This window comes from Gossypium hirsutum, chromosome A08, assembly GCF_007990345.1.
Source record: "Gossypium hirsutum isolate 1008001.06 chromosome A08, Gossypium_hirsutum_v2.1, whole genome shotgun sequence".
NCBI lineage: Eukaryota > Viridiplantae > Streptophyta > Magnoliopsida > Malvales > Malvaceae > Gossypium > Gossypium hirsutum.
The window spans coordinates 121,885,452-121,957,540 of NC_053431.1; the positions used below are offsets into that span (position 1 = coordinate 121,885,452).

Genomic DNA, 72,089 nt, shown 5'->3' on the forward strand with positions numbered 1-72,089 from the left:
TATCGTGACGTGTGATGAATTGACGGATAAGACCATGGTTTTTCCATGACAAAGTGTGAAATGTAGGTATGGTATCATCCATACTGAGTTGTGAAATGTAGGTATGGTATTATCCATACTGAGCTGTGAAATGTAGATATGGTATTATCAAATCCATACTGAGTTAAGAAATGTAGGTATGGCATTTCCCATACCGAGTTGAAAAATGTAGGTATGGTATTTCAATGAGGAAAACCATACTGAGTTGTGAATCGTGGCATTGAGCAACGAGGTACTCAATTTCGTAAGCCGTTTCCTAATTTGATTATAAGAAATAAAAGAGAAGTGATCCAAATGAAAGAGATTGAGTAGTTGTTACTGTTGAGCTCAACTATGTGAATTATTATAATAATGGTTGTGAATCGCAGGAAACTTTAGTAAATATTTTGGTATTGTTTGGAAATATTATGTTTGGTAAGCATTACTTTTAAACCTATGAACTTACTAAGCTTCAATAAGCTTACTTGTGTGTGTTTAATATTTTTATGTAGATTGACTTGAAGTGAAGTGGGTAGATCGGATCAACACAACAAAGCACACTATCCAGATCAATTCCGGTAGATTTTTTTTTATGTTTGAAGATTTATATGGCATGTATAGAGTTTAAATGAAATGAAGTAAATATGTTATAAACTAGTTAACAACATTTTGTACTAAAACAGTTTTTGGTTAGTAGCAGTAGTTTGAGTTTGAAAATTTACCATAAATCATGAAAATCTAATTAGAAGTTGAATAAAATATGAAATAAAATCTTATTGAATCTAGTTTCACATGGAAGAAACAGTGTAAGCAAAAGGCTTTCATATCAGGAGATATTTGAATTTTTGTGAGACAAGGTCAGAGTGATTTTGAACTCCCCTGTTCTGAATTGTAAAAATCATTAAAAATTGTAAAAAAATTAATTATGAGTCATTCTATATATTTATGGATTCCTTATTGAGTCTATTTTTAAGAGAAACAAACGGCTTGGTTATTTGAATTCTGTACATGGAGAAATTTGGTTCGTAGTGCACAGGGGTTAGAGCAGCCGAACCCTGAAACAGGGGAGACTTCAACTAATAAACTGTACTAATTGGCCCAACCAAAAATTCTAGAAAACAATTAGTAAGTATATATATGAGCCTAGATTCATGGAAAATTTACGGATTTGGATTTCGAGTTTTTTAACTCGAGATATGATTTTTTTACGTCTGTAACGCAGTTGGACAGCTTGTCTAGAAAGTGTGATATAAATTGTTTGAATCTGTTTAAGTGCTCAAATAAGTTTAGTAATGCCTCGTGCTCGACTCCGGCGATGGACTCGGGTAAAAGGGGCGTTACATATGAGGTTACTGAATAAATCGGACCTGTTACATACCGGTTAGCTTTGCCTCCGGAACTTGATAGAATTCATAATGTTTTCCATTTGTCTATGTTACGGCGGTATCGGTCAGATCCTTCACATGTTATTTCTCCAAAAGAGATTGAGATTCAACCTGATATGACTTACGGTGAAGAACCGGTCAAAATTTTGACACGGGAGACAAAAGAATTAAGAAACAAAAAGATAGATCTGGTGAAAGTTCTTTCGTAACGACACGAAATTGAAGAGGCTACCTGGGAACCGAAGGAGGCAATGAGGAAACAATACCCAAATCTCTTTACTGGTAAGATTTTCGAGGATGAAAATCCTTAAGGGGGGAAGAGTTGTAATGACCCATTTTCAGTAAGATCGGAATAATGGTTTTGTGACCACAAATCCGATCTAAAAGAAAATTTATTTTAATATTGTGGCATAGTCTATATTACGATAGGAATACTGCATGAAAATTTTGATAGGAAAATTTTATTGATTATATAGTTAAATTGATAAAAAGAGAAAAGAAAGAAAGAAATGCATTCTCGGGACTCCGTTCCGATAAATTGGATTCGTAAATATTTATTATAAATATTTACTAAGTTAGTTGTGTGTCTAATTAGGTTTTGATTAGGTGAATTCGACTTAATTAGAAGTAATTAGGAAAAAGGATTAGATTGAAATAAGTGTGAAAGTTTAATTATAGATTAAAGAAAATAAGAAGGACTAAATAGGTAAATATGCCATTATTATAAAATGAGGTGGCTTAATGTTAAAAGAAAAAAAAATCTAAGATATTTTTGATATATAATATATTATATTATTATATAATATATAATATAATATATAAAACATAAAGTAAAGTAAAGTAAAGAAACAGAATAAAAAGAAGAAACACAATAGAATAGCAGGGACGAAATAGAGAAAAAGGGAGAAAGAAAAAGAAAATTTGGGATTTCAAGGGTTCAAATTCAATTTGGTAAGTCAATTTAATTCATTTTCTTGTAATTATTGAGTTTTTATGGTCATAGAACAAAATACTATTAGGTATATGTTGAAATTTTGAGAGTTAGTAGGTTTTTTTTATATAGTTTATGTTGAATTTATGGATAAATTAGAGACTAAACTTATGAAAAATTCAAATTAGAATTGAGAAAAAAGATTGAATTGTGAAATAGATTGCAATAAGGAATAAATTATAAGAAGTTTGAAATTGGGGTTTATTAGTGAAAATTTGGGAGTTAAACTAAGTTATAAGTAGAATTTAAATAAAAATAAAGTATAGATTGTAATAGAAATGTAAACAATTTTAGTTATGGAATAAATTGAAATGTAGGTTAATGTAAGAAATATGAATTTATTATATCATACATGTTTATTTTTTTAATAGCATCGGAAAGTCATTTAATTATTTTTTTCTAACATATAAATGTTATATGTTTTATATGAAATTGAAGAGAAAGAAAAGAAAGGAGAGGACCTAATTGAAGAAAAAGAAAAAGAAAAGGCTAAGGAGTGAAAGAAGACATCATCTCAATCTTTTTGTTGTAAGTACTACAAGATTTTTTTTTAATTAATTTTATTTAGACGCTTATATTGTAGTATAGAATTATTTAGAAATAAAAATGTAATATATATGTATATATTTAAATTTATAAGTAAATAAATAATAATTGTAATGGACCAAATTTGCCCGGCCCGTATAAAGACAAGAAACAAAACGAAAATACAAAAAACAAAATCACAAAAAAAAATATGTATACCACAGTCCAGGTCTTTGGTACAAAGCAGCCCAAATACATTAACCCTAGCCCGATACCCATCATGAGCCCAAATCGAAACAAGCCCAATAGGCCCATTCCCTTAACAGCTCCAGAAACCTTAGGTCCCCCCCTCTTTTCGTTTTGTGCCACAACCAAGAAGCAGTCCCATACCTCCACAGCCCTCGTATGCCACGCCTGCACCCGTACGCATGCCAACAGACTCTGTACCTGCAAGAAGGAAACAAAAACAGCAGCGAATGGAAACAAGTATATTGTATTTTTTCGATTTATTTCCTTTTTCGACTATAAAAGCCCAGCTTTTAATCTTTGTAAAGGAAGAGAGGAGAAGAAGAGGAAAGCATTTTTTTTCACGAATACACAACAGGCAATAAAAAAGAGCAAACACAAACACAAAAGGAAAATCAATACAAAAAAGCTTTTCTAAAAAAGGTCTCCACAAGGTGATTCTCATTTTTTTCTTCCGATTTAGTTTATGTTTTTTTGATTGATCTATCGCATGAAAAACGAATAAAAGAGAGGGCGAATCAAATATAAAGAAATCAATTTTGTTTAAAGAAAAAGCGAGGAGAGCCTTATCTTGCAGATATGCCAAAGGTTCCTCTCGTTGAAATCGAAGTTGAAAAGAGATCTCAAGGCTGAAAAGTTCTCCACCATTGGTAGGTTCAGGCCGTCGTCGGCGCTGTCGGCCACCGGATCTGGTGGTGGTTCGACTGCTGTAAGTTTATGGACTGAAACCTAGTTGAGGGTTAGGAATTTGGGAGGTCTGTGCTTAAGAAAATGGTTTTGTAAGCTTTTAAAATATAAATGTATAATAAAAGCTATTAATTTTAAAGTGGTGCAATTAAGAAGTTGGAAACCGCGTGTTGACCTGCTCATTAGCTGGAATTGCACATTTCCATCTAAAAGGGGTAATTTATGCGGACAGTCCCTCCCATTTGTACCACTTTTAATTTAATCCTATCCCATGTCTTTCATCTTTGCCCAGAACTTTGCGTGCTACTCCAATTTAGTCAGCGCTTAAGCATTTCGTTTTGGAATTGGGACTATTTTCATTTTTAATCCTTGGCCATTTGAGCGCCTTACACTTTGGTCCTTTCAACGGTTTATTCTATTTGTTAATTATCTCTTTTAATTTGCTTTTATCTCAATTAAGTTTTTTATTTTTGGCATAGTTCATTCTTTTTCTTTCTTTTCGTTTGGCATTCATCTTTTTTTTTATATTTTTAAATTACTTTAATGATTTGTTATTATTATTTAATTATAAAGCTATTATTTTAAAATTACCTTGTATATCATATTGTTTCTAAAACTTTGTATAATATTTATATTAATCTTATATTAATACATATATGAGTTATGACAAAATTAGTTTTACTTTATACACATTATTAGTTCCATGTTATTTTACATATATATATATTTAATCTATTTATTTGTATTTCCTTTCAAATTTATCATATATATAGTTTATTCTTTGGAAAATATGTTTTATTATTTCCTTGTTATTTAAGACTATTTTATATATATTATTTTATTTGTTATTCTGTCATGCATATAGTCTTCTTTATATATATAAGCATGTTTTTAAATCTATTATACAATTTGTTATAAAATTAATTTAAGCTTGTAGGTATTTCTATGTTTTTACAAATTATTATTATTATTATTATTTTAGTTATTTATGCATATATATTTTGTGAATCTATTTAGTGCATTATATCTTGTCATATATCTCTATTATTCTTTCATATTATATACATTATTTAAATTATCATGTACATTGTCAAATTTTAAATGCACTTGTGTCTAAAATATTTTACACGCAATTTGATTCAAATTTTTATTCTATAATATCTATTCCGAAAATCCTATAGCTATCCCTAGTTTTCATACAAATTTGTCAACCTATATATATGAGTCCATTTATTCATTATTATTTTAAAATCGTTTTATAGCAAATTGGCTTCTAACTGCTATGTTGTTTTTATATCTTGCATTGATTACTCTATATCATGCTATGTACATTATTGGGGCATATTATTATATGCATTGTTTTGCTTGTGTGATTGTTATGTTATCATTTTCGTCATGGTATTATTATATCAACTATTCTCCATGTATTATTGTAATTGGGTTGCATTTTTAGGATAGTTATATTTAATTATTAGTTTGTTAATTGATTGTATCTCCTATGTGCCTATTACCGCATATCATCATTTTTCACTTGGTTTGTGAAATGTGGTTCTATAAAACCCAAATTTTATGATTAATTTCGTCTTATTTCAAATCGAATTAATACGTCTTAAGCTAGCTTTATAATCATTCATTCAAAAATTCTTTAAAATGAAGGCGAGATTTGATATTTGGCAATTCGCGGAATCGTGCCCTAACGTGTTGGTTTGCAATTTCGTGTTTGCTCAAAATAATCGAATATCACTTCAAAATATCACTCATATCTTTTAAAAATCCCTTAAACGAAGGCGGTATGCGATATTTGGCAACTCGTGGAATTGTGCCCTAACGTGTTGGGTTGCAATTTCCCGTTTGTTTAAAATAATCAAATATTCCTTCAAAATTTCACTCAGGTCTTTTAAAAATCCATTAAAACGAAGATAATACTCGGTGTTTGACAATCCGAGAATCATGCCCTATCGTGTTGGATTGTGATTTCTCGCTTGTTCAAAACAATCGAATATTCCTCTAGGCTTTCGTTCATATTTATTAAAAACCTTTCAAAACAAAGGCGATGTTCGATGTCTGGGGACTTGAGAATCGAGCCCTATTGTACTGGGTTGCGCTTTTTCATTCGTTCAAAACAATCTAATATCCCTTCAGAATTTCACTCATGTTTTCTAAGGTGAGGCAATGTTCGATGTTTGTAAATTCGAGGAATCGTGCCCCACTGTGCTGGGGTTTCAGTTTTTCGTTGGACCAAATAGTTGGGCATCCTTCTGTTAATTTCAAATTATAAACTTTCGGACGTCGAAACAAGAAGATTTTTGGCAATCAACTCGGGTTATTCAAATGTTATTTAAAAAGAACCACGATTCAAAAACATTTTTAATTTTAGACATAAGGACAGTATCTAATCGATTTGGTACCAATTTTGGGCGTTATGAGGGTGCTAATCCTTCCTCATACGTAACCGACTCCCGAGCCCGTTTTCTCATAATTTTCGTAGACCAGCATAATTGTTTTAGTAAATAAAAAATGTTTCATTAAAATAACCAAATTCTTAGGTGACCCGATCACACCTAAACAAGAAAAGATTGGTGGCGACTCTATTTTAGCTTTCCAAAATATCGATCCATTATTTTTTAAATTGAAATAAAAAATGGTTTCGACAGCTTGGCGACTCCGCTGGGGATGAATGAGAGTCGAGCCATAAAAATCAATTATTTACTGTCCTTTTATCGAAAACTGAAAATTTACTTTAAAAATCATGTATCTTTCGATTGCATTTGATTGTGTGATTGCCTTAGTGTAGGTCTTGTAAAATAGCACTGCATTTTATTGCATGACCACTGTGATCACACCTTCTAAGTGGGAGTAAGAAAATACATTTTCATGAGGTTTTCACCTCTGCATGGGCTAGTGGATTGCTTCCGGGGTACATCTGTACCTATGATTTCGTGAGATTTTCATCTCCGCATGGTCATAGGGAAATGTATCCCCCTGAACTGAACTCGATCTATATGAGCCTATAATGGGTGAGGATTGAGGAATCTACTGGTTCGGGTACCTTATCTCTAGAACTAAACCGCATATAGTGAACCTTAGGAACCATCCTTGGGTGAAGCAACGTCGAGCCTTAGTACTTACCCGTATATGCGTCATAGTTATCGTTTATGTGCTTGCATTCTATCGCTATTATTTGACACTAACCGGTGTTTTGTTTTGTTTTGTCATTTTTGCATAACATTACATACTAAAGGAGGCGTTAATTCGTATTCAATTATTAAGTTAGAAAATTTGACATGGAGAATGAATTTCTTAGTAAAGTCGAGGATAATGCGGCCGTTCGTGCATGGTCAGAGAGGCTACGATCAGAGAGAGGGGATAGCTTCGCAGAAGGGTATGTATCGGAGCTGCAAGATTTCACTCGCGTCAATGTAGTACAGAACGAGTTACAAGAGTTGAGAGACATTTGGGCTAGTTGGAATGAAGGAATCAAGAAATTGTTTTACCAAAATTATGGTGACGTATCCTACCTGCTAGATATTAGAGTGGATAAGCATTTGTTCCAAGCCTTGGTGCAGTTTTGGAATTCTGTATACAAATGTTTCACTTTTGGAGAAGTGGATTTGGTACCTACCATGGAGGAATACACTACTTTGCTCAGGTGTCCCAAAATTCAGGTCCGGAAGACTTATGCTCGAGTTTTTAGTAGTCAGACTTTCGTGAAGAAACTGATTAGCATTTCTGGGATGAGCGAGCCTGGGGTCACTGCTCGGATTCAGCAAAAAGGAGATAGCAAATGTATCCCTTGGGAGAATTTGCGAGATTTGATCTTGACACATCCAGATGAAAGAAAGAGGGTTGATATATTTGCCTTAAGCATCTACGGATTAGTGATATTTCCTAAGGCTTTGAGGCACGTGGACGAGGCGGTCATTGACTTGTTTGATCGCCTTGAAAAGGGAATCACACCGGTACCGGTAATATTGGCAGAAACGTTCAGATCTTTGAGCTCATGTCGGAAGACAGGCGAGGGGCGATTTATTGGATGTGCGCAATTATTGATGGCATGGTTCCACGGGCACTTTTGGAAGGTAGATAAAGTTTCCTATCTAGTCTTCTCCGAGGGTTATTCCCCGTTGAAAGAAGAGGCAGCTATACAAAGGAGAGAGGATATCTTAGAGGAGAAGTGGACGGACATTCTTCAGAACCTCAAGGTGGGGGATATCAAGTGGAGAGCTTATTGGATGGTTCTTGAGGAGATCATGTACCGATGTGGTAGCTTTGATTGGGTGTCATTGTTAGGAAATTGGGGAGCTACCGGGTATACTCCGCTGTTAGCCTTGAGGCAATATAAGTCAAGGCAGTTTGTACCCACGACCTATGGGCTTGCTCAGAGTGAATTCTCATTTAAAGGTGCTCAGAAGAGAGTTCGGGAGTTATCGGATGCTTGGAAGCAAACTTGTTAGATGAAGAGGTTAGCCGTCGGTTCCATGGTAACGCCCGAGTATAGCAAGTGGTTTAAAAAGAGGATTAATGATAATATTCCTAGGCCAAGCTTGGAGAATACTCGACCTATCGAGGAACAATTACAAGTCGCCCCATTAGAATTGGAAATTATAAGGCAAGATTTCGAGAAGAAGAGTTCAGAGCTCGGGAAGAAGATTGAACAGTTGAAGGAAGAGAAGATGCATATAAGGTTAGATGCTGATGTTCAGAGGTCAGAAGCTGAGAAATGGAGAAAAGGAAAAACTAAGGCCGAAGAAGACCTGGACAGCTTAAAGATAGACTACAAGAAGCTGCGCCTATCTATGAGGACTGTGGGTTTAGGTAAGACTTCCGAACAATGGCGCCATGAAATTCGAGAAGAAAAAGCCAATACTGATTGGTGGGAAAGAAAATTTCGAGAAGCTCAATCACGAAACGAAGATTTGGAGAAGAGTCTGTCGGAAAGTAGAAATGAGCGAGGGGAATTAAGGGCTAGAGTGGCAGAACTCGAGAAGTCTTTGCATCAATATCAAAACCGTAACACCGCAATAAAGTTGAGGGCAAGCTTGAGCAAGATAGAAGAAATGAAAGGAAAGATAGAAGATTTAAAGGCGTCACTGCAGAACTGCGAGATGCGGATCCAATTTTTGAGGCAAACGAGGATCGTTGGAAAGAGCAGCTTCATCATGTGCAAGACCAAGTCAGAAACAGAGATCACCTTATGGGGGAAGCCATAACCCAGATTCGAGAAGTAGCGGACTACTTGCAAACTTTAGCGGTTCAAGCGGAAACACTGAGCTTGAAGTATGAATTAAAGTCAGACCGCGGACAAGAGCTGGCCTCGTTGCTTAGAAAAATTAGGACTTTGAGTGTTAGAGCGAGATTTTATCTATAACTCGGCCTTATGTAAAAGATTTTATTTTCAAAGTGAAATTTTATAAGGGCATTTGAATCAAAATTGATGCCTCCTTTGCATTCATATATTTGCATTACATCATATCATCATGCATTAAAGGCCATAAGAGTTTTCTAATTAATTAATTAAAAATTATTTCAGTAACCTGGAAACCAACGAAAACCAACCAACCTCGCATCCCTACGGTACGAGAAAAAAATCAATGGATAAGAGACTTGAGAAATTGGAGCAAATGCAAAACGACATGCAAGAACAAATGCAGTCCCAGATGGAAGAGCAGCTAGCCAAAATTCAACGAGAGATGAATGAGCAAATGATGGAGTCTCAGAGAGAGATGATGTCTCAGTTATCCAAATTACTGCTAGGAGGAATGGATAAGGGAAAGGGCCTCATGGACCAAGTTGAGGAAACCAATGAAGATCTCCAATACCCCCTGGCTTTACTCCGATGCATATACCGATGAAGCTCGAGATTAACCTCCAAAACCATCAGTCACAATCATACCTCAACAAGTTCAGGCCGGAGCTTCAATTCCGATGAACTTCCAAACCGGCTCAGGCTCTAACTTTGTCAACAACCCGAACTATCTGCCCATTCCCGACTTAGATGAAGTGGCTGAAGAGGAAAAGGCGAGGATGGATTCGCAAAAACAATTAGAAAAACGATGTAGATGGCTTGAAGAGAAATTCAAAGCCATAGAGAGCGCGAATCATCATTAAGAGATTGATGCTAAGCATCTGAGCCTGGTCCCAGATTTAGTTCTCCCCCCTAAATTCAAAATGCCTGAATTCGAGAAATACAATGGAACAAGCTGCCCTGAAGCCCACATCACCATGTTCTGCAGGCGAATGACGGGATATGTTAACAATGACCAGTTACTAATCCACTGCTTTCAAGATAGTCTGGTTGGAGCAGCGTCTAAGTGGTACAATCAACTGAGCCGAGCCAAAATTAACTCATGGAAAGACCTGGCTTAGGCCTTTATGAAGCAATACAATCATGTGGCGGACATGACCCCCGACAGGATCACTCTCTAGAATATGGAGAAAAAGTCAAATGAAAGCTTCAGACAGTATGCACAAAGGTGGAGAGAGGTGGCCATACAAGTTTAGCTGCCACTTCTAGAAAAAAAGACAACAATGCTCTTTATTAACACCTTGAAAGCCCCTTTTATCACTCATATGTTGGGAAGCGCCACCAAAAGCTTCTCTGACATAGTGATGACGGGAGAAATGATCGAAAATGCTGTAAGGAGCGACAAGATAGAATCGGGAGAGAGTGCTAGAAAGTCAGCCCCGAGGAAAAAGAACAATGAAGTAAACAACACGAGCACATTCAACAAGGGGCAGCCCAAATCATTTACCGTAAATCAACCCAAAACGATGACCACTAATCAACAAAGCCCTGCAAGACAAGAATCCAATGCAAGGAAGAACACAGAAAGGCCACAATTCACCCCTATACCAATGACGTATAGGGAGTTGTACCAGAACCTGTTCAACGTTCATGCGGTATCACCTTTCTACCTTGAGCCAGTGCAGCCCCCGTATCCCAAATGGTATGACACAAACCCCCAATGTGAATACCACACAGGAATTACCGGGCATTCAATCGAAAATTGCACTGCGTTCAAGAAAGTGGTCGAAAGACTCATTAAGGTGGGAATCGTGAGATTTGATGACCCAGCTACGCCTAACGTCGCAGGAAACCCACTCCCCAATCACACCGACCAAGGAGTGAACAGGATAAGTGAAGGCAAAAATAAGAAGATTAAGTGTGAGGTTGCGAAAATCAGGACTCCGTAGAGATAAGTATGGAGGGAGATGGTCAAGAGAGGTTTGATCGCGTTGGATTTGGGAAGAGAATCTAAAGAAGAGAGGAACTACTGCGAGTTCCACAACGAGGTGGGGCATGAAATCCAAGAGTATGTCGAGTTCAGGGCCCTAGTGCAGAACATGATAAACAATAAGGAAATGGAATTCTATGAAGAGACTAAAAACCCTGTAGAGGGAGACATACGTGCGTCGGAGGGAGAGTCGATGGCACAAAATCAAACAGTTAACTACCCCGTGGTTATCATATTGAGACCCAAAAATAATGAAGCTAGAGTTCAACTACCACCAAGGGTCATAATCCAAAGACCTGCAGTCTTCCCCTACAAATATAGTAAAAGGGTCCCATGGAATTATGATTGTAATGTGACAATTCTGGGGAAAGAAAACCTGGTCGACACTTTAAAAAAGGACCAAGATAGGGGCTCCTATACACGTAGCGGGAGACGTTACGATACAGCGAGCGAGAAGGCACAACCCGTAAAAGGAAAAGCCCTAGTGGTCGAAGGGGTGGAGGAAAAAGCGACCAAATCTGAACTTCCTGTCAATGAGCTAGTTAATGAAGAAGAGGCTGAGGAGTTTTTAAAATTCCTAAAGCATAGTGAACACAGCGTGGTAGAACAGCTACGTAAACAACCAGCTCGTATCTTAGTACTGGCCTTACTTCTAAGCTCGGAAGTTCATCGCAACGCGCTAATGAAGGTCTTGAATGAAACATATGTTGTCAATGATATCTCCGCTAACAAACTGGATCGTCTGGTTAGTAACATAAGTGTCGACAACTATATCTTCTTCAATGACGATAAGATACCACCCGGTGGCATGGGGTCGACTAAAGCACTACACATTACCACGCGCTGTAAAGGGTATACGCTGCCAGGTGTACTGATTGACAACGGATCAGCTTTGAATATCCTGCCATTGACCACACTAAACAGATTACCTATGGACAGCTCTCACATGAAGGAGTGCCAGAACATAGTAAAAGCATTTGATGGCACGGAGAGAAAGGTGATGGGCAAAATTGAGGTACCTCTTCAGATTGGGCCAAACATATATGAGGTGGATTTCCTAGTAATGGATATCAAGCCCTCATATAATTGCTTATTGGGGAGGCCCTGGATACATTCAGCTGGGGCAGTGCCTTCCTCGTTGCATTAAAAGTTGAAGCTGGTATCAGAGGGGAGGTTGATAACGATCAATGCTGAAGTGGATATCATTGCAATTGTGAGCAATAATGCGCCCAATTTGGAGACAGATGATGAAGCAATCGAATGTTCATTTCGATCTTTAGAATTTGTTAATACAACCTTCATCGCGGAGGGAAGCAAGATTCTGGTGCCAAAATTGTCTAAAACCACGAGGATGAGCCTCCAGTTGACAATTGGAAAAGGAGCCCTACCCGGAAGAGGACTTGGAAGATATCTACAAGGAAAGGTTGAAACGCCAATACTGAAGGACAAGAGAGACCGCTTCGGCTTAGGATTCAAGCCAGATGTGAAACAAAGGAGAAGAGAGCTAGAAAAGAAGCAAGAAAAAAGGAGAGCACGGTTGACCGGGGGAGAAATCAAATGGGAACCAATGATATTCCCCCACATATCGAAAACCTTTGTGTCTAGAGGAATCATTCATCCCGAGTGGGGTACGCCCAAAAAGGAAGCCATAGAAGAAAGGCTGGAAAGCTTGGACATCAACGCCACATACGAAGAAGAGACTGGGGGAGAAAATTTGTCGGGCATTTGCCCTTACACATTTGGAAGTGTTCTGGACAACTGGACTGCGGAAGAGATTCCTGTAGTTTTTAGAACTGGTTCAGAGTAATGTCCAAAACATACTTATTGCTCTAGGCCTAGGAGTAATAAGAATCTTTTGTGAAATAGGCTGATGTTTAAAAAACGTTATTTCAATAAAATGCATGGTTATTATCATCCTTTCAATTTCATTCATAATCATACAAATGATTACTTTCGGATTATTTTATTCTCGAAACATTTTTCTAAATATTCTTTCATTCGTCATTCATAATCATACCACACGAATAAATGTTTCGAATTCTTTTGATTCTTTGTATCTGCCTTCATCCTCATAACAGGTCCCCAGATATCAATGATACGAGTGACACTACTAGCAACTCAGAGTTTCTTTTTGAGCGAAATGTGTGTATGGAGGATTCTCAAGATTTTGAAGATGACCAAGGCAACCTATCTCCCGATTTATTGAGAATGGTAGAACAAGACGAGAAACAAATCCTATCTTGCAAAGAATCAGTTGAAATTGTGAGCTTAGGAGAGGGGCAAGGGGTGAAGATCGGAACGTGTACCACCATAGAAATAAAGCGAGACATCATTGAATTACTTCAGGAATTCAAAGATGTCTTCGCATGGTCATACCAAGATATGCCTGGGTTGGACACTAATATCGTCGTGCACCGACTCCTCATAAAGGAGGAATGTAAGCCAGTTCAGCAAAAACTCCGAAGAATAAGGCCCGACATCTTGCTAAAAATAAAAGAGGAGGTTCGAAAGTAGTTCTTCGCTGGATTCTTGAAGGTGGTAAAATACTCAGATTGGGTAGCCAACATCGTTCCAGTCCCTAAGAAGGATGGAAAAGTGCGAATGTGTGTGGATTACAGGGATTTGAACAAAGCCAGCCCGAAGGACAATTTCCCACTGCCTCACATTGACACCCTAGTGGACAACACGGCGGGACACTCACTATTTTCATTCATGGATGGTTTCTCTGGATATAACCAGATCAAGATGCATCCTGAAGATATGGAGAAGACCACATTTGTGACTATGTGGCGGACGTTCTGCTACAAAGTAATGCCATTTGGACTAAAAAATGCGGGGGCTACCTATCAAAGAGCCATGGTAACCTTTTTTCATGACATGATGCATAAAGAGATTGAGGTTTATGTCGATGATATGATCGCAAAGTCTCAAACAGAGAAGGAGCACATACAAGCCTTAAGGAAATTGTTCTTGAGGTTGAGGAAGTTTCAGCTAAAACTCAACCCCGCCAAATGTACCTTTGGAGCCAAGTCTGGAAAGTTGCTCGGATTCGTGGTTAGTGAGAAAGGGATCGAGATCGATCCAGACAAAGTTAAAGCCATACAAGAGCTATCTCCGCCGCGTACTCAAAAAGAGGTTCGAGGCTTTCTAGGAAGATTAAATTACGTTGCTCGGTTCATTTCACAATTAACTGAGAAATGTGACCCGGTCTTTCACCTCCTCAAGAAACACAACCCGGGTGAATGGGATGAAGAATGCCAAAGGGATTTTGACAAGGTTAAACAGTACTTATCCAACGCTCCGGTGCTAATGCCACCTAACCCCGATAAGCCATTGATACTGTAATTGGCAGTACTTGAGAATTCCATAGGATGCGTATTGGGTCAGCATGATGAGTCAGGAAGGAAAGAAAATGCTATTTACTATCTTAGTAAAAATTTCACAGAATGTGAGGCAAGGTATTCACCGATAGAGAAGCTGTGTTGTGCCCTAATTTGGACAACCCGAAGGCTGAGGCAGTATATGTTGTATCACACCACTTGGCTCATCTCAAAATTGGATCCTTTAAAGTACATGATGGAGTCAACAGCTTTGAATGGAAGGATGGCTCGATGGCAGATTCTGCTTTTTGAATTCGATATAGTCTATGTGAACCAGAAAGCAGTAAAAGGAAGTGCAATAGTAGATTTTCTAGCCAGTAGAGTTTTGGAAGACTACGAGCCTTTAAACTTCGACTTCCCGAATGAAGACCTAATGTGTGTTGCTACCACTAAAAAAGGTGCTCTCGAAGAACTTCATTGGAAATTGAATTTCGATGGGGCGTCAAACGCTATGGGCAATGGAATCAGGGCCGTCTTAGTATCCTCAAATGGAGATCATTATCCATTCACTAGTAAATTGGATTTTGATTGTACGAATAACATGGCAGAATACGAGGTGTGCATCATGGGAGTCCATGCAGCCATAGAACGCAAGATTAATGTGCTAGAGGTGTATGGGGATTTCGCGCTAGTGATTTATCAACTCAAGGGAGAATGGGTGACTAGAGATCCTAAGTTGATCGACTATCGAAAACTGGTCCTTGAACTGGTTAAAGAGTTTGATGACATTACCTTCCACTACCTTCCACGAGACAAAAATCAGATGGCTGATGCTTTGGCTACCTTAGCTTCCATGATCAAGGTGAACAAACAAGAAGATGTCAAACCCATCCGAATGAGCATTTATAAAATTTCGGCCCACTGTTACAATATTGAAGAAAATAAAGAGAGAGATGATCACTCTTAGTATCACGATATATTGCAATACGTGAAGAATAATGAATACCTGGACCAGGCAAGCGAGAATGACAAAAGAACTCTAAGAAGACTGGCCATCGACTATGTCTTAGATGGGGATATATTATACAAAAGAAGAAAAGATCAAGTGCTACTAAGATGTGTAGACGCCGTAGAAGCTAAGAAAATCTTGGAAGAAGTCCATGAAGGTGTCTGTGGGACGCATGCTAATGGCTTTACAATTGCCAGGCAAATTATGAGATTCGGGTACTATTGGTCCACCATGGAAGGAGACTGTGTCAATTACGCCAAGAGATGTCATAAATGCCAAATCTACGGGGACAAAATTCATGTGCCTCCTTCACCGCTGCATGTCATGGTTGCTCTATGGCCATTCTCAATGTGGGGCATGGATGTGATTGGACCAATATCGCCGAAAGCTTCCAATGGGCATCGATTCATCTTTGTGGTTATTGAATACTTCACCAAATGGGTAGAAGCCGCTTCGTATGCTAGTGTGACAAAGTCGGCAGTGAGCAAGTTTCTGAAAAAGGAGATCATATGTCGATATGGAATGCCGGAGAAGATTATATCTGACAATGCATTAAACTTGAACAATTGTACGATAGCGGAAGTCTGCAGTCAATTCAAGATCAGACATCACAACTCGTCACCATATCGCCCAAAGATGAATGGGGCAGTGGAAGCGGCCAATAAAAACATTAAGAAAATTGTGGGGAAGATGACCGAAACCTACAGAGACTGGCATGAGAAGTTACCATTTGCCCTCTTTGCTTATCGAACGTCAGTCAGAACCTCAACTGGGGCAACCCCTTTCTCCTTGGTCTACGGAATGGAAGCGGTGTTGCCAATCGAAGTTGAGATCCCATCTCTTCGAGTGTTGTCGGAGTTAAAGTTAGACGAAGCAGAATGGATCCAGTCTCGATACGATCAATTAAACTTGATTGAGGAAAAGAGGCTAAGAGCTATCCGTCATGGTCAGATGTACCAAAAATGAATGATGCGGGCTTATGAAAAAAAGTTTCACCCTAGAAAATTCCACAAGGGAGACCTAGTTTTGAAAAAGATCATTCCCATACAGAAAGATTTTCGAGGAAAATGAATGCCTAATTGGGAGGGGCCTTACGTGGTGAAGAAAGCTTTTTCCGGAGGAGCATTGATTCTAGCCGAGATGGATGGTAGAAACTTGCCCAATCTTGTAAATTCAGATTCTGTCAAGAAGTATTTCACTTTAAAAAAAAAAAGGCCAAGGTGAAAACCCGCAAAGGGCGCTTTTTTAATAAAATAAAAAAAAACCAAAAAATTTTGGAGAGGCTAAGGTGAAAACAGCAAAGGGCACTTTGAGACCAAAGGGTTTTTGACTTGAAAACCCGTAAACAGGTAGCTCAAATTTCGAATGTGGGATATATGGTAGTCTTGCCCTCCCAAAATCAATAAGAGGGAAGAACAGTACACCTTGGGGCATCAACAAAATGCGCTTGGTCTCTGAAACACACATTTAGCTCGAAGGAGCCATTGAGAAATTAAAATAGTGAAACTCATGCTGCGATATCTGGGGCACCTTTTTCCTCATTTTATTTTGAGCCTTACTATATTTGCTATCCTGTTTAATGTATTCACTTCAAGTTTTGCTCAATAAAATTCCATCTTGTCCATTATGATAATCTCTTTCGAGCATTTTTTTGAAATCACGATTTTTGGAATTATAACATTCACATAAAAAAAGGTTACGCATATTACTCTGGAAAGTTTCTAAATAGTACAAGGACCTGAAACAGGGCCACTAGGCAGAATTAACCAGACTCAAAAGTGGGAAACATTAGAAAAAGAATAGTTCAAGTTGTGACTATTTCTTTTAATCTTCTATCAAAGATAACGGCGAAACAGCAAGAGGCGATAGTGTATCAATGATAGAACCCGGATAAACTATGAGCAACGATACCTTAAACATTTAAAAAGAAATCATTCTTATGACATTTCTGCATTCATATAATGACACATCTAGTTAGGAGCATTTGATTCATTTCGATCATAACATCCTAATTATTTGACATAAATCATCACATTTAGTTAGGAGCATTTGATTTATTTCAATCATAGCATCCTAATTATTTGGCATAAGCATAGATACATGAAACTAATTTTACAGATCATGTTCCTCAAAGGACAGTGCAGTGGAATCATTGAATTCACAAGTCTTAACCCCTTAAGCAGTGGGGCAACAAGCTAAAAATTGTAAATCTTGTTTCCCTAAGATTGTAGTGGAGCAGATCGAAGATGGCGAATATAGGTTTCCTGATGTTGCAGCGAAGCAGATTTAAGCCACCATCTTAGCTCCCTAAAGTTGTAATGGAGTAGGTTGAAGATTGTAGATCTTGTTTCCTTGAGATTGCAGTGGAGCAGGTCGAAGACAGCGAATCTAGGCTTCCTGATATTACAGTGAAGCAGATTTAAGCCACCATCCTAGCTCCCTAAGGTTGTAATGGAGTAGGCTGAAGATTGTAGATCTTGTTTCCCTGAGATTGCAGTGGAGCAGATCGAAGACGGCAGATCTAAGTTTCCTGATGTTGCAATAAAGCAGATTTAAGTCACCACCCTAGCTCCCTAAAATTGTAGTGGAGTAGACCCAAGATTGTAGACCTCGTCTCCAGTGGAGCAGATCAAAGAAAACAAGACTCAACACCCTAAGTAGTAAGGAAACAGGCCGAAGATTACAGGATCTCGTCTCCTTGATGTTGCAGTGGAACAAGATCAAAATCACGATCCTTATCTCTTTGAAGTTGCAGTAGAGCAGGATAAAAAACACGTGAACCATGTCTCCCTGAAGTTGCAGTGGAGCATATTAAAGCTACTTGAAAAAAAGAAGCACCAAGAAGTCGAGACTCAGCAGATCTCGGCAAAATTGGCCCATTTATAGTCTTTGCTCTATTTTTGTTACCCGAAAATGAGCAAAGAGGGGCAGCTGTAATGGGCCAAATTTTCACGGCCCGTATAAAGACAAGAAACAAAACGAAAATACAAAAAAAAATCACAAAAAATATGTATACCACAGTCCAGGTCTTTGGTACAAAGCAGCCCAAATACATTAACCCTAGCCCGATACCCATCATGAGCCCAAATCGAAACAAGCCCAATAGGCCCATTCCCTTAACGGCTCCAGAAACCTTAGGTCCCCCCTCTTTTCGTTTTGTGCCACAACCAAGAAGCAGTCCCATACCTCCACATCCCTCGTACACCACGCCTGCACCCCGTACGCATGCCAATAGACTCTGTACCTGCAAGAAGGAAACAAAAACAGCAGCGAATGGAAACAAGTATATTGTATTTCTTCAGTTTATTTCCTTTTTCGGCTATAAAAGCCCAACTTTTAATCTTTGTAAAGGAAGAGAGGAGAAGAAGAGGAAAGCATTTTTTTCACGAATACACAACAGGCAATAAAAAAGAGCGAACACAAACACAAAAGGAAAATCAATACAAAAAAGCTTTTCTAAAAAAGATCTCCACAAGGTGATTCTCATTTTTTTCTTCCGATTTAGTTTATGTTTTTTTGATTGATCTATCGCATGAAAAACGAATAAAAGAGAGGGCGAATCAAATATAAAGAAATTAATTTTGTTTAAAGAAAAAGCGAGGAGAGCCTTATCTTGCAGATATGCCAAAGGTTCCTCTTGCTTCGTTGAAATCGAAGTTGAAAAGAGATCTCAAGGCTGAAAAGTTCTCCACCGTTGGTAGGTTCAGGCCGTCGTCGGTGCTGTCGGCCACCAGATCTGGTGGTGGTTCAGCTGCTTTAAGTTTATGGACTGAAACCTAGTTGAGGGTTAGGAATTTGGGAGGTCTGTGCTTAAGAAAATGGTTTTGTAAGCTTTTAAAATATAAATGTATAATAAAAGCTATTAATTTTAAAGTGGTGCAATTAAGAAGTTGGAAACCACGTGTTGACCTGCTCATTAGCTGGAATTGCACATTTCCATCTAAAAGGGGTAATTTATGCGGACAGTCCCTCCCATTTGTACCACTTTTAATTTAATCCTATCCCATGTCTTTCATCTTTGCCCAGAACTTTGCGTGCCACTCCAATTTAGTCAGCGCTTATGCGTTTCGTTTTGGAATTGGGACTATTTTCATTTTTAATCCTTGGCCATTTGAACGCCTTACGCTTTGGTCCTTTCAACGGTTTATTCTATTTGTTAATTATCTCTTTTAATTTGTTTTTATCTCAATTAAGTTTTTTATTTTTGGCATAGTTCATTCTTTTTCTTTTCTTTTCGTTTGGCATTCATCTTTTTTTTTATATTTTTAAATTACTTTAATGATTTGTTATTATTATTTAATTATAAAGCTATTATTTTAAAATTACCTTGTATATCATATTGTTTCTAAAACTTTGTATAATATTTATATTAATCTTATATTAATACATATATGAGTTATGACAAAATTAGTTTTACTTTATACACATTATTAGTTCCATGTTATTTTATATATATATATTTAATCTATTTATTTGTATTTCCTTTCAAATTTATCATATATATAGTTTATTCTTTGGAAAATATGTTTTATTATTTCCTTGTTATTTAAGACTATTTTATATATATTATTTTATTTTTTTATTCTGTCATGCATATAGTCTTCTTTATATATATAAGCGTGTTTTTAAATCCATTATACAATTTGTTATAAAATTAATTTAAGCTTGTAGGTATTTCTATGTTTTTATAAATTATTATTATTATTATTTTAGTTAGTTATGCATATATATTTTGTGAATCTATTTAGTGCATTATATCTTGTCATATATCTCTATTATTCTTTCATATTATATACATTATTTAAATTATCATGTACATTGTCAAATTTTAAATGCACTTGTGTCTAAAATATTTTACACGCAATTTGATTCAAATTTTTATTCTATAATATCTATTCCGAAAATCCTATAGCTATCCCTAGTTTTCATACAAATTTGTCAACCTATATATATGAGTCCATTTATTCATTATTATTTTAAAACCGTTTTATAGCACATTGGCTTCTAACTGCTATGTTGTTTTTATATCTTGCATTGGTTACTCTATATCATGCTATGTACATTATTGGGGCATATTATTGTATGCATTGTTTTGCTTGTGTGATTGTTATGTTATCATTTTCGTCATGGTATTATTATATCAACTATTCTCCATGTATTATTGTAATTGGGTTGCATTTTTAGGATAGTTATATTTAATTATTAGTTTGTTAATTGATTGTATCTCCTATGTGCCTATTACCGCATATCATCATTTTCCACTTGGTTTGTGAAATGTGGTTCTATAAAACCCAAATTTTATGATTAATTTCGTCTTATTTCAAATCGAATTAATACGTCTTAAGCTAGCTTTACAATCATTCATTCAAAAATTCTTTAAAATGAAGGCGAGATTTGATAGTTGGCAATTCGCGGAATCGTGCCCTAACGTGTTGGTTTGCAATTTCGTGTTTGCTCAAAATAATCGAACATCACTTCAAAATATCACTCATATCTTTTAAAAATCCCTTAAACGAAGGCGGTATGCGATATTTGGCAACTCGTGGAATTGTGCCCTAACGTATTGGGTTGCAATTTCCTGTTTGTTTAAAATAATCAAATATTCCTTCAAAATTTCACTTAGGTCTTTTAAAAATCCATTAAAACGAAGATAATACTCGGTGTTTGACAATCCAGGAATCATGCCCTATCGTGTTGGATTGTGATTTCTCGCTTGTTCAAAACAATCGAATATTCCTTTAGGCTTTCGTTCATGTTTATTAAAAACCTTTCAAAACGAAGGCGATGTTCGATGTCTAGGGACTTGAGAATCGAGCCCTATTGTACTGGGTTGCGCTTTTTCATTCGTTCAAAACAATCTAATATCCCTTCAGAATTTCACTCATATTTTCTAAGGTGAGGCAATGTTCGATGTTTGTAAATTCGAGGAATCGTGCCCCACTGTGCTGGGGTTTCAGTTTTTCGTTGGACCAAATAGTTGGGCATCCTTCTGTTAATTTCAAATTATAAACTTTTAGACGTCGAAACAAGAAGATTTTTGGCAATCAACTCAGGTTATTCAAATGTTATTTAAAAAGAACCACGATTCAAAAACATTTTTAATTTTAGACATAAGGACAGTATCTAATCAATTTGGTACCAATTTTGGGCGTTATGAGGGTGCTAATCCTTCCTCATACGTAACCGACTCCCGAGCCCGTTTTCTCATAATTTTCGTAGACCAGCATCGTTGTTTTAGTAAATAAAAAATGTTTCATTAAAATAACCAAATTCTTAGGTGACCCGATCACACCTAAACAAGAAAAGATTGGTGGCGACTCTATTTTAGCTTTCCAAAACGTCGATCCATTATTTTTTAAATTGAAATAAAAAATAGTTTCGACAATAATAATAATAGATTATGGAATTATGAAATTTGAAAATAAAATTATAATTGGAGAATATAAGAAGTTATATTGTTTGAACATTAAGTAATAATGTTGTGACAAAAGTATATGTGTGAAAAAGATGTGATATTTGTGAATTGTGTAATATGCACTAAATTGTAATGATGAAGAAATGAGAAATCTTTTTCGAGATATTTATGTAAAGTATTTAAATGTATGAAATTCAATTTTAATGCCCAAGTAGATAAGTTTAGAACTACTAGGATATTAGTGGCATGCCATTAAGGAACTCTAGCGCGCTTTCTAATTATTAGCACATTAGTGCTCTCCGTTCTATTATTAGCACGTTAAGTGCTCTCTGTTTAGCACATCTGTGCTCTCTGTATAGCACTTTAGTGCTCTCTGTTCGTTTGTGCATAATAATGCACTTCTGTATTTGTTCTGTATATCTAGTGAGTTCTATAAAGTCTACTTTGGGCTAAAGTTATAAGTTGTGAACCAAAGCGAATTATCAATGTACTAAGGTAAGTTTTATAACTTATATAATAATAAATTAAATTTTGTTAATATAAGATACAGTTAAAGAAATTTATATGCATATAAATATATATTGATCAAATGGGATTGTAATATTTTAATAGGATTTATTTACCTATTTATTCTTGTAGTGCTTACTAAGTCTTCACCGGCTTAACACGTTTAATTTTAACGCGTAGGTACAATTAGACTCGAAGAGGTAAAGTCGGCTAAAAGATCTCTCATATCATCACATCCTCAAGAGCTTCATAAGTAGGTACCATATTTTGAATTGAAAGTGACATGTACATAGGTGTTATTTTGATCACATTAGAATGTTACAAGACTTTTGTTGTAAAAAAAAATGGTATTTAGTATTTTAATGTTTACACTAATGAAATGGTATAAAAATTTATATAATATATATGGTATTAGTTGTTTTTTATTTGAACTTGCAAGTGGTTTTATACAAAATAAGCAGAAATGCTGCCGAAATGTTAAAAAAAAAATTCCGTTCCACTCCTTATATGTATTTTGGGCCTCGAGGGTCTTTTATAAAGACTTAAAAGTTAAACTATGCTATGAATGTTATTTATTTATGAATTATTTTTAAGTTGTTCAATATGTCCGATAATGCTCCGTAACCCTAATCCGGCGACGGTTTAGGGTTAAGGGACTCCTAATACGTATTTTGGGCCTCGAGGGTCTTTTATAAAGACTTCAAAGTTAAACTATGCTATAATTGTGATTTATTTATGAATTATTTCTAAGTTGTTCAATATGTCCGATAATGCTCCGTAACCCTAATCCGACGATGGTTTAGGGTTAAAGGGGTGTTACAGAAAGACTTGAGAAAAATATGTAGGGGTAAAAATACAAGTGAAATACACAGAAATTTGATGTTTAAACAAAATAGTGAAATTAATTATGTGAATTAAGTGACATGAGAAAGAAATTTTATTTAATAGTGAATAGAAGACTTTTATGTTAAAAAGTGATTAAATTGGCAAGTTATAAAAATTTACAAGAAAATATTGAAAAACAAAGAATATAGTGAAAAAATATATAAAAATATATGAATATTGTAGTCCAAACTACAATTATTTTATAAGTTGTGAGAATTAGAGGCTATATTGTGAATTTGGGAAATTAATGTTAGAAATAGTAAAAGTAAAGTACATAACACTTAATATGTGAAAATATATATTATGGTGAATTATGGAAATGTTAATAAGTATTGAAATATGCTATATGTGTTATTAAAAGGAAAAGGTATTGTTACATAAAATATTGTGCTGAGGACTAAATGGTAAAGTATGTAAAAGTGTTGTGTGAAATGTATAATAAGAATTATTAGTGAGTTATGTCGATTATTAAGTATGGAGACAAGTTACATGTGTTATTAAGAGTGGAAGATATAATTATACTAAATATTGTTACAAGGAATAAATTGTTAAAAGTGCAAAAGTAATATGTTAGAATGATATAATTTGCCCAAGTAGATGAGATTAGAACTATTGGGATATAGATGGCATGTCATTAAGGAAATTTTAGTACACTTATCGTCTTGCGCTTTAGCGCTTATTGTTTCGCACTTTGTGCTTAGTGCTTTGCACTTTGGTGCTACTGTTCAATTAGTGCACTTTAGTGCACCTCTGTATCAGTTTCGTATATCCTAAGTATTTTGTTTGATCTATCGGGCCTCTGTTAAAAAGGTAAACGATTTTCATTATTAAACGATTTTCATTATAAGGTAAAAGTTCTATCTTTGACTATTGATTGGAATATTTAATCAGAAAAGTGAAACACAAGTAAATTAAATGTGTCTGAGGGAGTATAAAAAAGAAAAGGACTAGTAAGTTAAATGTATAAAGATGCATTGTGAATGAAATGATAAAGATTAGTGATGATATTATGAAAATTACATGTATTAAAAAGAGTAGTAAATTCTATGGGTTTACTTGAGGACCTAATGACTAAATTGTGAAATAAGTAAAAAGTGGAAAATGAGTTTGATAATAAGTAATTAAGATTAATATGATAAATAAACAAAGAAATGAAATATTAGGAATTAAGGAATTGAATAGATTTTGAATATCATCGGTACTTACCAAGTCTTCATAGACTTAACGCGTTGTTTTCTCACGTGTAGGTATAAAATAAATAGCAAGCATTGGATTGAAAAATTGACCTCAGTACATCTCATCACATCCACCAAGCTCGTAAAAGAGAAGATGCAGGTTTTGATGTGGCATGTACATAGTCTTAATAAGCTATGAATAAAGTTAAGTGCTGGAAGGACTAGAACGTAAGATTTTACAAATCTATTAGTTTTGTGAACTTATTTGAAATTAAAGCATACTCAAGCTAAGCTAGATAAAGACTTATATTCAAGTTAATTGGTATACTTAAGTGATGAATTTTAACGAGTTTGAGGTGAATTGAACTGGTTTTGAAGTGTTAGACTATTTTGAATCAATGCAGGGGGTTTTAAGCAAATTTTCCAAATGTTTTTTAGCAAAAAATTGCCCAAAGTATCGACAGCAATGGATCAAGTATCGATATGTATATTTACTCCGGTGTAAATAGAAAGTCAGAATGTATTTTTGGTATCAATAACATTTCCGATATCAATAGTGAAGACAAGGTATCGATACCTCATATTTTCTATCGATACTTTACCTCTATATTGATCAAAAATCATATTTAATTCATTTCTAAACATACTCAGTTAACTAGTAATGTCCCTAAACTTCTAAAATAATATTATCGGATTGATTAAATGAAAATTTCATCATATAATGTCCAAACTACCTAATGATTAGCCAAGATAGCTTTGACACAAAATGTAATATTCCTATATCGAGTATAAAGGTGTTACAATTAAACAAGCAACCGGTGTCACCACTATCTAACATGTTCAATCAATAACCATACCATTATCACAAATAAACTATTAAACAATTTAAAAGGCTACTCGAACATACCAACCCTAAACAATTAATTTAGGCAAAATTTTAGAGTATATTAAAAATTAGAGAATACAAATTGAAATGCGATGACTTCCCTAACATTTTCTCTTTCCCTTTGTGTCTTCAATTTCACTGTCAAAACTTTTAAATCATATCAATGAAAGGCAAACCAACTTCTCTTTTTTAGAACTTAATTAAAATTCTCAAAACCTTTAATCTAATCTCTCCTAAATTAAAATCTAATCATTTTGATTATAATCTATAACTTAAAAACATTCAATCACCCACCTAAGTAAAATCAACCAAGAAACTAGAAAAATCTCAACTCTCGTTCTCTTTTTACAATCTAACTCAAACCTTCCAAGAACTCATTCTAATCTTTGCTGAATCTGAACTTTATTGATTTGATGTTGTTCTATACTTTAAAACACTCAAATCCTTTCCCAAAAATATCAAGAAAACTCAAAACTTGAGATTAATGTGAATGGAAGAAAATGATGAAAAATCTTGAATTAAAATTCTTAATTGAAGAAGAAATCAATTGAAAATGTACATACCAAACTTATCTTGACGGAATTGGATCAAGATTCGAAAGAGAATTGAAGAATGAATTGAGAGAATTTGAACGAAAATTGTTTCGATAAATTTTGCTTCTCCCTTGAAATGCAAATTCCCTCAATTCAATTTCATGAAATGGTCTATATGCTATTGGGCACTTGATCTAATTATGTCATAAACTTCTCACATGGCTCTAATTATAAGATCTACCCTTTAGCATTTAGCCACCTAATTTTAACTTCCTTACAAATTAATCCATACCTCAAATTTCATTCAAAGAAACTCATTATACCGAGTTATACAAATAACCCGACACTCGTTCTCGAAAAATCTCTTGATTGTCTTAAAAAAAAGAAGAAAAGCAAAATGAGTTTTTTTTTAATAATCTTATTATAAATTCTTATTATATATACTCTTTTGATAAGTTATCCATAACCCCTCTTCAACTCATAAGAGGATAGTGCGTTTCAACTACTCAAACCCATGTTAAGAAAAAAAATTACTTTAGATAATTGCTACTTACGTTAAAAGATTAAGGTGTTTGAAATATGAAATTTTGTTTTTGAATAATTATTTTAAAAAATTAGTCACACAAACAAATAAATGGTTTTAAAAATGTGGCAACTTATCCTGCGACATCATACTCACCTGATTCCAATAAATAATGGCAGGTAACTGTGGGATGATCTTTTTGCAACAACTCTAAAACGTTTGTGATAATTTTGTAAGTTGCAAAAGGTTAATGATCAAAATGTAAATTTAAACAAAATTAAGGGACTGTTGGTACAGTTTACCCAAAATAAAATATAAGATGATATTTCAGATAATGATAGTTTTTTAGTAAATGATGAAAATAATTGATAAGATTTGTTTTTATTTGATTTAAAAGTTTTGCTTTCCTAATAATATGTGGAAATTCAAATGGAGACTTGGCAAAATGCAAGTGGTAAACCAAAGCTTCTAATGGACCCACGTCCATAGGTGGGGCGCCACCCATCAAAAATCTAATAGCCACACGATCTTCCCTTTTTAGGCTTTTAGACCTCTCCGCCCTCCGGCGGATTCTTGCACAATAAACCATTACCTGGATGGAATTGGATAAGCATCCTGTTTCATCAAACCTCACCCAATTTTTGGTTCAACCAAAACCCACATTGTTTTTACACACCACAAACCCGAAGCGTCCTCTTTTTCTTTAAGAAGAAGAAGAGGAAAAAAAAAAAAAACCTTTTTTGATTCATTTGAAGCTAAACCCAGGGAGCAAAACCGAACCATTTCATTTAGGTACCTTCCAAGTTCCAATTTCTGTTTCTTTTTAAATTTTTTTGAAGCTATACCCATATACCATTTGGTGTCAGAGAAACTAACCCAACAGTGGAAACTATTCTTTTTTATTCAATTTGCTTATTCAAGTCTGCATGAGTTTGGAAGATTTCGAAAGTGATTATCGGTGCTTAAAATTTGGGCACTTGAAGAATAAGAATAAATTAAATAACCAACAGCAAACATTAGGATGGCAATGGCCGCAATTACAAACCCTCAGCTCTCTTTCAATCTGTTTAACTGCTCTGTTACTGGAAGAGAAGCCTCTATATCGAGACAAACTGCTTCTAGAATTCGCTATCGCTTCTCTTCTAGCCGATGGTTGAGTCTCAACTCCTCTTCTGCTACTAACCGTAGGTAATGCTTTAATTTGTTGTACTTAAATTGAATATGACATGAAAAAAAATTGTAATTTTGATGCAATATCTTGTGGCGTTTAGGACTTATAGTTCATAGTTCAAACTTCGAAGTTATATTAGTTTGGAATTTGTTCTGAAAAAAAAAACAGTTTTTTGTATAATGAGAGAATTGCCTGAATGAGGCAGCTAAGCATGGCTTGATTTTTTCTGTCAGGTACAGTTTTGACAGCTTTAAATCTAGGTGTTCTATAGTAAATACTGATGTACACTTAAACCATGTGGCTGTGGAAGATGAGGATATATCTACAGTGGATATTGGTTGTTGTACAACCCCAATTGTTCAGCTCAAATCTGATGTTCTTGAGGCTGAATCTTTGAGTATGCTCACTGGTGATACTTATGTAGATAGTCTTTTGACAACACTGCCTGTATGTTCCTCTTTGCATTCATAGTAATTTGTTTTCACCTCGAGTTCAATAGCTTCTTAGATTTTCCTACTGTTCATTCCTTTTATTGTTTTAGGTATTAACGGAGGAGGAGCAGAAAACCCTTGCAGCAACACCCGCACACCCAGAGGGATTGTATGGTAGGACTTCCCATTTTCATGTAGTCAAAGCACACTAGGATAGATGTAATACTCTTAGAGACTTGAGCTGATTTAAGCCCTATGTATATAACAAAGTTGTTAGAAGATTAGTTGTTGTATCCCTCTGCCAGGATTTGGTTTCTATAAGTTGTCACTTTGAGCAGAAACCTAGTTAAAATAATATTCCTAATTTTGTATTAAGAGTATCCGGTTCTATACAGTTGTCAGACTGTACCTTGGATACATTCTTTTGAATGCAGCCCTATTGGTTTTTAATTTTGTATCATTTCCGGTTGTTTTACTGAAATTATGGTCTTATTGGTTGCTATCTTTGGCTGCATTCATATTTCAGCATTTTATGCAAGTTGCCTGGCTGGGAATTTAGTGGAACAGCTTTGGAATTTTGCTTGGCCTTCTGCAATTGCATTGCTTCATCCAAGCCTTCTACCAGTGGCAGTCATGGGATTTTTGACCAAGGTATATATTTGCCTAACAACTTATCACTGTATAAAACAAGAGACAATAGAATACTTTCTAACAGACTTTAGGTTAACAGCTTGTTATAATCATTGGAGGCCCATTGGTTGGCAAACTTATGGATCATTCCCCAAGAGTACCTTCATATATCTTTTTGAATGTTGTGCAGGTACTTGTGAAAAAATCTTTTTTTTTTTATGAAGTTAAATGTAAAATCAGTACTGTTTTATTTTGTTTTCTAATTTGTTTGCATCTGCCAGGCTTCTGCCCAGTTGTTGTCAGCAGCAATGATAATTCATGCCCATACAGTCTCCCCTGCTTCTACTTCATCAATTCTTCTCCGTCCTTGGTTTGCTGTGCTAGTGTTAGCAGGTGCTATTGAGAGACTGTCTGGAGTGGCTCTGGGGGTTGCTATGGAGCGCGACTGGGTTGTGCTGGTAGTACCCTATCCTGTGTATTTTTGTTGTTTTCTTCACAGGTAATATTGGCTATCTATCTATTGGAAAGGGGAGTGCAAACTAAACTAGAGTTGCATTTGCAGTTAGCCGGAATAAATAGACCAATTGCACTGGCACAGGCAAATGCTGTTCTCAATCGAATTGATCTGCTCTGTGAGGTAGTCTTTAAATCTTTTACATTTTTGAAACGTCGGTTTGTGTAATTTTCTTGTTTTTTCAAGTCATTACAGTTCTTTGTTTACTTTATAATCCATTGAGCATGAATCCTAAAACAAATGCTGGAAAATTTACCAACTTCAGTTGTCAAAGATGTTTTTCATGTCATTGCCAAAAATTTTCAATGAGATTAATGACCCTCTATAATTACAGATAGCCGGCACATCATTGTTTGGAATTCTTCTCTCAAAATATGATCCTGTAACATACTTAAAGTTAGCTGCTAGCTTGATGGTGTGGTCGTTACCAATTATGGTAATTGCTTTTATGATTATTATAGTTATTATTTTTTATAAACTAATTTCATTTGTCCAAAGGTAGGCAGTGATTGCTGCAACCATACAACGAGGTTAAGGAGCTACTTATAGCTATTTACAATTTCAAATGAAATGTATAAAATTACTCAGCTCCCAAGTTGAGTATAAATCCCTATTTGCAGTATCTTGTGCTGTCCCCTTCATACCTGCCGATCTAAATCTAACTTCCAAACAAAGCAGTCTACTTTCTCTTCAAAATTCTATCACTTTTCCCCAGATTTCTCTGACATGGTTAACAAACAAGCTTTCTACTGGAGTTCTTGACCGCGCTAAATGTTGTCAAGCCAGTCGCAGAACATCTGATGAGGGGCCTCTGCCAGATGCTCAGAACTTTGGTAAAACTTGATCATCTGATTACTTTTGGAATCCTAATTTTCTTCTTGCTTTATATAGTGTATTGCATCCTTTCCAAAGGTTGATATTTGCTTGATATAATTAGTGATTGCCGTTTTTGGATTGCCAGTTAATACAGGTTTGGAAGCCATCAAGCATGGATGGAGAGAATACGTACAGCAGCCAGTGCTTCCTGCAAGCCTAGCATACGTGCTCCTCTACTTCAATGTTGTTCTTACTCCAGGCAGTTTAATGACTGCATTTTTAACTCAGCGTGGTATTTTTCTATCTATTATGACCTATTTTAAATGCAGTTCTCTTTATTAGCTACAGTTTGAACCAAGTTTTGAGGAGAACTTCCCTCTATAGATTGAAAGAAGTTCCAGTCAACAATCTCTAGCTATAGAAGTTACTTTACCAGGAAAAATAAGAAAAGCAAATACTGGTTACAGAGAAGAGGGGCTTATTGTCATCATCATTTGGAAGGCATTAGCAGTGTCTTGGTCTAATATTGATCTCTTAAAGCACTGTATGCCCTGATATGCCTGAAGTCATTTCATGTGTATAGTTTATTGTAAACTGCAATCATTTTTTATCTCCATGTACTGGATGACTTCTGATTATTTGAACAGATTAGATTCTATATTTAAGTTGAGAATTAAACCTTGTACCTTAGCAAAAATTCAGTTCTGGCTTGAAGTTCTTGTGGGTTTGTTTAACAGGCCTAAATCCGTCTGTTATTGGAGGGTTTAGTGGATTATGTGCTTTTATGGGCGTTGCAGCAACCTTCTTATCTGCATCCTTGGTTAGGAGATTTGGTATTTTAAAGGTTGGCTCTTGTCTCTCCCTCTTCTTTTTGTTTTTGGCTACAACATTCAAATTTGGTACTGGTTCTAATGGTCATATTTCCTTTCAAACAGGCTGGAGCAGTTGGCTTAACTTTTCAGGCTTCACTTCTCACCATAGCTGTTGCTGTTTACCAAAGTGGAACTCTTTCCCAGAGGAGTCCCCTTCTTTTATTCCTATGTTTGATTGTAAGTACAATTTTCTTTAACTTCCATGTTTCTTCTTGTACTCTACTGACTTTAAGTAGAAACCAAATTGCCTTGGTTAATTAGGAATCTAGGAAGGCTTGAGTCTATAGCCTTATGTATTATTTATCTGCTAATAGGACTGGAAAAGGTAAATAGATTCTCTAAATGTCTATATGACTATTGATCAGTGGAGCCTTACTGATCCTTGTTGATGCCTTGAACAGATTTGGCTACTATAGCTAAGGCCAGGAATTATGAAATTGTCATGTAAAATATGAAAGAGAGAAGAAAATACACCAACCAGTCTTAAGATCAGAATAATGCTTGAAATATCCTCTCATCCTGTATGCAGGTATTATCAAGGTTGGGACATATGTCATATGATATTGTTGGGGCCCAGATACTTCAAACAGGAATCCCATCATCCAAAGCAAATCTTATTGGGACAACAGAGATATCTGTCGCGAGTTTAGCCGAGTCTTTAATGTTGGGAGTTGTAATACTTGCAAACGATGTTTCACATTTTGGATTTCTAGCAGTGCTATCCGTTTTATCAGTAGTTGGAGCTGCATGGATGTTCTGCCGGTGGTTGTTGAATCCTACAGAGGAACAAAGAAGCCTTTTCTCCTTTGATCCTCAATTGTAGTTATAATGTAAGTCCTTTTTTGGTTTAGTTAGTAGCTAAATTGTTTTTTTTTTTTTGAATTACTATCATTAGTGGCAGTGTTCTGCTTATATTGTTCATATGATGGTCTTCCCTCACTTATTTTCTTCAATTGTCAACAGCTGCTGTAATTTCTTCAGTGCAAAGGCAGTCAGTCTGAAAAATAATGTATGAGCTATCGTATTGTATATTTTCCATGTCTTCAACTCTTCCCACATCCACTTAGAAGATGTTGGGGTAATTAGATTGATCTCACATTGGTTGCTCAATGTTTTTTTATTGTTGTGAAGTGTCTTAAAGTAAAAGAGAAGAGCAGCTGATTTTGAAATTTAACATCCTCAACAATGGGGCCCAATCTGTATAAATTTGTAAAGCATTCATCAGTTCAAATATATATTTTCCTGTTGGGGTAAATGTGCATGTAATGTAACTAACATTCCTGAGAGAAGGTATAGTAATGGGAACACGTAAATGAAGCTAGAAGTTTGACTTCATTCTTCTTCTTTTATTCTCTAGATATTGAAATTGCTGTAATAATAGTGGTGGAGACTCAAATATCGAGGACACAAGTGCATTGATTGAGGTTTTGAGATTAGTGAATGACATTTTCAGATTCACAATGTGCTTTGAATTGAAAATGGTTGAACATAACATAGTATCTTGATTGTGCTTACCAAGAAGTGCCGTAGCTCAAGGGGTGTTGTTGCTATTGGGTTTCGCATGTTTTAGGGTCAACGGCATGTACCCATCACGCAGGCACACAACGGTAATGCCCCCTCCAATTCCTAGACTTTTTGATTCGCACACAGTATCTAAGACTCATCTACATGGCTCCCTTCCCTACCCATAGTCCTAAACAAACGTTAAACTTTGCTTTCCAGGTTTGATTCTCACACAGTATTTGTCTCTGTATACATAGTTGATTGAGTATTCATCAGCATTTGATCTATAAGTATCATTTTTAATTTTTTTGAAAACCCTGTACCAGAGCAATCTCCTGGTTTAATATATTTTATGATAACAAAAACAGTAAGTATTTTTATTAGTCATTCTCGAAAGGATACAAGTCTCCCACCTCTTTTGTTATTTCAAGAAAAAGAGAAGAAAGCTAGTCCTATAGCTACAGTAGAAAGTAGTAGTTTCACATTTTACAAATTTGTACACAAGTTACAATGATATATATCTCACGTGAATCAAGGTAGGCAACTAAAACTTCCACCATTACCTCAAAAACACTCCCGTGTTTGTCGCCTGTCGCTTACTCTTTCATCTTTTATCTTCCTTCCATCACCATCGCCATCAGCATCAATGTTATTTTTATGTTTATGTTTTCATTTTCTTGTCGGATATTTTTGTTTCTCACAATATATATATTATATTCATATTATTCACTATCTTCTCAATTAGAGGGGACGACAGAGAAAGCTATAGTTAAAAATAGGTAGACTGATGCTGTTAAATCATAAGAAGTTGATTTGATGATGATTGATGGCTTGCCTGTCTTATATTCCCCTTTTTAATATAACGTAGAAAAAATTAAGCTGCCATTTCATTTTCATGGCTGGTTAAGAAATTTTTTTGTATTGATAAACATAAGCCTTCTTGCCCTTCAAAAATCTGGTACTATTTGTCAATAGATTGTGTTATAAGACATGTGGGTCTATGTATAATATATGGCTCCAAATTTTAATTAATTTTTTTGAAGAGATAGATAATGGTAATTAAGAACAGTAAAGCAGAAATCTGGTGCATGGTCTCTCATGTTTTATTATCCCCACAGAAGGATCCTCTCATTGAAAAAACAAAAACCTTTTCAATGGCTTGGGTGTGGGGGAACAGTAACGACACCACCACTCCATTTCCCAAAACTAAAAAGAATTCCCCACAACACAAAGTCCCATACCCCAACACCCCTTGAGAGGAAGATACAATTTCTAGTCTTTAAATCATCAATAAACCCACCTTGAAACTTGGGTTTAAGTTCAACAGAGAAAAGATAGGCAATAGAGCTTCTCATTTCATCCACCAATCCCAATATCATGCTAACAAAAACCATTGATAAATAAAAAAGAGAAAGAAAGGAAGAAAGAAAGAAACTCCATAACACCTTCACAGTCATTTTCCACAACACCTCGGAGTACAGTAACCCCACACTCCATCATTTTCAGTTAGACAAATGTGAAAAAGTATAGAAACAAATTTTTAAAAATAAATGGGGTCGTTCAAATTACAAAGATAAAAAAGATAAAGAATGCCCCATATTAACTCTCAACAGTCACAGGCAGTCCCTTGATTTTACATCACTTGTTTATAGTCATCAAGACATATTCACCCATGTTTACATAAATGGTTATCTTTTTTTTTGAAGATAAACTATACGTTTTATAGAAGAGGGGGGGGGGGGATGTTGTTTTCACCATAAGCTTGTGTGGCAGTTGGTTGCCACAGTGATTGAAAGCGCCCATCTTTTCATGTCTATTGACATTGATAGTTGATATATCACTTGGCTTGTTCATGTCCTCTTTTGACTCTCTGTTTCTCTCCTCTGCTTGCTTCATCATTGTCAAGCACTGTGTTGAAGTAGAACTAAAGCAAGACCAAAGACAAATACTACCCCTGAAAGAGAGAAGAAAACACACCAATCTCAAAAACAATGGGGTCTCTTGGAGCTGAAACTGCAAAGAAGAAAGCAATGTGGCTCTATCCTAAAGTTTCGGGTTTTAATCCTTCTGAGAGATGGGGGCACTCTGCTTGTTTCTCTAATGGGGTTGTTTATGTTTTTGGGGTATGTTTAAATTAACTTAAATTCTTCCATTGGTGTAATTTTGTCTTTTATCAAAGCTACCAGTAAAACAAACAATGCAGAATTTTTTTTTTCCCAGTATATGTTTTGTAACTACCTTTTCACTCGTAATTTTATTTATACTTTGTACTACCATCATTTTTTTTTTTGCTTTCTTTATGCAATCTGGCTATCTTTAGTTAAGGGAACATACAACTTTCTTCATATATTTTAATTCTTACTACTTTCTCTTATGCTTCTTCTGGTTAGTATATTACCTGAAGTTTGTCCTTCAGGTTGCATATTCTCCAATTAGTAAAGACTATATTTAGGATGACTACTAAACTCTCTTTCTATAAGATAACCAAAAAAGAAGAACTCCTTTTATATAATACTAGAAAGCAGCAATCTCATTCTCCATTTCTCTTTTTTCTCTTGATTTCCTCCTTTCTTCCCTTTCCCTTATTCATCTTTCTCTTCTTTTTTTTTTTTTGGACAATTAGTATTCTTTTGCAAGTCTGTAATTGTTAAAATTTTGGCTTGTAATCTGTCATGTATAGCAAGTTCTTCTAAGTTCCCGGTGGAAGTTTTTTTATTTTTTTTATTTCATTGTTAATTTTTTCACAAGATTGTATTAGCTGGCAGGTGCATGCTGCTCAACCTATATGAAGGAAATTGTGCTAGGATGGAAAACTGTGTAACATGGAGGAGTTTCTTGATCCTTTGCTTTAAAACAGTGTGTGAACATTAGGCTTGTTTACTCTCTCTGGTCCCATATGTTGTCAAAATGGAAGCGACTCACTAAATTTCTTGTTTTTCACTTGGCCTTAATCTCTCTTTAACCTTTATATTTTTGCTTATATTATTGAGCCATAGGACTACTGAATTTTGTAAATTTTGATGCTTGTTTCTATCAAAAGGAGAGAAACCATATGAAGGAAAAGATCAAGAAATTGTTTCCGAGGAATATAAAGATGCTTTCCCTTTAAGTTTTGCATGTTGATCAGCCTGTTTTTACACATTACAGGGGTGTTGTGGAGGTCTACATTTCTGTGATGTTCTCATGCTAAATCTCAACACAATGGTATGGAAAACTCTCGAAACCACAGGCCAGGGACCTGGCCCTAGAGATAGCCACAGTGCTGTTCTTGTAGGGACTAAAATGATGGTATTTGGGGGCACTAATGGTTCCAAGAAGGTAAATGATCTTCATGTACTGGACCTTGCATCGAAAGAGTGGATACAAGCGGAATGTAACGGTGTTGCACCTTCTCCTCGTGAAAGTCATACTGCCACACTTGTTGGTGAAGATAAGGTAGTGATTTTCGGAGGTAGTGGTGAAGGTGAAGCAGTTTACTTGAATGATTTACATGTTCTGGACCTTAGGACTATGAGATGGACTTCTCCTACTGTGCGAGGTCATATCCCCGTCCCTAGAGACAGTCACAGTGCTGTTGCAATCGGGAACAAGCTCGTCGTGTATGGAGGGGATTGTGGTGATCGATATCATGGAGATGTCGATGTGTTTGACATGGACAATTCTACTTGGTCAAGGGTATTGGTTTTACTTTCCCAGTCTCACAGATTCAGTTTATAGGAAAGAAAAAAAATGGAATTAACTTAAATTAAATTCTTTGACTGATTTATGAATTATAATACTTTTTTTTATATAACTTTTCATGTAAAGTTGGCTGTTCAAGGCTCTTTACCAGGTGTTAGAGCAGGACATGCTGCTGTGAGTATTGGAACAAAGGTAGCATATGTTACCGAGTTACCATTGATAATGAGACTACATTTGGGATATGATGACTTGGAAAAGGTTTACACCTAGAGAAATTTTTTATTTTGAAGGTTTTCATTATTGGAGGGGTTGGAGATAAACACTACTACAATGATGTTTGGGTCCTAGACGTGAGTGCTCGTTGTTGGGCGCAACTAGATATATGCGGCCAGCAGCCTCAAGGCAGGTTTTCTCATACTGCTGTCTTCACAGAGTCAGACATTGCTATCTATGGAGGGTAAGTTCTTTTGATTACATGATTGCTTTACATCCCAGTCTCCATTGTCCCTTGACATTGTGTTCGCATGGTTATTTCATAGACCTTTCCTTAATGCATGTAGCTGTGGGGAGGATGAACATCCCATCAAAGAGTTGCTGGTTTTGGAACTTGGAACACAGCATCCTAATGGTCGTTATAACATGTGTACAATTTTTGGAAGCCATTGGAACCAAGAAAAGAGAAGATTCCTCAGAGTAGCACAAAACAACTTGGTAACGAACATGCTGTATAAACTGCAAAATTTCTATCTCCATTTAGTTGTTATGATGTTATGTAATAAGAAAGAGATGCTTGTTTTATTTTGAAGCAGAGAACTATGTATTTGGGGGATAATGAAGTATCAAAACAGGAAGCTCATGAAGCAGAACAAGAAGCAAAGCGCTCTTTTCGGTCCAGTTCAGGTTTGTTTAGAATCAAAATTCATTGCCATAGAGCTGGATGTTTCAAATATGTTAAAGTTTCATCTATTCGTTACTCTTAGATCCATCAAATTCAAAAAGGAAAAGAAGTGCCAATCCAAAGACAAGTGAGGTTGAATCGGAACAAGAAGAACATTCCCTTTCTCTCTCGCAGCATTCATCGCCCTCACAATCTGATCAAGAACAAGCCCCACCACAAAAGCCTACAAATTCCACAGCGTCTCATGAACTTAACCTGTTTAAGCCGTTGCATCATATACCAAGCCATTGTCAGCTTAACAGTGTTCCAAATAACCATAAGGAAACCAGATATATGGTCCACAACACTAGGCAAGAGCTGCAGTTTATAAGGGAACACCAAAACCTTCAGAAACCAGAACAAAATAAACATTTTGTTCAAACTGGCAGAACAGGATCGCAGTACTCAGCTGCGGAACATAAACGCATGGAGGCAGGGCCCATTCACAACTTGGTAAAACATTGGTCTTTGTTGAAGCCTCTGTCTATTGAGTGCAAATTATGTTGTTTATTTATCTAAAATTTGTGGCAATGAATATGTAAGACTCCATTAGCATTGTTCATTTTCTTACTGGGAGTTTATGCTTTATTCATTTTCACTTGTTCATGCTTCTCATGATTGAATGTTTTTCTCCTTAGCTTGGTGCTGAAGTTCGTGGCAAAGTCGACGGAGCCTTCGATTCGGGTTTCCTGATGACAGCAACGGTTAATGGGAGGATATTGAGAGGGGTCTTATTTTCACCTGTAACTAAGCTTTTTCTTGAATTACTTAATGGAACTTTCTAATTCATTTGTTCAAATACATCTTATTATCATTTCATTATTTTCTTTTATCAACTTTAGGGACAGGGCTTGATCTCTAGAGAGCCAATGCTTGCTAAAACACCCGCATCAACAAGCCATATTGCTGCCACTCAGCCTCTAAACTCAAGCAATTCAGAGCCGGTGAAGGCTTCCCAGTCCCACCCACCAACAATGCGTATACTGCCAGAACCGAGTCAAAGTCCTCGGAAAGCTTTAGTAAATGGACTGCATTCGGCAACTAAAGCTTCTTCTCCATCGAAGCTAAGACGTGATCTTGGAGATGTGGTTCTAACACTAGGAGGACCTGGAAGTGGCCATGCCTGACATTTTTATGCAAAATAGTTAAAAACCAGCTTGTGGTTGCGGGCATAAAATAAAATGATAGCCGTTTGCTTTATTATGTAAATGGTGATCCCTCCTAAAAGATGCCTGTAATTTAGGCTTTTGTGTTTGAGCATCAGTTTTTATCACCTTTTTTGCATGTAGGCTTGGCAATATAAGAGTGTTTTGTTTTGTTTTCTCCTTATCATTTCAAGGGCTCCATTAACTTATTTTCCGCAAAGGGTCTTGAAAGCATTTTAAGATAAAAGTGTTGACCACCCTTGGGCTTCATTAATTCATGATTAAGTCTAAAAAGTCATTGAATCCAAATAAAATCAAATTCTTAAGCGAGCATTTCTTTAAATCCAGTTTCAACATCAAATCTTGACAACCCTTGAAGTGACCAACACTCATCCAAGATTAAATTAAGACGATCATTGAATCAAAACTCTATCGAAGAGAAGAATCAAAGGATTAACTTAGATTAAATTAAAACGATCATGTGATTTTACGTTGATTTTAAGCTTGAAAATGGTGAATCTCGTTTTATTAAGTTAAAGTACTGTTTCAAAGCTATTTTCAATCTATTTTTATCCTATTAGAAGGTTTTTAATCTTAATTTAACAATCTTTTTCAAAGATTTGAATGATCTTTTCACTTTAAAGTTGATTTGACTTGATTTTTCAGAAAAATGATATCTATGTAATTGTAAAAAATTAAAGGTTTAAATATATAATTAGATGATATTTAGGAAGATTAGGATCGAAATTAAGGTTTAGAAACAAGATTTGAGTGGTTAAATTGTATTTTCGACAAAACTAGCTAAGTTTTTGGTATAGAGATCTAGAGGCTTTGATCTGTGATTTTAGAATGAATTAATCTTGTTTGTTGTTGTTTGTAATGCCTTTGTAATGTGTTTGATGTGTATGTAAAGTGCCAACTCATTTGGGAGCTTCTACAAGTAAGGACAAAGGTAAACAAAAGCTAACTTAAGCTTTGTTGTGGAAGCTAGTTGCTAAGGTGAGTGATCTTGTGTGCTATAATTAATGCACAAAACAATGAGTTAATGGGGGCTTAGGTGATCAAAATCATCAAATCTAAGTCTTAGAAGTAAGTGTTCTTACTTGAGTTTTGATTATTTGATCAACAAGATTATATGTGTTGTGAAAGGCTAAGTGTGTGATGTGATTATATATGTTGATTATGTGATTAAATATGCCTTGTGGATAGCTTGATTTATGCACACACATCTGGTATGAAAGTGAGTTTGGCTCAATAAGCAAAATGTTAGCACTTGTAGTGCATTATATGAAAGTGATAAGTGTGAGTGTGAACAAACCAGGAAATTATTGTGTGAAATGGATATATTGGACTTGTGAACCTTTGAAAATATTTGATATAGTTGGCATACCATAAAATTTGAGTACTTATCTATATGTTTTGCTATTGGGACATTTGGGACATGTGGAGGGATAAGGGAATCTGGAGCATTGCTCCATTCATGGGATATGTTGGTGTGTTGGAGAGTGTTAGTTTCATGCTACACTTACTTGGGACATTCGGACTCTTTTGAGTCATGGTGTGATGGAGATCCATGTATAAAATGAGAGCCTTTGATATGCATTTTCATCCCCACAAGTTGCCAATGTATCAATATGATATGATGGTTGACGATACTATGTGTTAAGTGTATTTAGCATGCTTGTTTTTAACTCTTGTGTTTGTAATTTATTGTAGCATATTGAGTACTTACTGAGCTTGGTTAAGATCACGCTCTTTTGTGTCTATTTTTGCAAAGGCATAGCTTGTGTGGAGTGACAAAGTGAGCATGTTGGTGATCCAAAGGAAAATGCACTTTGATTATACATGTGAGATGGTTTTTATTTTATAAGGGATGGCAATGTGGGTTTAAATTTAAGGGGATAGACTCTACTTTTGTTTTGGTTTTGTAAACGGACTTTCCATGGATTGTTTAAGAAATTTTATATTTGTTTTGTGGATGTTTTAATTGCTTAGATGATTGCATGAAGTATGCTTGCTGAATGCTTAGACTATATGTTGAATAGCATGCTTGTGCCATAGTGATTTGTGATTAAAAGTTGCTTAAATGATGTGTTAAAGGCTTGGACAGATGCAAAATGACCAAATGGTAAGATATGTACCTATAATGCACTTTAAATTGCCATATATGCAAGTTTGATATGTTGAGTACCTTAATTTGAGACTTAGAAAAGCATGAAGCATAGGTGACTGATTTGGATGTCAAAGCAAGTTAATGAATGATTTTGTGTATTTAAGTATGATTGACATGTTTTATGTAAGTTAATGACATGTTAAAATAGGGGAAACAACATGAAATCTCTATTTGGTATGTGTACTTGAGTGTCAAAATGCCTAATGTAAATGCTGTAAACTTTTTTGCAATTTTTCTAGTCAATGTCACGACAAACCATATAGGATGTCATGAAAAGGACTCGATGTCGCAACATGGGACTCGCGTGGTCGCAACACGACGTTCAGAGAGTTTTGGGCATGTTTTGAATCTGTTGTAAATAAGTCATAATTTTTACACCATAAAAATGGAGGCATTAAACACCACAAAATGCTTTAAACAATTTACATGACATGGATTTAAAATTGAATTTCAATATGTTAGTTTCAATTTCTTAAAAAAAATTATTTGGATATTCTGTAAAATTTACAATTTAGTCCTTAAACTTTGTTTTGAAATTAAATTAGTTTTAGATGTCGTTTTAAGCTAAAATTTTCACAAATAATTTAAAATAAAATGCCCAAGACACTGAACGAACCAAATTTCATGAATTACGAGTTTTTATTCTGATGTGTAAAATGACATTTTACCCTTATTTTTAAATTGCTAATTTGGGTTAATTGAAGCATGATTTAGGCTTGCATGACTAGAAATACTTGATTAAGCATGGTTTGATGGTGTAATGGTTGCTTTTATGGTGTGATTAGATGATCGGTAAGAAGAGTCATAAAAGTGGCTAATGTGATGTTCTGGATTTGGGTCAGTTTGTTTCGGCTAGGTTTGGGGCGCCACAATATAAAACCAAAACCTAATCCTAAATCTCATGCCACTATTCAAAATAAAATAATACAGTTTCTGAATAATAAAAATATATCAAATAATAGTCTAAAATATTTCAATAAGCTAAACTGAGCTGAGATACTCCAGATGTCTTGCTCGCATCCTAACTTGATGGGTTATCTATAAAGATGAAAATAAAAGGGAAGTGAGTTATGACGCTCAGTGTGAGTTCCATTACAAGTAAATCGGTGCCAAACAATAATCCAAGCATATGTAATAATAGTTTTCAATACATTAGTAATCATATAACATAGTAGAAATTGACAGTTCGTTCAAGCATGTTAATGCATGACGATGTAATATAATTAACAATTTCAGTTTAATAGTGTAAATAGATCCTACCCCACACTACACTCCACAATAAGAATACCCTAGAATTATTATATCTCGAACACTCTAGTTTATGGATAAACCACCAGTGTTACAGGTAATTCGCCGCTAGTGGTTGTGAATAAAAAACGAGTTTGAAGATACTAGCTGCCAGTGTAAGTTGTGGATGAACCACAAGTGCTTACAAATTCATACACTGCCATTAGTTGTGAATACACAACGATTTTGCAGATGAAAGCTACTAGTAATTTGTGGATAAACCATAGTATTTATAGTTTAAAACTGCCAGTACTTCCTCCTTTCAAAGCGTCCCGCCCTATGCAATGCAATATAACATTCGAGCATCAATACAATACAAAAATAATAAACATGTTTAACATGCTTTTATTTCAACAGTAACAATAGACATAGCTGTCATGTATTTAGTTTAACGGTACAGTAAGCATGTGATTCATGTAATCAATAATTCAGTTATATGATAAACAATAATAAATTATCGGTAATTCAATCATAGAAGCATGTATAATTCACATAGCATACTTCTATAGTGATAATCTAATCAATCAATCATGGAATCTAACATTAATCCTAAAATCAGGGACTCAATTGAATAAAAATAAATCACTAAAAATAGTTCAGGAACCATTCAAGGACTAATCTACATAAATCATAAAATTTTGGGCAAAACTATAATTTTTTAGAAGTAGGGGACACACAGCCATGTGACCAGACCGTGTGGAGGGCGTACACGGCCGTGTGAGAGACTGTGGCCATGTGGTGTTTGAAATATCAATCTACAGGGGAGACACGACCACGTAGAGAGGTTCAAACCGTGTGAGAAGCAAAAGCCCTGGGTTTTCAGGGGAACATGGTCGTATGGTCCACATGGGTGGCCCATATGCCCATGTGGTCTATTTTTGGCTCAATTTTGCCTTAATTTTATCATAAAAAAACACGCACCTATTATCGAAAGATGAGTGACGTCCCTGTCATTCAAACATGGTCTGAGATACCTGAATCGGGTCATTCAAACGATAATTAGGTGAGAATTAACAACGAATTTCAAGATTTATCCAAGATTGTCAAGATTTTTAGTAAAGATTCGGAAAGATCCCTTAATTTATATGAAAGATTAACATTGAATATAATTACTACGAGAATTTGGGATTAACTCCCTGAATTGAATTGAAACTTGCCGATTTTGGAAAGATTAGAGACGAAATTGACGGTGTTACGCTAAATTGATAGGAAGAACGAATGGGGATTGACTTCGGATTTGGGATAAAAATTAAATTTCAGCAATGGAGAGCAAAAATTTTGCAAAGAAAAGAGAGGAGAAATAGGAAAAAGAGAGAAAAATTCAATTTTTATTTGGAAAAAAAAAACCAGTTTTCAAGTACAATTAGGAAAAGAGTTGAATCTTTAGGGCTTTAAAACTCTAAGGAGCTGCTAGGTAAATTCCCCTAGCTGTTAAAAATAAAAGAAATGGAAAGAAAAATGATGTGATTTGAAAGCATTATTTAATATATATATCCTAGTTTGGTTTTGGTAAGTGTGGTTTGAACCTTACACTCCTATAGAAATACATTAACTACATAACCATCTAAATTAAACCATTTCTTAGTAATGTGGCACTTCTAACCTTATATATTCTGTGTTGTTACATCTAGTTCTTGACATTTCGTGTTTGGTTGTTATTTAAGCTTTAGTTTAGCATTGGATCCTTATGTCCATAACAATTAGTGGCATTGATAATTTTTATCTAATGTGGTTGGTACCCATAGGTTGATTTACTTACTAGTGCCGAAAATTAATAGCCCCAATTTCTATTTTCTAAGTGGTTACTATTAATTCTTTAGGTTCGATCCTCGATATACTCTAACAAATATTTTGTTGTAAATTTATTACTTGAACAACCCTACACTTGTGGACAAAAAGCTTCAAAATTATTTTATTTTATAACAATGTACTAAAGTCACTTTAAACATCACTCTCTTTTTTGCACCTGTAAAAATATAGGCATGTATGAATAGTGTCGTTTCATTACGCCCAATTTTGATCATATTGTTTACAACAATGTGCATTGGTTGTTGCCAGAAAAGGGTTGAAAAAAAAAAGTTTAAAACAATTTTTTTTTACCATTTCAACTTTACTTTAATTTTTTTTCTCCTGTTTGCTTTTTATTTTTTGTTTTGCTTAGCGGGTTGTTAGCCTTTGGGCTAGTTATCGCCCGCCTTTTTCCTCTCCCATCAACCTTTTCTTTATTCTTCATTCACTACACATCTTTTTTTTTTCAATTTGCAGATCTATTTTGTGGGTATCTTTGTTGTCTTCACAAGTTGTGATGAACAAATGACGGTGCATATCGTTCGCTAAAACTCTACTAGCCACTAGTATTTTTCTTGAAAAGTCGGTGACTTTTCGTCAACTTCTTAATCCGTTTTTGGTTTGAGAGCATTTTAAAATAATAAATGATTTCACGTGTCAATTTAAACCGATGTTGTCTTAAGTTTTACATGTTTTTTGTTTGTTTTTCCATTGTTTAATAAGTCTTCAGTTTTAGAAGTTTTTGTCTGCTCTTCTAGCACGTTTTTTAGTCTTGCTTTACAAGTGATTATAGGGATGATTTTATTGTCATCCTCTCTAGTTTGGTGAATGCTCGATTCATTTGTTGATATTTGTTTGCTGCTTTAGACCATCCGGGGTTGATTTCCTTATCGTATTAAATACTTGCAATCACTCCAGATATGTCGTGCTTGAGTTGTGACAAAGTCAATTGTCAACATGTCATAATGTTCTATTGATACTGATGCTATAGCCTTTGTTATGTTGATGGAGCTTGTCCTTCACTATCTACAACGAGTGTTTGCTATTTTTCTCTCTAAATTGTATGGTTCCATTCATTGAATAAATTAAATTACCTTTTAAAAAAAACTTTACTTTAAACTTTAAAATATGAAAAGTAATAAATAAATAAAAAAATTATCTGACAAACAAAAATTATTTTATATAATTGATCAGGATCGATAATCAAAAACACTATAATAAAACAAACCAAATATAAAAACATACCAATTCTAATAGAAAAACAATATGTCTATCGATGCAATATTTGCTCTAAACTTAAAAATCATAAGCTTTAAAATTTTAAAATTTTAATTTTAAACCTTAAATCTAAACTTAATTAATATGGTGTTAATTTTTATTTAATTATTAATACAAAAATTAGAAGAATTAAAGTAAAATATTGTTAAGGAAATTAATCTACTTGCTACAATCATGTACAAATCCGGTGCAGTTGTGAGAGAAAAGGGTAAGACTTAATTTTGATATAATTGCAGGAATCATGAAAGAAGGGTGTAAAACAATAATTTTAAAAATAAAAAGGGACCAGAGAACAGAACAAAAGAGAACAGAGAAAATCTGGGAGAAGATGGAGGTCGGAGTTGGCGAAGGCACCCACGCATCTCGCGCGATACTGTCCCTCTTTCTTTCTCATTTCTAATCGCATCATTATCTGATGATTAAAAACACCATTAATTCACGTAATATAAAAAACTTAAATTTGTTACCTTTTACCTTTTGAAAAATATGTTTTTCAATGCTCATTAAATCTTTTATTTTATACTATCATGTTTTAAATCAACATTTTTTTTATTTTTAAAATCACTTTGTCAGCAATGGTATACACTATAAATTTTTTTTAAAATTTTTTAAAAATATTTATAATTATACTTGAATTTTAAAATATGAAAAATAAATTAACTAAATTCTTGAAAATAAAGAGATATGTGTTAAATTCCAAAACATGAAGGGTATATGGATCTATAACATATTTTAACTAAATATTTTTTCACCATATTTTTTAAAAACACTTTTCGATTTTAATGGTAAATTGACACTAATTCCAATTCGTCGGCTTTAGTCTATGGATTATATTAATTCTTAATCCATTCATATTATATTTTTTTGATTCTACTTTGTGATTACTCAAACAGTTTGTTTGTATTGTGACAATTTGATACTTATATTTACTTAAATATATATGTATATTTATAATTTAATGGTAATGTAGTTGTAACACTTTAGAAAAAAAGCCTAATTCATGATTTAACCCTGAAGTATACTCATTTTTCCACTTTGGTATCTAATTTTTTTTGTCCCAATTCGGTATCTAAAGTATCAATTTCTCTATTTGTGGTTTTTTTATAATGAACATTAAAAAAAATTGTTAAGCAACTTTGGTCAATGAAAAAATGTCATGTGGTATATTTTAACCATTAAAATAAATTTTAAATTTTAAAAAATAAAAAATTATAATATTAAATATTTAAATATTAAAAAGTATCTTTGACTTTGACAAATCGTTGATTGGCATTGACCGATATTGATTAGCCATTAATCGAGTGTTGACTGGCATTGATCGTCCGTGTGGCACTATTAGAACACACCATGTATCGTTTTTTAAAATTTTTTTAGTATTATATATTATATTAATTAAAAATATAAAATAATTATATATTATACATAAAAAAAATTTTAAAAAGTTTTAAAATATTTTTTTATAAAATTATAAAATATATAATTATAAATTTAAAAATTATAAATAATATATAAAAATTAGAAAAGGCATTTGAATTTCAAGTAATTGCAAAAAACTTGAAATTTAAATTCCTTTTTAGAATTTTATAAAAAATATTTTTAAACCATTTAAATTTTTTTTACTTTTTTATAGTTTTTACAATTTTTTAAATATTATTATTAATTTCAACTAGTTTCTTTTCGATTATCGTGTTATTTTGTAAATTTTATTTATATAATTTTTTTTATAATTCATATGGATTTTTTTAGATTTTATATATATTTTTCTGAATTTTTATATTTTTATTTTATTTTTACTCTTTTAATATTAATATATAAATTTTTTTTATATAAAGATGTTATGTCGCTACAAGAATTTTTTTAACATCAATAAGAAAACGAAGGAATACTTGAGATGCGAAATTAAAAATTTAAATGGGACAAAAAAATTAGATAAAAAAAAAGGTGTACTTTGAAAGCTAAATAAAAAAATTAAGCGTTTTTTTTCCTATGAATTATTATAGTAATAAAGAAAAAAACATTAGGTGAAGAGGGTGAAGTTGAAAAGGGATGGAGGGGTCATTTCGAGAATGACGATCATCTAATCAGTTTTTTCAACTTTATTTCTCATATCATATCATAAGAAGTGGAGCGAAGTGAAATGAGACAGTGACTTGACCTCACCGCACCTCCTTTGCCTTTCTAATCTTTGCGTCATCTTTCCCTCTCTTTCTTTATTGTTGCACATTGTTGTTGTTGAGTTTCACCCACTTGCTTTGCATTTTGGATTTGGATCACTCCAAAGCCCCATCCAATTCTTATGATTATTGGGCTTCAATCTTCAGAGTGGTTGGCGATAGTCTGCACATGCCCCAACTCTTCTCTCTCCCTCACTTCAATACAGAAAGTAGATTGCATAAAACTGTGATTTTACGTTATTCTTATTCATTCTCAATAGAAGAATGACAAATCAAATTTTTCTTCTTTAAAAAAAATTAAATCTAATTAAAAATACTAAAAATTTAAAATAAAATTGATTTGTCATTTTTCCTCCTCTACAAAAATTTAAAATAAAATTGATTTGTCATTTTTCCTCCTCTACATATACCTAAGTGGATTTTATTCAAATAATACAAAAACTCTTTTATCAAAATAATTTAGGGTTTAGAATTATTTACTAAAATATTATAGTTGAACAGTTGCCTATATTATTTGACACTAAGTCACCATTTGAAATGACCCTCTATAAATATATGTGTGTTAAGTATACGTATTTATTGTAACGGTCTGATTTTCCGTGATACCAAAAAATATGATTTTAGAATTCTATTTTTATAAATCGAGTTTGTAAATATTAAATATGAATATTTACGAGAATAATATTAAAATATATTAAAAATTAACAGAGTAATTTTGCCAAAAAAATAGTTAATTAAGGCTTAGAAACTAAATTATAAAGTTCAATCGCTATAGAATTTTAATTGACCAAAATCCTAGGGACTTAAATAAAAAAAAACCAAAGGTCTTAAATGATAATTAACCTATTTTCCAATATGAATAATTGGAGAGTGATGCCATTTTCCACTATTGGATGATTATGGAATAATAATTGATTATTTTAGAAGTGAACTGAATTTTGGATAAGTAATTTTATTAAATTAGTGTTTAATCTAGGTATAGAGACTAAATTGTAATAGGGTAAAAGTTCAATCGCTAAAGAATCTTTAATTAGATCATGAAAAAGGGACTTAGTGGTAGTTATACCACTTAAGTACTTAGTGGACGGTAGCCTTGTAGAAATAAAGAAAATGCATAAAGAAATTAGGTGATAAAACATGAAATAAAGAAAAAGAAAAAAAATAAAACTTCATAATAAAATATAATAGTGGAGGGTAAGTGGAAATAAACAGACACATTCTCCAACTTGTCTCATGAAAAACCGAAACAATAAGGAGAATAAAGAAGCGTTCAGTGTCTAGGGATTTCTACTTTCAATTTTAAAATTGGTTAGTGCAATTTAGTCTCTTTCTTGTAATTTTTATGTTTTTGAAATCGCGGGAGCTTATCAAGCTAACTCGTGTGTTATTTTTCGAAACTTTTAAAGTTTTGGAAAGATGCCATTGATGAATCTTTAAAGTTTTAGGTGCTAAATTGATAGATTTTAAGCTTAGAAGTGAAAAAAAGACTAAATTGTGAAATTAATTTGTAGTTTTATAATAGGGACTAAAATGCAAAAATTTCTAAATTAGTGGTAGAAATATGAAATAGGAGGTCTTAATTGGATTATAGTGAAATCGGATTGAAAATTTGAGTTCTAGATTGAAAGTCATATTAGTCCTTATTTTAGGGACTAAATTAAATAAAATGTAAAAGTTGCATAAATTTGCAATTGAGTGTGAATTTTATTGTGTATTGATGAATTTTTGTGTTTATGTTAATCCGTAGCTAACGTCGACCTGGATTCCTCAAAAAGGAAGAGTAAAGATAAAGTTGTCGACGAATAGCTTAGAGTTTACGATTTGTATTTCTATAATCCAAACTACTTCAATTTGTTGCATTATGATTTTTTTTGCATGGTAAGATCATAAGGTGAGTGGATTTATTCAGGAAATTTCCCATTAAGTGATTTATATGAATCATTAATCTTTCTTTCATGGGGTTTCTCCCTTATTCATATGGTTTCCTATTTAAAATTTAAAAAGCACAAAAATAATTTAAGTGCAATAACCGCACCAAGTGCTATTTTTACCCAAGGCTTTGCCATTTCGGGTCTTTTAACCAAAATGCATCAATCTGCAATATTAGCACCTGCTCTCCAATCCCAGTGGTTAATGATGCACGTAAGTATGATGGTATTAGGCTATGCAGCTCTTTTATGTGGATCATTATTATCAGTAGCTCTTCTAAGCCTAATTGATTCGATTTGGATTGGTTGTTTGTGATAAGGACTAAATTGAATAGATTTAAAAAATGATATATTGTTATAAATGTGAAATTAAATCTATATTGTGATGAACCATGCTGTCACATATATGAAATGATGAATTCTTGATGAGATTATGGTATTAATATTGAGAGATTGACTTATAAATGAAATTGGGAAATGGTTACCCTATTAATTGTTCGGACAGAGTCGAATATAGTTGGCATGTCATAGTATGGAAAGAGTTCAGGGTTATTACAACTACAAGTCAATGAGTGTTGGGCACACCTATTTTTCGATTATATCGACTAGCTCTTGGCGTAACTTACTATTTTAGATTTATCCGATAGGCACTGGGTGCCAAATTAGTGTGATTGGTTGCATCCATGTATCCTTTCTAGTCCGAGTCAAGTTAATAGGGAATTAAAATGTAAAATGAGATAACCATAAGATAAATAAATTGATATGATGATTGATGATGTTCACTAATACAAACAGCTCGAAAATTGGAATAGAAATGTGACAACTAATAGTTGAGATATTAAGTTCGATATGAATTGAGTTATGATATTCTCTTTGTAAGTAAATATAATGAAATGACATGAATTTTCATGTGAATATCATATGAACCTTATGATCTTCAATTTATGTATTTTTAGTAATAATGTTCGGATTATGGAAATATCATTGAGTTCATACTCAACGTATGGTTTTTTTCTGTGCACAGGTTAAATTTGATTGTAAACGTCTAGCGATATCAACATTCACCAGTAATCTCAGACTCAACAAGTGGTGGTGTTTCTTATATTTTAATGACATGTACCTAAGGGAGTCTTATGTTTATATAATGCTATGTTTAATGGAAGATTAGGTATTTTGACATGTTTTATGTGTATATTAAAAATAGATGATAATGGTTTGAATCTTGTGAATATAAATGTGTGTGATGTGATTAAAGGTGAAATGGATATAAAGCAAACTAGTAAGTAGATAAAATAAAATGAATGATATTTAGTAGTGAAATGATTGAGAAATGCATGTGAAATGGATAAGAAAATAGCATTCCAATGTTTCCATGAATTGGTAAGAAAAATGTTTGATTATACATTAGTTTATGAAAGATAGGTTAGTAGATTTGAAGTGAACTTATAATATGATAAGATATGCTATATGATTTAACATTTGAGTAGAGTATGAAGTAAAAAAATGAAAATTCACATGGGAAATTCTTTAAGACACTGAAATAAAGTGGAAGCAAACTGTTAAACGAAAATGTAAAAATTGAACAGAAAAGCAACAAAAAAAAACTAAACACATTAACTGGTTGAGTAAATGCTCTTAAAGTATATTTAATAACTCTGAATGATATGAATGTGATGATTACAAATGAAGGGCAATGACTCCATTTATAGTTGAGCTCCCTTAAATCAAACAACACAAATCAAATTACATCAACAGTTGGGATTAGTGTCTATCTACAAAATGAAATTACTAAGGATATAAACTCCATACGTCTTCATCCCTTAGGATTTACAATAATTACCCCAATAACTCTAGTTTTACTGAAGTATTTCATTGGGTCACCAAGGCTTTAAATAAAATGAATTTTTCTATGAGTTCCACGAATCAGATCAGTTCAAGTGGGTCAAATGAGCCCTATTCAATCAATTGATCTCCATGAAAAGCTCTGTGTGCATTTGTCATAGGCTTTGTTTCGTGGCTTGTGACACTTGGGTGTAGTTTACCATATTATTTATCTCTAATTAAATTAATTAATGATGAGATAAATCAAGAAGTTAAATCCTTTTACAACTCTTTTAAAAAGAAAGTGTTGAATGATTATTTTATCTCAAATTAATTTAAATTAATATGAGATAAATAATAAACAAAAGAATTTAATCTTTGTTTATTTCTCAATTGAAGAGTTTTTATTTTATAAGAAGTCTCTTTTACTTGATTGATTCACACTATAAAAGGGGATCAACTCCAAGCAATTCAACACAAGTTCAAAAAGTTTAAAAATTGAACTCTAAAGAGAAGATTTTGAATATTAAAAGTTCTCTTCAAAACGCAAAAAAATCTCTGAAGAAATCGAAGAACTCAAAGGAATTATGAAGAATGCCACATCAATTTTGAAAAAAAGCTGCTCTTATTCAATCAATTGAAAAGTGACTAAATTCGTTTTTCATGAAAACTCTTGGGTTCAAACTCTCTTTAAACTCATTTTCAAGACCACGTCTCGACGACATTTGAAGTGAAATTCATTGATTCAAGATCAAGTCTTGAAGAACTTTGAATCCAAATCAATCAAATTATCAAGCAAGCATATTTTCTAACCTGTTTTCAAGTTCAAGTCTAGATAACCCTTGAAGCAAATTACATCGATTCAAGATCAAGTCATGAAGATCCTTTGATCCAAATTAAATCATATTTTGAAGCAAATATTTCTTTAAACTCAGTTTTAAGATCAAGTCTTAATAACCCCTTAAAGCTACTTGCATCTATCTAAGATAAAGTCTAGACGAACCTTGAATTGGAGCTCCACCAAAAAGAAGAATTAAAGGATTTATTCAGAGATTGCAACTAAAATTTATAAATAGACGAGTATTCTTTACCCATACTATGCACAAATTGAGTTGGCTTATTAACATTATAAGTAATTTTTAAAATATTTTCATAATCATTTAAAAAATTTAGAATCGGTTTCAGAAACAGGCTATAAAACTTGTAGTTCTAGGGTATAAAAGTTTATCTTGTAATTATATTTTTTGAAAATATATTGTAATTATATTTGATTAATAGGTCAAGAAACATAAAATCGATAATAATTAATCAATAATGATATATTGTATTAGTTGCATTTGTAAGTCTTTATACATTGTGATTATCATATGATGTTCAATACCCATGTTGATTAATGATGACATTTTTTAAAAAATTAATTATAATTTTAATATATGATTTCATATATTATCAATAAAGTAAATATAATTATTATTTTTTTGGTGAAAAAAGAAGACAAAACAAAGTTAAATTACAATGAAAATTCGAGAGGTGCAATAATCCTCTCTTTATTTGCCTCAAGGTAAACTAACATTTCACCTGGGGGAGACTCAATCAGGTGGAAATCCTCCTCTCTTCTAAGAGCCAATTTAGCAAGATAGTCTGCACATTTATTATCCTCCCTGGGGATGTGTCTTAGAATCCATTGTCTTTCTTGGGACAAAATTCGGTGTATTTCTCCTGATTAGAGCAGAGGTTGAATTCTTCGAATTATTTTCATGAATAGCTTTAACTATATCCAAACTATCAGAGTAAATAATCACGTTATTATGCCCTTCACGTTGGATAAGCTTTAGGCCATCCAGAATGCCCCATAGCTCTGCATCGAAAATCAAACAATTCTCTAGTAATCGGTTGTATCCCATTATCCAATTGCCTGTGCTATCCCGTATGACTCCTCCAGCAGCTGCTCTTCTGGATGTTCTGGAAACAGCACCATCGGCATTAAGGTAAATCCAATCCTTAATGTCAGTTCCTTATAGAATGGAGCAATATAATCGCTCGAGCCAATTCTAGATTCCAAAGATGCATGTTTAGCCTAGTACATTGAGACTTTAATGATTTCACTAGGGCTCCATGATTTCATTTGAAAAATGGAAAGATTGTGATTCTTCCATAGACGCCAAGCTAATAGTCCAAAAAGGCAAGCCCAGCTAATTTCCCTACCATGAAGCCTCGAAGTATCTTGTAAATTGAAAGAAATCTATTCGTACAGAGGGTTAGAGAAAAAAAGATATTGTTGGTTTATCTGAACAATCTGTTTCCAGACTTCTTTAGCCACAGTACAATCTCTAATGATGTGTAAAATGTCTTCAGAAGCATGTCCACAAATCGAACAAAAGGCATCAACCGCTAAACCACACCTCACTCTTTCTACATTGGTGAGGATTCTCTATTTTAGCATTGTCCAAAAAAAGAAGTGAACTCTTTGAGGACCCAAAATTTTCCACGCTCTCTTCCATAATTCGTCTCTAGAATTCCAAGAATCCTCCTTTAGCATATTGTATGCGCTTCTAACAGAGAAAGCTCCGGTTGAAGTATGTCTCCAAGACAGCCTATCCAGGCCTTCGGCTGGATAAGGAGGAGGAATTCTCATAATTTGGGAAATAGTCTCCTTTGATAACCATTCCTACAAAAAATTAAAATTCCAATTGCCTTTTCATGTGACCAAATCACTAAGCAAACAATCAATATTAATATTAGCGTAAGCAGGTAAATAATTAACCAAAGGTCTAACATTAGGAATACACTGGTCTTTCCAGCATCGAATTTTATTACCGTCTCCAACAAACCATATCAGATTATCACGTAAAAGGGACTGTACTTTTGATAGCGACTTCCAAAGAAAAGAACTTTTCACCTTCTCTATACTAGCAGGTAAAGAATCGTTCACCCCATACTTAAACTTGAGAACACGAACTTAGAGAGCTTCAACATCTGAAACAAATTTATAACAAAGTTTAAGTAATAAAGCAATGTTCTGATCCCGTAACTGTCCATGCCAAGACCTCCACACCACTTGGGTTGGCATATAAAGTCCCAACTAACTAATGACATCTTTTTCTTACCATCAGTGGTCCCCCAAATAAACCGTTTCACCAGACATTCAATTTCATCGCAAATCTGTCTAGGAATCATCATGGATTGCATGAAGTAACTGGGGATGGCAAGAAGAACTGACTGGGCGAGAGTGACACGACCAGCAAAATAAAGTTGATGAGCATCCCAACTTTGAAGTTTCGCACAGACTTTGTCAATCACAAAGTGAAGAGTGCTATTAATGACTCTCTTATGAAAAAGAAGAATTACGAGATATCGTCTAAGATCATCCACCTCTCGAAAACTAAGTAAAGTACTGAGTCAATTAGCCAGAGACTCCTCAACTCCTCTGGAGAAGTAAATAGTAGTTTTCCTAGAATTAACCTTGTGTCCTAAAAGCTCACAGAAGTCATTCAGAATTTCTTTTAAAATCCTTTCATACTGTTCATCTACTCTACAAAAAATCACAAGATCATTGTCGAAACCCTTTTTATTTTGAAAGCAATAGGGATCGACTTTTGAAAACTCAAAAATGTGGAGTCGCCACCAATCTCTTGATTTAGGTGTGATTGGACCACCTACTGAAATGCTTTATTCAATGAAAAAATAAATTTGGTTTATGCAAAATAAAAAAAACGAGTTTGGGAGTCGGTTACTCATGAGGAAGGGTTAGCACCCTCATTACGCCCAAAAATTGGTACCAAATTAATTTGATGTTGTCCTTATATTAAAAGTTTTAAGAGAAAAGATTTTCCAAATTATGATTTTTTTAAAAAAAGTTTGAATAGCTCAAATTAGTGGTCAAAAATCTCTCGTTTCAAAGATATGTAGTAACATACCCAGTACGATTGGATACGATCCTTTATACCTTTAAAAATACGATTGATTTTTGACTTTTGAAAACTCATACACTAAAATTATAAAAAGGTTGTAGACACTCAATTTTGCCCGGGCCCAGAAATAAGTCCAAAAACAAAAATAATAAACCCAAAAAAAAACGAAGTCCAAGTTCAGTCCAGAATTACAAATATAATTTGGCCCGATCGGAATGGCCCATTACTTGAAAAGATTTAAGGTCCATCTACAAGCTTGACTCATATGGAAATATAATCTTCAATGATATGCAATCTTAGATATGATATGCAATCTTAGATATGATACAATCTTAGATATGATTGCAATCTTAGATATGATATGCAAACTTAGAAGATATGATTTTGTAATCTTAGAGGTTTAATTTGTAGATACCTTTTAATCTTAACCGTTGATGTAATTGATCTGTACCGTTGGATTTGAGGAGGTTCAACTATAAATAGAGGCCTCTCCCTTCATTGTAAACACACTGGAGTTTTGGGAAACAATAAAAATTTTTTAGAGCTTTCACTCAAATTTCTCTCCCTCTTACATTCTTATTTTCTACGGTTTGTTCTTATTTTATTCTTTGTTCATCTTCGTTTTTCAACCCTTTTTATTTTGATTTAATCAATGTTTCCCTGATTTTTTATATATTTTAATTTTTTTAATAATTTTAGTATCATATCAAACTCTTTCATTTTTTAATAATTTTCTTAGTATTACTCTTAGTAAAATATTTTTTAAATTTTACCCAAATCATTATTTTTAAAAAATATATTTCATTTAATTGTCATATTTTATCCAAAAGTTTTTCTAAAATAAGGCAATGTTTTTCGTATTTAGGAATTCAGAAAATAGTGCCCTAACATGCTGGGTTGCGATTTCCCGTTTGTCTAAATGCCTAAAGTATCATTCTAAATAGATTTTGTAAATCATGAGATGATTTCAGTTACGAGAGTTTAAGAATATCGTGTCTTATCATGCTGGATGTGATGTTTGTATTCTTTCGGAGCTAAGGAATCTCGATTTTTCAACTTAAATAATTTCGATTTTAAAAAAGGGATCCTATTTTTAAATCCTTTCAAATTTTTGACATTAAGACAGAAAACTATTCAATTTGGTACCAAATTTGGGCGTTGCGAGGGTGCTAATCCTTCCTCGTACGTAACTGACTCCCGAACCTGTTTTCTTAATTTTCGTAGACCAAAACGTTTTATAAGGTGATCCAATCACACCTAAAAAGATTGGTGGCAACTCCCGTTTTCGTTTTTCAAAAGTCGATCCCCATTTTTCAAACATCTTTTTAAAAAATGGTTTCGACAGCTTGGCGACTCCACTGGGGACTTAAGAGAGTCAAGCCAAGAAATTGAGTATTTTCTGTCTTAATGTCGGAAGTTTTTTAAATTTAAAATTGGATCCCTTTTACATGTGTTTGCTGCATATGTTTGTTACCTTATTACTGTACATTGCATTTGCATGACCGTTGTGGTCACACCCTTAAGTGGGAGTGAAAAGCTACGCTTTTGTAAGGTTTTCACCTTCGTATGAGCTAGTGGATTGCTTCCGGGATACTGTACCTATGTCTTCGTGAGATTTTCATCTCCGTATGTCCATAGGGAAATGTGTCATCCTGAACTGAACTTGGTCTATATGAGCCTATAATGGGTGAAGACCAAGGAATCTGCTGGTTTAGGTACCCTGGCTTTAGAGCTAAAACTCATATAGTGAACTTTAAAGAGTTTAGGAAAGATAGTGATAGCCTTTAGTAAGCTACACTTGTAAGTACTTGTTTATCATTTTTTTATGATACTGACCTATTTTTATTTTACTGTCATTGCATGTCATTTGGCATTTAAAGGTGTCGATTCACGGCTCGATTTCTAGATTAGAAAGTTTTGTAATAAGGAATGAATACCTTGATAGAGTGGAGGACAATGCTTCTGTCTATACCTGGTCAGAGAAAACCCAGTTAAAGAAAGGAGATAGTGTCACTGAGGGATATACGTCAGAGTTATGAGACTTTACCCGTATTAATTTGAAGCAGAATGAGTTTCAGGAGCTGAGAAACATTTGGGCCCAATGGGATGACGAGGCTAAGCAGCTTTTCTATCAGAATTATGGAGACTTTCCCTATTTGCTAGACGTCAAAATAGATAGGCACTTGTTTCGAGCTATGGTACAGTTCTAGAACCTTGCTTATAGTTGCTTTATATTTGGTGATGTTGATCTTGCACCTACTTTGGAGGAGTATACGACTTTACTGCGTTGCCCAAGGATTCAGGGTCACAAGGCTTATGTTAGGCCTGCTAGTCTTCCAACTTTTGTAAAGAAGTTGGTGATGATTACTGGGATGAGTGAGCAGTGGGTTGTAGCTCGTATACAGCAAAAGGGTGATAGTAAGTGCGTTCCATGAGCCGTTTTGAGGGATTTGATATCGACATATCCAGACGTAAAGAAAAGGGTCGACGTCCTGGCTTTGAATATTTACGGCATGGTGATTTTCCCAAAGGCGTTGGGGCACATAGATGAGGCAGTTGCGGATTTGTTCGATCGCGTTGGTAAGCAGAATACACCGGTACCAGCAATCCTAGCTGAGATATTTAGATCTTTGAGTGCATGTTAGAGAGCCGGCGAAGGTAGATTCATTGGATGTGCACAGTTGCTGTTGGTTTGGTTCCACAGTCATTTTTGGAAGCTTGATAAGGTTCCTTGCCGAGTATTCTTTGAGGGTTATTCTCCCTTAAAAGAAGCAGTAGACATGCCGAGGAGAGATGACATTTCAGAGGAGAGGTGGATAGACATTCTTCAGAATCTTCGAGAGGAAGATGCTATGTGGAAGGCTCCCTGGTTGGTTCCTAGTGAAGTCCTTTATCGCTGTGACAGTTTTGATTGGGTCCCTTTGCTAGGAATTTGGGGAGTTGTTGGATATGCACCATTGCTTGTTCTAAGGCAATATAGAGCGAGGCAGTTCATACCAGTTACACAGAGTCTAGCTCAAAGTGATTTCTCTTATAAAGGAGATCACTATAAGAAGAAGATGCGAGAGATTTCTGAGGCTTGGAAGAAGCCTTTCTGTATGAAGATCTTGACCGAAGGCTCGACTTCAATCCTTGAGTATAAAGGGTGGTTTAGTAGGAGAGTCAACGATAATGTCCCCAGGCCAATTTTGGGAGTGGCTCGATCATTAAAGGAGAGCTTACGAGTGATTCCATCAGAGTTGGAGGTTATGAAGCAAGAGTTCGAGAGAAAAAATTCGGAGATTGAAAAGAGGATTGAGAAGCTCGAAGAGGAAAAAATGTGATTAAGTCTCGACGTCGATGTTCAAAATATGAAAGTCGAGAAGGTGAAAAAAGAAAAGAGAAAGATCGAGGAAGATCGAGATGATTTAAAGACGTACTACAAAAAGGCCCTGGTAACGTTGAAAAGGGTCGGATCAGAGAGATCTCTAGAGCAGTGGTAGTAAGAGATTCAGGAAGAAAGAGCCAAAGCCGAGCATTGGAAGAAGAAGTTTCAAGAGATGCAGTCGCGTAATCAGGCCCTAGAGAAGGAAAATCAAGGATTAAAAACTAAGGTGGCTGAACTTGGACGATCTCTTCATCATCACCGAAGTCGTAACCTTGCAATCGAGTTAAAGGCAAGCTTGAATAAGATCGAGGAAATGAAACACGATATTGGAAGTTTGGAAGCAGCACTACAGGGCTGTGAGCTACGAATTGAGCAACTCGAGGCAAGAGAAAAACAGTGGAAAGGAGAACTTCACCATCTTCATGATCAAGTTGGAAATAGGGATTATCTCATGGGAGAAGCCTTAGTTCAGATTCGAGAGGTTGTTGAACACTTGTAGAATTAACATTGTTATTAGATAGGGTTAAGACTCTAGGCCTACGGGTGAAAGCGTATTTGTAATCCGTTTTATGAAAAGATTTTTGTTAATTAATTAATGTTTTCTAAAATGAAATTGAATCAGAATCAACATCTTTTTGCATTCATGCATTTGCATTTCATAGCATCTCATTGTATCATATGCATTCAAGTTTATAGAAAGACCCGAATTAGTTAAAATTAATAGAGAGAAAGAGAGTAAGAGAAAGAAAATCTAGAAGCAACACATCACTATGGAACTCATGCAAAAACTAAGAACATGGACCAAAGATTTGAACAGTTACAAAAGGACATGCAGGACCAATTGTAAGAGCAACTGGAAAAGATGCAAAAAGACATAAGGGAGCAAATATTGGAGGCACAAAGAAACATGATGGCTGAGATGGCCCAACTTTTGAGGGCCACTGATAAGGGAAAGGCTCCTATGGCAATTACTGGCGAGAAGGGTGAGGATCATCCTCTAGGTTTCACCCCACCCCACGTGCCTACACAAACTGAGGCACTTCCTAGAAGGCCATCTGTTACTATAAGGCCCCAACAAGGGTCGGTCGATACTGGGATCCCCATGAATTTTCCAACTGGTTCAGGATTCAATTTGGGTGACAATCCTACAAATCCTGTCATTCCTGACTTAGACATGGCTGAAAAAGAGGATCTAAGAACTGAGGCTGCAAGACAGTTGGAAGATCGCTGCAAATGGTTGGAGGAAAAGTTCAAGGCTTTAGAGAATGCTGATGGGTATCATAGGGTTGATGCCAAAGGTCTAAGCTTGGTCCCAGACTTGGTGCTTCCTCACAAATTCAAGATGCCAGAATTTGAGAAGTACAATGGGACTACTTGCCCAGAAGCCCACATTACGATGTTCTGTAGGAGGATGACTGGGTATGATTCACTGTTTCCAAGACAGTTTAATTAGAGCAGCAGCCAAGTGGTATAATCAACTGAGACAGGCCAGAATAAGTTCATGGAGGGATCTTGCACAGGCCTTCATGCTGCAGTACAATTATATGACTGACATGACTTTTGATAGGATGACGCTGCAAAACATGGAGAAAAAGCCTAATGAAAATTTTAGGCAATATGCACAGAGATGGAGAGAGGTAGTAATGCAAGTTCAACCACCGTTGTTGGAGAAAGAGACTACCATGTTGTTCATCAACACTCTAAAAGCTCCATTCATCACTCACATGATTGGGAGCACCACTAAAAGCTTTATGGATATAGTCATGGTGGGAGAGATGATTGAGAATACCATAAGTGGTGGCAAAACTGAGGGGGAAACAACTAAAAGATCGGCCCCAAAGAGAAAGGATAGTGAAGTGAATAACACAAGCACTTTCAACACGAGGGCAATCACAGTTGGTCAACCTAAAACAGCTGCGGTTGAGCAACAGAGTTTTCAAAGGCAGGAGTCAGGTACAAGGCAGAATTCTGAAAGGATGCAATTCACACCTATCCCCGTGACGTATCATGAGCTCTATCAAAGCTTATACGATGCACATGTTATTTCTCCTTAAGCCATTGCAGCCCCCATATCCTAAATGGTATGACGCCAATGCCAGATGCGAATACCATGCTGGAATACCGGGGCATTCGATTGAAAACTATACTGGTTTGAAGAAGGTCGTAGAAAGGCTTATTAAGATGGGGGTAGTGAAGTTCGATAATACCCCGAATACTGAAAACCTATTACCAAATCATAGCGATAAAGGAGTAAAAACCATTGGTGAAACCAGTGAGAGGAGAATAAAGGAAGGCGTGGCTGAAGTGAAAATGCCGATGAAGATGATTTGGGAAGAAATGGTAAAAAGAGAGATGATAATCTCTAAAGAGAGGAATGAAGGAGCAAGGAAACCTTGAGGGTATTCGCCCTTATGAACCGGGAAGCTCTCTGAACAATTGGACTGTGGAGGAACTTCCTGTAGTCTTTAGGAATTTTTCAGAGTAATTCTTGAAACATTCTTGTTACTCTAGAGCCTAGGAGTAATAGGATTTCATTTGTGAAATTGGCTTGCAATCATCTATTATTTTTTAATAAAGCATAACTTTTATCAATTTGAACGAGTATTGTTTCATTTTTATCAACCAATATTCTGTTAAATTTTGGCAATTTTTATTCTTTCATTCATAGCACATAAATAATCATTATTAAATTTATTCATTCTTTGTATATTCTTTATACTTCACAGATCCCTAGATATCAATGACATGAGCATTGATATTACAAATCCTGATTTCTCTCATGAGCAAGACATGTGTTTAGAGGAATCACAAGATTTTGAAGATGTCCAGGATTGTAATGTGTCTCTAGATCTTTTGAGGATGGTAAAACAGGAGGAGAAACAAATCATGCCACATGAGAAAGAGGCAGTAGAGAATGTAGCCCTAGAGGAAGGAAAAGAGGTGAAAATTGGCACGCATATTACTGATGATGTAAGGCAATGACTGATTGAGTTGTTACTTGAGTTCAAGGATATCTTCGCATGGTGCTATCAAGATATGCCAGGGTTAAATACTGATATTGTGGTGCATCGTCTTCCAATAAGACAGGATTGTAAACCAGTTCAACAGAAGTTGTGAAGAATGAGACCATATATTGTATTAAAAATAAAGGATGAAGTCAAGAAACAATTCGATGCAGGATTCTTACAAGAGGTGAAGTATTCTGAATGGGTAGCTAATATTGTACCAGTTCCTAAGAAGGATGGGAAGGTACAAATGTGTGTTGATTACAGGGATCTGAACAAAGCTAGCCCAAAAGATAATTTTCCTCTACCTCACATAAACACTTTGGTAGACAACACAGCGGGATATTCGTTGTTCTCCTTCATGGATGGTTTTTCAGGGTACAATCAGATAAAGATGCATTCTAAAGACAAGGACAAAATCACTTTCATAACCTTGTGGGGGACTTTCTGTTACAAGGTAATGCCCTATATTTCGCCTCCTTAGAAAACATAACCAAGGTACTTGGGATGAGGAATGCCAGAGTGCTTTCGATAAGGTTAAGCAATACTTGTTAAATGCTCATGTGTTATCTCCACCTAATCCAGGTAGACCATTAATTCTGTACTTATCAGTGTTTAGCAATTCTATGGGATGTGTGCTTGGCCAACATGACGAGTCGAGAAGAAATAAGAACGCGATATACTACCTCAGCAAGAAATTCACAGAGTGTGAGATGATATATTCGCCAATTGATAAATTGTGCTGTGCTTTAATCTGGACGACTCGAAAGTTGAGGCAATATATGTTGTATCATACTACTTGGCTTATTTCAAAACTTGATCCTCTGAAGTATATGATGGAGTCAACAGCTTTGAATGGAAGAATGGCGAGGTGGCAAATTCTACTTTCAGAGTTTGACATAGTTTATGTGAGCCAGAAGGCTATAAAAGGAAGTGCGATAGCGGAATTTCTGGCTAGTAGAACTCTAGGAGACTATGAGCCGTTGAATTTTGATTTCCCAAATAAGGAGTTGATGTGTGTAGCAGCTACAGAGGATTATCCTTGAAAGTTGAGCTTTGATGGGGCATCTACTACAGTGGGAAATGGAATTAGGGCAGTCTTGGTATCCCTAGATGGTGATTATTATCCATTCACGTGCAAGTTGGATTTTGATTGCATAAACAATATGCCCGAGTATGAAGCGTGCATCATAAGACTCTGAGCGGCTATAGAGCGAAGAATAAGAACCTTGGAAGTTTATGGAGACTCCGCATTGGTAATTTACCAGCTTAAAGGTGAATGGGAGACAAGGGATCCTAAATTGATCAATTATCGAAAGGTAGTTTTGGGGTTACTTGAGGAGTTCGATGACATCAGTTTCAATTATATCCCACGAGATGAAAACCAAGTGGTAGATGCTCTAGCAACCTTGGCTTCAATGATTAAAGTGAATAAAGAGGAGGAGATGAGACCCATTCAGATGAGTATCTTTGAGGCTCCAGCTCACTGTTGTAACATTGATGAAGAAGAAAATGATGATAACCCTTGGTATCAGGATATATTGCGATATGTGAGAGATCGTAAATACCCAGAACAGGAAACTGAAAATGATAAACGAACTTTAAGGAGATTAGCTTGCGACTATGTTTTGGATGGGGACATCTTGTACAAAAGAAGAAAGGACCAAGTACTGTTGAAATGTGTTGACACTGTGGAAGCTAAGTTAATCTTGGAAGAAGTTCACGAGGGTGTTTGTGGGACGCACGCTAATGGTTTCACGATGGCTAGACAAATCATGAGGTTTGGATATTATTGGTCTACTTTGGAAGGGGATTGTATCAACTACGCCAAAAAATGCCATAAATGTCAGATTTATAGAGACAAGATTCATGTACCACATTCACCTCTACACGTTATGACTTCTCCATGGCCTTTTTTTATATGGAGAATGGATGTCATTGGCCAATATCACCAAAAGCTTCAAATGGGCATCGCTTTATTTTTGTGGTCATTGATTACTTCACGAAGTGGGTAGAGGCTACTTCTTATGCGAATGTTACTAAGTCGGTTGTAAGTCGATTCTTAAAGAAAGAGATTATTTGTCGGTATAGGATGCCTGAAAGGATCATATCAGACAATGCACTGAATTTGAACAACAAAACGATAGCAGAAGTTTGCAGTCAGTTCAGGATTAAGCATCATAACTCTTCGCCGTATCTCCCAAAGATGAATGGGGCAGTGGAAGCTGCTAACGAAAACATCAAAAAGATAGTGGGGAAAATGACTGAAACTTACAGAGACTGGTATGAGAAGTTACCATTTGCACTCTTAGCTTACCGAACGTCTGTCAGAACTTCTACCGGGGCAACTTCTTTCTCGTTGGTTTATGGGATGAAAGCAGTGTTACCCATTGAAGTAGAAATACCGTCTCTTCGTGTCTTGTCAGAGATAAAGTTGAATGAAGTTGAATGGATACAATCGCAATATGATCAGTTGAACTTGATTGGGGAAAAGAGGCTAAAGGCTATTCGTCATGGTCAAATGTATCAGAAGCGAATGATGCGAGCTTACGACAAGAAAGTGCGACCAAGAGAATTCCATGAGGGGGATCTTATGCTGAAAAAGATCCTTCCTATTCAGAAAGACTTTAGAGGAAAGTGGATGCCAAATTGGAAATGGCCGTATCTCATGAAGAAGGCCTTCTCTGGGGGTGCATTGATCTTAACGGAAATGGATGGGAAGAGTTTACCCAATCCAGTGAATTCAGACTCAGTCAAAAAGTACTTTGTCTAAAGGAGAGAAGAATTCAGGGTGAAAACCTGCAAAGGGCGCCTTGAGTTTTCAAAGAAAAAAAAATGAAGAGGCCAAGGTGAAAACCCCCAAAGGGCGCCTTGTGACCAAAGGGATTTTGAGTTGAAAACCCGAAAGGGCAGCTCAAATTTTGAACAGCACACGATAATCTTGCTATATCTGATTCAACGAAGAGTGAAGCGCGTTGCATATCAGGGCATCAACAAAGTACTTTGGACCTTTTAAACACATGTTGAATTCAAGAAAGTCTTCATGGAGCTGGCATATAAACGCTCAAGCGGCGATATCTAGGGCATCTAAATTTTGTCCTGCTTGCTATCTTTAGATTCTTTTTCTTCTCAAAGATAGGCTTTCTCATTACTCTAGAAATTTCTAGATAATACAAGAAACTAAAACAGAACAATTGTTCAAAGAATTCATGTAAGTGAGGTTTGGAAGAACTCGAGGAAATTCTTTCTTTAGTGTAAAATGATGATTAGACAAATCAAACGATTCGATCAAAAGAGAGGATCATCTTACAGACATTTTTGGTGGGTCATAGCATTTGAAGAATGGTACAAACCCACAGGCTGAGTAGGAATGATACTTCGAGAGAAATAAGGATAAACTTCGACGAAAGAATGAGTGGTGACGTCTGGAATAGGGGTCATATTCATAAACATTTTGCATTATAACAGGTTTAATTAGGAGCATTTGACTCACTTCGATCATAACATCCTAATCATTAGGCATGAACTCATACACATTATACAGGTTATGTCCTTCAAGGGACAATGAAGATTGATGCGCCTTAACCCCCTAAGCAGTAGGGTAACAGGCTAAAGCATAGCAGATTTGACCTTCAGGTATTTACGCTGAAGCGGATCCAAGATGATTTAACATCTCTGTATTATCAGAGAACAAATCAAAGAAACAGATTTGGCATTTCCATATTCGACAGAGAGCAGATCGAAGACATAGCAGATCTAACCTTCGGATGTTTTCACATCAAAGTAGATCCAAGATGATTTGGCATCCTTGCGTTGACAAGGAGCAGATCGAAGACATAGCAGATTTGGCTTTCATGTGTTTACGTTGAAGCAGATCTAAGATGATTTGGTATCTCTGTACTGTCAGAGAACAAATCGAAGAAATAGATTTGGCATCTCCATATTCAACAGAGAGTAGATCGAAGACATAGCAGATCTAACCTTCAGATGTTTTCACATCGAAGTAGATCCAAGATGATTTGGCATCCTTGCGTTAACAAGGAGCAGATCGAAGACATAGTAGATTTGGCTTTCACGTGTTTACGCTGAAGCAGATCTAAGATGATTTGGCATCTCTGTACTGTCAGAGAACAAATCGAAGAAACAGATTTGGCATCTCATATTCGACAGAGAGCAGATCGAAGACATAGCAGATCTGACCTTCATTGAAGCAGATCCAAGATGATTTGGCATCTCTGTATTAGATGGGGAGCAGATCAAAGACACAGTAGATCTGACCTTCATTGAAGCAGATCCAAGATGATTTGGCATCTCTGTATTAGACGGGGAGCAGATTGAAGACATAACAGATTGGACCTTCATTGAAGCAGATCCAAGATGATTTGGCATCTCTGTAATAGACGGGGAGCAGATCGAAGACATAGCAGATCTGACCTTCATGTGTTTACATCGAAGCAGATCCAAGATGACAGATTTGGCATCTCTGTATTAGACGGGGAGCAAATCGGAGATAACAGATTTGGCATCTCTGTATTAGACGGGGAGCAGATTGAAGAAGCAGATTTGGCGTCTCTGTATTAGACGGGGAGCAGATCGAAGATAACAGATTTGGCGTCTCTGTATTAGACGGTGAGTAGATCAAAGATAGCAGATATCGCTTTCCTGAATTGCAATGAAGCAGATTGAAGCCGTCAAGAGGCCATTTAAAGAAGATCAAGGATCAAGAACTCAAGACTCGGCGAGCCCGGGCAAAATTGGTCCTTTTATAGTCTTTGCTCTATTCCTGTTACACAGCAATGAACAAAGAGGGGCAGCTGTAGACACTTAATTTTTCCCGGGCCCAGAAATAAGTCCAAAAACAAAAATAATAAACCCAAAAAAAATGAAGTCCAAGTTCAGTCCAAAATTACAAATATAATTTGGCCCGATCGGAATGGCCCATTACTTGAAAAGATTTAAGGTCCATCTACAAGCTTGACTCATATGGAAATATAATCTTCAATGATATGCAATCTTAGATATGATACAATCTTAAATATGATTGCCATCTTAGATATGATATGCAATCTTAGAAGATATGATTTTGTAATCTTAGAGATTTAATTTGTAGATACCTTTTAATCTTAACCGTTGATGTAATTGATCTGTACCGTTGGATTTGAGGAGGTTCAACTATAAATAGAGGCCTCTCCCTTCATTGTAAACACACTGGAGTTTTGGGAAACAATAAAAATTTTTGAGAGTTTTCACTCAAATTTCTCTCCCTCTTACGTTCTTATTTTCTACGGTTTGTTCTTATTTTATTCTTTGTTCATCTTCGTTTTTCAACCCTTTTTATTTTGATTTAATCCATGTTTCCCTGATTTTTTTTATATATTTTAATTTTTTTAATAATTTTAGTATCATATCAAACTCTTTCATTTTTTAATAATTTTTTTAGTATTACTCTTAGTAAATTATTTTTAAAATTTTACTCAAATCATTATTTTAAAAAAAATATATTTCATTTAATTGTCATATTTTATCCAAAAGTTTTTCTAAATGAGGCAATGTTTTTCATATTTAGGAATTCGGGAAATAGTGCCCTAACATGCTGGATTGCGATTTCTCGTTTGTCTAAATACCTAAAGTATCATTCTAAATAGATTTTGTAAATCACGAGATGATTTCAGTTATGAGAGTTTAAGAATATCGTGTCCTATCATGCTAGATGTGATGTTTGTATTTTTCAGAGCTAAGGAATCTCGATTTTTCAACTTAAATAATTCCGGTTTTAAAAAAGGATCTTATTTGTAAATCCTTTCAAATTTTTGACATTAAGACAGAAAACTATTCAATTTGGTACCAATTTTGGGCATTGCGAGGGTGCTAATCCTTCCTCGTACGTAATCGACTCCCAAACCTGTTTTCTTAATTTTCGTAGACCAAAACGTTTTATAAGGTGATCCAATCACACCTAAAAAGGTTGGTGGCGACTCCCGTTTTCGTTTTTCAAAACTCGATCCCCATTTTTCAAACATCCCTTTAAAAATGGTTTCGACAAAGGTTATCCAAATATTTGGTTCACCGAAAAATTATACCCAGTACGATTGAGAACGATTTTCCGAATTCCCCACATATTAGATATTGCCTTATTTCAGAATTTTTGAATGATAAAGAAAATTAGAGACTTGCTCAAAGCATGTTTATCCATTTTAAGATGGAATGCTTAATGAATTGTATCAAAACGTTTTCATGGGAAAGAATTTATGAACATGAAATAATAGAACACAACGAGTCATAATTAACAAATCTACAATTATGTACAACTATTCTAAGTAAAATGTGACAAATTCTTAATCATGGATGATGAACAATCAATAAAAATGACATACAACAATAATTCACATGATTATCCATAAAATATGTACAAAATACAATGGAATTAGAATTTAGTATAGTATAGGACATTTTTAAAATTGGCGAATTAATTAACATATACTATAAGTTGACAAACTTGTATAAAAAAAACTAGAGATTTATTTAAAATAATATTATAGAATAAAACATTTGAATCGAATAATATGCAAAATACTTTAAACACAATTTCATTTAGAGATTTACAATGTGCATGATAACTTAAATAATATATAGAATATAAAAAATAAATAAAACACATGTTAAGATACAATATACATAGCAAAGTTATAAAACATGTATATATAAATAAATTTGGAAATAGTTATTTGTAAAAGATAACATGAAATTAATAATGTATATAAAAGAAAAAGATAAGTAAATATATAAATTATACATTTAATGAATCTTTAAAAAAAAATCTAATCATACACACAAAAAGGTAAAAAAACTATATTTACAACATACATAAATTTAGTGATGTATATTCATAAAACTATATTTATAAAGGGAAATTTAAAACAAATAATATATAGCATAATTTTACATGTAACAAATTAATTTGGATTGATGGTACATACAAATAATACATACATAAGGATAATAAAATATGAAAATATATACAATAAGTAAATTGTACAATTTAAAATGTGGTCCTTAAAAAGAAATATATTATACACATAAATAACTTGAAAAGAAAATATATACATAAAAAATATTTACATAAAGTTATATGAACATAATAACATGTACTATAGTAATAATAACTTAATATGGGTAATGTACATATGAAGAAATTTTAGAAATAATTGTATGTCCAAAGTAATATTGAATTAAAATATGAATTATAAGATTGACTTAATTTTATCATAGATTATATACATAATAAATTTAGAAACATAATTATACAAGCTAATAAAAAAATATATATGTATAAGAATAACATGGCTTATATAATATATGCAAATTAAATATATAAATGTTAAAATATACGCCTAATGATAACTTAAATGACACATAAAATAAACGAATATAAATATTAAAAATATAAATAAATTTAAAAGAAAAAAACGACATAAATTTAATAGCATACATAAATTAGAATGAATTTTATTGCAAATAATATACAAATTATCAAAATAATAGAATAAAAGTGCCAAGATCATTAAAAATATCCACACATATAATCCAACATGTAATAGAACGTGAATATACAGTGTTTAACAAACTTAATTAAAACATAATTAAAACAAGAGGGTCAATCTACGAATAAAGTAATCATAAATGGGATTAATGTGTAATGCGCATTAACATATAGGGACTAGAATGGAAAATTGTCCAGGCCCCAAAGCATAATGTTGCGGTGCAAATCCAATTGCAAAAACGCGCAAATGTTAGGGAAAATTTTAAATAAACTGGTAAGTTGCAATTAGGGGCAAATCAGAATGAAACACAAAAGAAGAGGGAATTGATGCATAAATAACCCCTTTTGAGCGCAAAAGCGCGGATCCGGGTCTTTTGGACAGGCTGACGCGCGGGTTGGTCCTTCCTAAAGCTGTACCGTTTCATTATTTACCCAAAATTTAAAGGAAATTAAATGGCTATTAACCATTCCTTCCAAACGCAAGCCAAACACACAATTTATTTAGGGTTTTGACTCAACAGCCTTTAATTTCTAAGGCTATTTCAGCACCAGTACACCATTAAATTTGGTGAGGTGTATGGAAACAGCCTTTATTTCAATTGACATCAACACTTCAAAGACCATTTTCATTTGTGAATCCGCATTTCTATCCCCGATTTCAACGGAGAAGCAAAGGGATCTCATCAATGCATTTAGTAAAGTAATTTTTCCTTTTTTTTTCCTTTTTAAAAAAACTAAAAAAAACCAGGTATATGCGAAAAAAAAATATATATATATATATAGATATGTATATATTGAAGACGAAAGAGAAAAAAAAATTGAATCACCTTCTGATTTCTTTGATTTCTGGTATTGGAATTTTGTAGTGTGCGTAAATTTTGCATGTACATATCATTGCCTTTTTATAGCCGATTTATAGAATAAATAAATAAATAATAAAAATGCATTTTATTTGTTGTCATCTGTTGTATTCTGTTAGCCTTTCTCGTGTATTCTTTGCAGGATCATCCTTACGGAGGAGCGGGGAGAGGCACGCTTGAACGAAGCCGTGCGAGGAATCTGCTCGTGAGACCTGACCCCCTGGCACTGCTCTGGCATGTTCCAGAAGCTTCTGGTGCTTGGCTGCTGGGATTCCCTTTGAATTTGGGCTATTCGGGCTAGGGATTTTAGAATTTGGGTTGAAATTGCATTTGGGCTGGTAAAATTTGTAAAAGGACATTGGTATTTGGATTTTCTTGTTTGTGTGTTTTTTTATTTTATTTTTTGGTCTTTTAATTTCTATTTTTTATTCTAATGGGCCCGGGTGAAATGGGCCTATTACAGCTTCGCTTCTTTGCTCATTGTCGTGTAATGAGAATAGAGCAAAGACTTCAAATAGGACCAATTTTGCCCGGTTTTATTGAATCTTGACTGTGCTATTAGGGAAATAAGATTTACCATACGATCTCTACCATTACTTGAGAAAATAAGATCTTCAGTCTTCAGTCTGCTTCCTTGCTACCTCAGGAAGATAAGACTCCATCTTTAACCTGCTCTTTTGCTACCTCAGAGAAATAAGGCTAGTGGTAAAATCTACTCCATCACCGATACATGGAGATAGAATTCACCATTTTAGATCTGCTCCACTGCAATCTTAGGGAGATAAAATCTTCAAAACTCAATCTGCTTCCTTGCTACCTCAGGAAGATAAGATTCATTCTTCAACCTGGTCTATTGCTATCTCAGAGAGATAAGGCTGGTGATAAAATCTGCTCCATTGCCAATACATGAAGATAAGATTCACCATTCTTGATCTGCTCCACTGCAATCTCAGTGAAATAAGATCTTCAAATCTCAGTCTGCTTCCTTGCTACCTCAGGAAGATAAGACTCATTCTTCAACCTGCTCTCTTGCTACCTTAGAGAGATGAGGCTGGTGATAAAATCTGCTCCATTACCGATACATGAAGATAAGATTCACTATCTGCAAAAATCTGCTCTGCTGCAACTCAGAGATATAAGATCTTCAAATCTCAGTCTGCTTCCTTGCTACCTCAGAAAGATAAGACTCATTCTTCAACCTTTCCTTGCTACCTCAAGAAGATAAGACTCATTCTTCAACTTGCTCTCTTGCTACCTCAGAGAGATGAGGCTGGTGATAAAATCTACTCTGCTGCAACTTTAGGGAGATAAGATCTTCAATCTTCAGTCTACTCCACTGCAACCTCAAGGATATAAGACTTGTTATGATCTACTTTACTGTAACTGGCACTTCAACCTGCTCCACTGCAACTTCAAGGAGGTAAGATTTGTAATCTTCGATCCATTCCACTGCAATTTCAGGGATATAAGATCTGACTTCACCGATGTTACTACACCGTCCTCTTGAACCTATCCTGTAGACTCGGTTTCATGTATCATGCTTATGCCAAATAATTAGGATATTATAATCAAAATGAATCAAATGCTCCTAACTAGATGTGATGCTTATGTTAAATAATTAGGATGCTATGATCGAAATGAATAAATGTTCCTAACTAAATGTGTTATGAATGATATATGCAGAAATGAGGATGATTCCATTTTAACAATTTAGGGTATCATCACTCGTTGTTTATTAATATGCTGTTACTGACGCGTTTGCTCAACCATCATCTTGACGGAGTACCCAAAAGAAAAACCTATCATGTCTGGCGAGCTTGCCCCATTGTAATTCCAACGTCCCTTCTACTATTCTTTTTGAGACAAAACATTGCAACTCATAGCTAAATTTTCCTCTTGGTCAATTTGCTACCTCACTCCTCAGGTATTATAGCCAAATGTGCATTTTTGCTCTTTGTATGAATACAAAATGTCATTTCCTTTTCCTCGAGAATAAAATTGCATCATTAATACTATATCCTGCCTGTTTGCTCCATCATCATTTGGACAAAAATCTCAAAAAGGCGATTTATCCAAATATATCCTTGAACTTGAGCATATTCTAAACAATTATTCCACTTCAGATTCTTGCATTATCTAGAAACTCCTAGAGTAATATGCAAAACTTCTATTGTGAAAACATCACTAGTTCATTCATAATTATGTCAATGCAACATGCTTACAATCAAATCGTGATAATGAACAAGAATGGAATTAATCTTGAATTCAAAGTAAATTATCAAAAGAACAACAATAGCCATTAATTTGGGAATGTATATCTTGAAAAAGAAAGGATAATTCAAAGATAACCAATTTACTGAAAATGAAGACTAGGTACCCTTGTTATCGCAACCTGAGCTTCTCTGTACAAACTTCTTGAAGACCAATTCAAACTCGACAAGTGTTTAAGAGATCAGAAGTACTTTGTCAATGCCCCAAGATGCAACATATCCCCTTCATGGTTAATTCAAGTATATCAAGATCACAGCCTCCTCACTTTAGATACATATTTGAGCCACCCTTTTCGGGTTTTCAACTCAAATCACAAGGCACGCTTTGCAGGTTTTCACCTTGGCCTCTCATTTTTCTCTTTTTCTTTCTTTTTTATTATTGGGTCTCAAAGCGCCCTTTGCGGGTTTTCACTTTGGCTTTCCTCCCTTGTCAAGTGTAGTACTTTTTGACTGCATCCGAGTTCACTAATGCACCACCAAAGAAAGCTTTCTTCACCACATAGGGCCCCTCCCAATTCGACATCCATTTACCTCTGAAATCTTTTTGTATGGGAAGAATCTTCTTCAAAACCAAATCTCCTTCATTAAACTCTCTTGGGAGAACCTTTTTGTCACAAGCCCGCATCATTCTTTTTTAATACATCTGT

The 72,089-nt window shown here is 34.7% G+C and overlaps 4 protein-coding genes and 1 long non-coding RNA gene across 9 annotated transcripts in view; 3 read left to right on the top strand and 2 right to left on the bottom strand.

Annotated features, from left to right (window-relative positions):
* Positions 1-7,136: 7,136 nt before the first annotated feature.
* Positions 7,137-8,306, top strand: LOC107958077 (uncharacterized). The gene has a single exon (XM_016893747.2). The coding sequence runs from the start codon at positions 7,137-7,139 to the stop codon at positions 8,304-8,306; it is 1,170 nt and encodes a 389-aa protein (XP_016749236.2).
* Positions 8,307-17,450: 9,144 nt separating this feature from the next.
* Positions 17,451-19,575, bottom strand: LOC107893832 (uncharacterized). The gene is made up of 2 exons (XR_001683006.2): positions 18,433-19,575; positions 17,451-18,206 (listed from the first exon to the last, which is right to left on the bottom strand). It is a non-coding gene; the product is annotated as an uncharacterized lncRNA (long non-coding RNA).
* A 7,287-nt stretch (positions 19,576-26,862) lies between these two features.
* On the top strand, positions 26,863-32,109 carry LOC107893837 (solute carrier family 40 member 3, chloroplastic). 4 transcript variants are annotated; one of them, XM_016818947.2, is made up of 14 exons: positions 26,863-27,528; positions 27,745-27,958; positions 28,053-28,116; positions 28,469-28,593; positions 28,673-28,762; positions 28,854-29,030; positions 29,135-29,209; positions 29,421-29,522; positions 29,802-29,919; positions 30,048-30,194; positions 30,640-30,746; positions 30,838-30,951; positions 31,304-31,604; positions 31,738-32,109. In XM_016818947.2, exons 1-13 carry the CDS (start codon positions 27,362-27,364, stop codon positions 31,595-31,597), a joined length of 1,794 nt encoding a protein of 597 aa, XP_016674436.2. In that variant the 5' UTR covers positions 26,863-27,361; the 3' UTR covers positions 31,598-31,604; positions 31,738-32,109. The 4 variants fall into 4 exon arrangements, with proteins under 4 accessions (XP_016674436.2, XP_016674448.2, XP_040931031.1 ...); XM_016818950.2 differs by having other exon boundaries at positions 26,881-27,528; positions 27,751-27,958; XM_016818959.2 differs by lacking the exon at positions 29,421-29,522.
* Positions 32,110-34,013: 1,904 nt separating this feature from the next.
* Positions 34,014-38,227, top strand: LOC107893851 (rab9 effector protein with kelch motifs). Of its 2 annotated transcripts, none has more exons than XM_016818971.2 (9): positions 34,014-34,400; positions 35,425-35,952; positions 36,085-36,150; positions 36,249-36,415; positions 36,498-36,669; positions 36,768-36,858; positions 36,939-37,348; positions 37,534-37,638; positions 37,738-38,227. In XM_016818971.2, the coding sequence occupies exons 1-9, from the start codon at positions 34,269-34,271 to the stop codon at positions 38,020-38,022; spliced, it is 1,956 nt and encodes a 651-aa protein (XP_016674460.2). In that variant the 5' UTR covers positions 34,014-34,268; the 3' UTR covers positions 38,023-38,227. The 2 variants fall into 2 exon arrangements, with proteins under 2 accessions (XP_016674460.2, XP_016674469.2); XM_016818980.2 differs by having other exon boundaries at positions 36,519-36,669.
* Positions 38,228-71,872: 33,645 nt separating this feature from the next.
* LOC107958087 (uncharacterized) overlaps positions 71,873-72,089 on the bottom strand; it is a 1,668-nt gene continuing 1,451 nt past the window's right edge. Inside the window, exon 5 of the mRNA XM_016893758.1 lies at positions 71,873-72,046. Within this exon, the coding sequence (XP_016749247.1) occupies positions 71,873-72,046 (174 nt within the window). The remainder of the gene's footprint in view (positions 72,047-72,089) is intronic.

What these genes read in the sequence shown, in the direction of transcription:
- LOC107893851 (XM_016818971.2), top strand. Translation starts at nt 34,269, where the DNA reads ATGGGGTCTCTTGGAGCTGAAACTGCAAAGAAGAAAGCAATGTGGCTC. An exon ending in GGGTTGTTTATGTTTTTGGG is followed by an intron (nt 34,401 to 35,424) that starts GTATGTTTAAAT and finishes TACACATTACAG; the next exon opens with GGGTGTTGTGGAGGTCTACA. An exon ending in GAGTAGCACAAAACAACTTG is followed by an intron (nt 36,670 to 36,767) that starts GTAACGAACATG and finishes ATTTTGAAGCAG; the next exon opens with AGAACTATGTATTTGGGGGA.
- LOC107958077 (XM_016893747.2), top strand. Translation starts at nt 7,137, where the DNA reads ATGGAGAATGAATTTCTTAGTAAAGTCGAGGATAATGCGGCCGTTCGT.
- LOC107893837 (XM_016818947.2), top strand. Translation starts at nt 27,362, where the DNA reads ATGGCAATGGCCGCAATTACAAACCCTCAGCTCTCTTTCAATCTGTTT. An exon ending in GTCTTTTGACAACACTGCCT is followed by an intron (nt 27,959 to 28,052) that starts GTATGTTCCTCT and finishes TTATTGTTTTAG; the next exon opens with GTATTAACGGAGGAGGAGCA. An exon ending in TCTTTTTGAATGTTGTGCAG is followed by an intron (nt 28,763 to 28,853) that starts GTACTTGTGAAA and finishes TGCATCTGCCAG; the next exon opens with GCTTCTGCCCAGTTGTTGTC.